Source organism: Salmo trutta, chromosome 32 (assembly GCF_901001165.1).
Source record: "Salmo trutta chromosome 32, fSalTru1.1, whole genome shotgun sequence".
NCBI classification, from domain to species: domain Eukaryota; kingdom Metazoa; phylum Chordata; class Actinopteri; order Salmoniformes; family Salmonidae; genus Salmo; species Salmo trutta.
The window spans coordinates 14,185,923-14,256,875 of record NC_042988.1 but is presented as its reverse complement, the minus strand read 5'-3'; the positions used below and the strand labels follow the sequence as shown (position 1 = coordinate 14,256,875).

At 42.3% G+C, this 70,953-nt stretch overlaps 4 protein-coding genes across 12 annotated transcripts in view; 1 reads left to right on the top strand and 3 right to left on the bottom strand.

Annotated features, from left to right (window-relative positions):
* ints1 (integrator complex subunit 1) overlaps positions 1-9,797 on the bottom strand; it is a 20,763-nt gene extending 10,966 nt beyond the window's left edge. For 4 of the 5 annotated variants that reach the window (XM_029727709.1, XM_029727710.1, XM_029727711.1 and 1 more), the window contains exons 1-24: positions 9,600-9,713; positions 9,248-9,335; positions 8,869-9,150; positions 8,559-8,755; positions 8,332-8,469; positions 8,068-8,233; positions 6,260-6,365; positions 5,938-6,124; positions 5,582-5,727; positions 5,167-5,308; positions 3,275-3,451; positions 3,003-3,111; positions 2,814-2,934; positions 2,606-2,683; positions 2,297-2,478; positions 2,076-2,172; positions 1,889-1,980; positions 1,722-1,782; positions 1,420-1,617; positions 1,065-1,194; positions 804-983; positions 489-638; positions 212-391; positions 1-76 (exon numbers count right to left, since the gene is read on the bottom strand). The exon at positions 1-76 is cut by the window's left edge and continues 29 nt beyond it. In XM_029727709.1, coding sequence (XP_029583569.1) covers positions 1-76; positions 212-391; positions 489-638; positions 804-983; positions 1,065-1,194; positions 1,420-1,617; positions 1,722-1,782; positions 1,889-1,980; positions 2,076-2,172; positions 2,297-2,478; positions 2,606-2,683; positions 2,814-2,934; positions 3,003-3,111; positions 3,275-3,451; positions 5,167-5,308; positions 5,582-5,727; positions 5,938-6,124; positions 6,260-6,365; positions 8,068-8,233; positions 8,332-8,469; positions 8,559-8,755; positions 8,869-9,150; positions 9,248-9,305 — 3,253 coding nt within the window. In that variant the 5' untranslated portion in view covers positions 9,306-9,335; positions 9,600-9,713. Of the gene's footprint in view, positions 77-211; positions 392-488; positions 639-803; positions 984-1,064; positions 1,195-1,419; positions 1,618-1,721; positions 1,783-1,888; positions 1,981-2,075; positions 2,173-2,296; positions 2,479-2,605; positions 2,684-2,813; positions 2,935-3,002; positions 3,112-3,274; positions 3,452-5,166; positions 5,309-5,581; positions 5,728-5,937; positions 6,125-6,259; positions 6,366-8,067; positions 8,234-8,331; positions 8,470-8,558; positions 8,756-8,868; positions 9,151-9,247; positions 9,336-9,599; positions 9,714-9,761 lie in introns of those variants that run through there. The other variant, XM_029727708.1, reaches the window with a different exon arrangement.
* A 9,705-nt stretch (positions 9,798-19,502) lies between these two features.
* On the top strand, positions 19,503-33,772 carry LOC115171159 (transcription factor MafK). The gene is made up of 3 exons (XM_029727706.1): positions 19,503-19,792; positions 29,153-29,230; positions 29,320-33,772. Exons 2-3 carry the CDS (start codon positions 29,186-29,188, stop codon positions 29,815-29,817), a joined length of 543 nt encoding a protein of 180 aa, XP_029583566.1. The 5' UTR covers positions 19,503-19,792; positions 29,153-29,185; the 3' UTR covers positions 29,818-33,772.
* A 5,128-nt stretch (positions 33,773-38,900) lies between these two features.
* On the bottom strand, positions 38,901-55,928 carry tmem184a (transmembrane protein 184a). Of its 2 annotated transcripts, none has more exons than XM_029727705.1 (9): positions 55,432-55,928; positions 51,164-51,391; positions 47,885-48,050; positions 45,149-45,239; positions 44,783-44,858; positions 43,714-43,805; positions 43,403-43,572; positions 43,063-43,269; positions 38,901-40,932 (listed from the first exon to the last, which is right to left on the bottom strand). In XM_029727705.1, the coding sequence occupies exons 2-9, from the start codon at positions 51,389-51,391 to the stop codon at positions 40,694-40,696; spliced, it is 1,269 nt and encodes a 422-aa protein (XP_029583565.1). In that variant the 5' UTR covers positions 55,432-55,928; the 3' UTR covers positions 38,901-40,693. The 2 variants fall into 2 exon arrangements, with proteins under 2 accessions (XP_029583565.1, XP_029583564.1); XM_029727704.1 differs by having other exon boundaries at positions 55,611-55,928.
* A 6,618-nt stretch (positions 55,929-62,546) lies between these two features.
* On the bottom strand, positions 62,547-65,068 carry LOC115171157 (proteasome assembly chaperone 3-like). 4 transcript variants are annotated; one of them, XM_029727703.1, is made up of 3 exons: positions 64,967-65,068; positions 63,178-63,408; positions 62,547-63,044 (listed from the first exon to the last, which is right to left on the bottom strand). In XM_029727703.1, the coding sequence occupies exons 2-3, from the start codon at positions 63,391-63,393 to the stop codon at positions 62,892-62,894; spliced, it is 369 nt and encodes a 122-aa protein (XP_029583563.1). In that variant the 5' UTR covers positions 63,394-63,408; positions 64,967-65,068; the 3' UTR covers positions 62,547-62,891. The 4 variants fall into 4 exon arrangements, with proteins under 4 accessions (XP_029583563.1, XP_029583561.1, XP_029583562.1 ...); XM_029727701.1 differs by lacking the exon at positions 64,967-65,068 and adding an exon at positions 63,883-63,993; XM_029727702.1 differs by lacking the exon at positions 64,967-65,068 and adding an exon at positions 63,839-63,990 and having other exon boundaries at positions 63,178-63,403.
* Between the last annotated feature and the right edge of the window lie 5,885 nt (positions 65,069-70,953).

Below are 70,953 nucleotides of genomic sequence, written 5' to 3'. Positions count from 1 at the left end.
CCTCCACTGGTGCATGCTGGGACAGGTAGATGAGGTAGGCGCTGATGGTCTGTGGGTCTGTCTCCATGTGGATGGCCTGGGAAAGAACAGAAACACAACACACATTCTTACCACATCCCTTCAGCGGAAAAAAACTGTCAGCTACAACCTGACAATGAGGCTAAATACGGTTCACATTGGTATGAACGATCTAGACCAGTTCCCCACTGACCTGCTGCAGAGCGGTGGAGGTCATGCCCCGGACGCTGTCGAACAAGGGCAGCTTGGGGAGGTCCTGCAGGAGCCACTGGTACCCTGGCAGGAGCTCAGCATCTCTGGAGTCCTCCTCCATGGGCTGGTCCCTCTCCTCTCCATCCTTCAGACCCCCCTCAGTCAGCACCAGAGACAGACCCTGAACAACAGCAGAACAACCAAAGTAGATGAATACATCTCCTCAGCAAATCAATGAAACACTCATATTAGTGCGTGTCCTGTCTCTTATAATGTACCTTCATAGCCAGGACTCTTGATGCCACTTGAGAAGAGCTGAGGCGCCGCAGGAAGTAGTCCAACACCTCACACGTGGTCTGTTCGTCAGCTTTAGGACCCAACAGCAGATCCTGCAGCCGCCCAAGGAGCTGCCTCTGCTTTTGTTGCCTCTGGTGTAGCGAGAGAGACAAGAGACGAAATGGCATTTGTTGGTTTGTGTGGATTAAATAAAACATGACAAGTGTATCCTTTGAGATGCTGGAGTCAGTGATTTCTCTGACCACAAAAGCCATTCAGAACAAACAAAAATATGATAGCTGTTAATGGCAGCATACTTGTCTTTTCTTGGCTCTCTGCTCTTTGCTCTCTCCTTCCTCGTCATCCTCGATGGGCAAGTTGTCATCTGCAGCATCGTGAAGCAGGAATTCACACAGGCACTGCACGGGCAGCACGTCCAAGGACCCCTCACTGGACTGCACCAGGTCAGCCAGCCAGGGCATTGACTGAGAGGAGGCCTGGGGAAAACATAGAACACAGTTGTTGAGTTCCTCCCAGAGAATACTTTCTATGGCGAGAGAGGATGTGCTCTTGTTTACCTGTCTCTGGATGATGTTGAGCAGGAAGTCAGGGTTGCGAGAGCGACAGAGGAGGTGACCCAGGCGAAGGGACTGGTTAAGGCTCTTCACCTGCTCCTGGACTGCGGGTGGGGGTTTGCGAGGGGGGCCCCTAGAAAAAAGAAACAAGTAAGATTACCACTTATTATCAAATGAATGAAAATGGGTCAGTTTCCCAGACCCAGATTAACCCTAGTTGTGGCCTTAAAAAGACCATTCAATGGAGATTGTCCATTTAGTATGTTTTTTTTAAAAGTCTAGGACTAGACTTAATCTGCGTCTAGGAACAGTCCCTAAAAGTAGTCTACAAGGTGCAGGTATAAAGCAAGAGTCTTACTGTGGGTCCAGACTGGTGAGCTGGGACAGCAGCAGGCTGTTGCTCTCTGTGATGGTCTGCTTGGTGGAGGCAGCCGCCAGGTGGCTCTCGAAGGCCAGGATCTCCTGCTTCTCTCTCTGGGACACCTGCAGCTCCCTGTTGATCATCTCTGTCTTGGTCTCCTCATCAGCGACCGTGCATGGAGGGTAGGAGTAGTTACTGCCAAGCAGGAAAAAGGGGGAGGAGAAAGATAAGGTTTGTTGAGTAGTTAGTCTGGTATGTGTTGGGTTTAAACTGATAAACGTTTCATACTTGTCACTTACTTTGTCATGACCATCTCCATGAGCATTTTCAGTGTGGGATAGCCGTCCCAGGCAGCCAAGCCTGGAGAGAAATACGTGGTTGATTGTAACAAAAGGTAAAACCTGTGGCTAAGGTTCTAATATATAGACACTGATGATTTGTAGGGAAACGTGATTGAGACTCATACCTATTTGCTGTGGATTGAAAGCGGCCACCACAAGTAGCAGGAGCCACGCTTTCCAGTAGAGTGTGGCTATCGCCAGGTTCGGAGGAGTATAGCTTGAAAAATATCAAATGTGTTATTTACAGAAAACGAACATCAACTCAAAGCTGGCTGGCAAGTTGATGAATTACAGTAAAAGAGAGCAGCGTACCCCGCTGGCAGCTGGATGTTCTCTGGGTGGTGGTAGGTGCACAGGTTCAGCACCGCGTCAATCAGCTGGATCCGCTCCACTCTCAACACATCCAGATCTACAAAAGCAAAACCAGGAAACAAGCGAAATTTCCCTCTTGATGTAAAGCCAAATAAACAAAGTTCCCTCAACGTCATCTCTTTTCATGAAAATGTTAACTACTGTAAGTAAACTCTGCTTACCCATTGCTGTTGCAGATGTTGTACCATCAGACTGGACCCCGGCCGCCCTCTTCACCAGGTGGTCCGCCAGCTCCATGGCGTCGGCCGGGCCCAGGGGCAGGTCACGGGACAGTCCGATGACCAGGATACGCATCAGAGTGTCCTCCAGCAGAGGCACTTCAGAGCACAGCCGCAGGAAGAAACTGGCGGAGGCAAAACATTTAAGTGATGTCAACGGAGCAGGAAGAGACAGCAGGGACAGACAGCAGGGATGGACAGACAGCCATGAATAAAACAAATCTAAAACAAAGGTTGGGAAGAGATGCTCACTTTCTGTCGCTCTCAGGGGGCCAGTTGTCCCACTTGTAGTAGGTCTCTGGTTGCTCTGTGAAAAGCACCTTGTGAAGACTGGGGAAAAGAAACAAGTATATTTTCATTCCATGGGTAGAATAATTATCTTAAGTAACTATTATAGGATGTTTATTAGCTCCCCCATGTTTATCTTTTTGAACAATCATGAAAACTCCCAAACACATACCAATGTATATAGTCCTTGGATGGCACTTTGGCAATAGTGGGAACAACAGTGTGAAGCCACCACACAGCATCCCTCTGAATGGCAGCGATATTATTCTGAAAGGATCTCAGACCATCCAGATCTGAAACAGACAAAAGGGATGTTCAAAATGCCCACATCGACAACAACCAGAGAAGTGCAAGAACTTACTCTTCTTCTCTCCTTTGTCCCATGCAACGCCAGCCTCCTTGACCTGAGCTGTGATGCCCAACATCATGGAGCACGTGAGCAGGTCTGTCACCTGGATCACAAAGCGTTCCTGTGGAAAACAGACAGAGAGCATGAGCTCAGATCCACAGAGAACACATAGAAGTTATTCATCGGTGAAGAGGCACAGGGCATATAACTAGGTAGGGGGTGAGTTATTTAATGGTACAGGAGACCGAGACAAGGTGGGAGTAATATAAAGATCATGAGCTCACTTTGAACTCCATGTCGACGTAGGTGGCCTCCTTCCTTTCCTGCATCAGACCCAGGCAGAAGGACTGGAAGTTGATCTCGTGCTTGGTCTGTTTGATGATCTCTCTCAGCAACGCTCGAGAGGCACGCAGGTAATCATCCTTATTGGTCAGCAGGTCCTGGAACACCATGGCCAGGAACTAAGGAGAGGACCAGAAGGGAGAGGACAGCTTTAAGACAAGCGGTTCCCAAACAACATCTCCTTCTTGTGTTTCAGTTATTAAAAATAAAGTAAAAGTGCGATCAATCCGAGAAAAAAAAACGTGCACTTCAATCCAAAGCCAATAAAGCTTATACAGGTCCATTTCTGAACCCGGGCTTGACATTAAATGTTTTAATTATCCAAAAGCTGAAGTCACTTGTCAACATGCCCCCCTTCCCCCAAAAAAGGTCTGTACCATCATCAGTCAAAAGGGCATAACAACGGGAAGTAGGGGTGCTGAGGATGCTGCAGCACCCCCTGAAAAATGAATGTAGTGTACTGGGCCTTCACTAGTCCTGTATTAGAGGACAGGTACAGCCGTGTGTAGCACGGTTAATACTGGCTTGAAGACTGCTAAGCATTTGGATCACATGCTACAGGAGGGACGAGCAAAATCGTGACATAGACAAAAGATATTTAGGGAGACAAATCTTTTCGAATAGCCTATTCCACTCAGGTGGAGCTGTGGCACCAAATAAATGTGTAGTAGCCTAGGCCTATTTGGCCATCTGTGTGTCTGTGAGCGGGCAGATGGAGCGAGTGACAGTCAACGAGCCATGCTGGCGGTGTTCTTGTTGCGTCATGTGATGGGTTGTTAATCATCATGGGCTCCAGAGCAACTCTGCTTACCTCAGAACTGGATAATTACAAACTGATTCGCATATATTCCCTCATCTTCCTCTCTTATTAGGCCAAGGCTACTATACACGTTGTAGGTAGGTTGCGCACACTGCATCATTTCTTTCAGAAGCTTTCCTCAGCTGTAGCATAACTTTTTTTGACTCATAATCCATTAATTTTGCAATCTCGGTATTGTTTGCTCAATTTCACTCCGTGGCCTAAAATAAATCTGTGATTGAGAATAGCATAGACTCCGACTTTCATAACTATTCCCATTTAAAAGCTGCAACTTTAGGACATTTAAATACTTTATTAGAATAGTTTGGAAAACAGTCGTCGTAACTTTAATTGGGCTTAATGCTTTATAATAATTCAATTAGTTGGTTCGCAATTTTTTTTCTCCAACATCACATGCATGCATCATTTCTGTCTTATAATTCAACTGTAAGGTTGTTCAAATGTCTCATTTGATCTTTATATCTTGCTATTATTTTTCATCTCTCTCATTATTACCTTAGGTCTCCCGTGTTTTGGAGTTATTTAAAAGCAACTAAACTTTGCAATCATGAAATAACACGGCAGGAGAAATCTAGCAAGTCATATTAATATCAAATGAAAATGTGGGCTTCTATAACAATAAGACACTGGAGTGTCCTCTATATAAATTGATATTTTGTGCTGCTTTGGTCACTCTTACACCTCGATCACGACGCTGTTGGCGTTAGCTCTGTCTACATTGTTCTCTTGCTTTGTTTAAATATAACATATTGATTGAAATAGACTTTAGCAAATAGGAATATAGGCAATTTACTCAATGTCAATTGTTTGATATTGTGGTTTTTTTCTTGTCCATTCGGACAACTAAAATCTATATTCTGGTTGTCCGACATTCATTTTTAATATAGATTTTTTTAATTTGCCCTGGTCAAGCCTTCATTTCGAGGACTGTGAACCACATATATTTACTTTCCCCACAGTAACAAATTGATTTATTTCCCCCAGCTGTCTTGTCAGCATGGAATACTCCCTCACCTTAGGGGCCTGCTCTGGGCTGTGCTGGAGCAGTGTGTGAAGGACTTGCATGTTGTTGGGGTTCCTGGCATTGGACAGCTCATTGAAGATCACCAGCTTCACCATAGTTCCCAGGTTGTCTTTGTGTGCATTCAGTAGCTCCCTGGTAATCAAAGGCCAGACAGCACTGTTAAGTGTATGAATAAAGCATTCTGCACCAAGGCTTTTGAAATATAAATGGTCCACTATAGGATGTTCAAACTAACAACATTGAACACATCAACTATGTTGATATGCAACAACTTGTTAGGGTTGATGTTTGGATTGAACCAGAATGAGGACATGAAAATAGGTACTTAGTCGAACATCTATAAACCATATGTAGGGGACTATCCCAACTAAACAATCATATGGCCATAAGAGAGGACCTGCAGACCTGACACAGAGCATGTAGTGATTGAGGATGACTTTAGGTTTCAGGCGGATCTTGATGAGGTTGGAGATCACCTCCATGTCATCCGCTCCATGGGAGTTGCAGTTCATACAGAGAGACATGAGAAGGTCCTGAGCTGGACGGGTCAGCTGCAGAGACAAAAGGCTTCATTACACATAACAGAACACTAGTTCACTATCAGATTTCATTTCATGCAAACAGATGCATTTACATGTTAGATTTGAGGCTGGAAGGAGATGGCTCTAATGTCCACTTTAGACTACGATTGCCAATGAAATGATGATTCCTGTTAACTAGTGAAGGTGATGTGTGTAGCTGAGTGTTACTCCTCCTCTCACCTTTGGATTCTGCAGCCACATCTCCAGCCTCTGCACAGCCATAAGCCGCACCTCCTTGTAGCCACAGGTGGCAGTGAGCAGACGCAGCAGGTTACGGGACACATTGTCCATGGGCTGCCTGCGGTTCAACTGGTCCTTCAGGACATCTAGAACATAGTCCTCCACACTCTCAGACAGCTCCTCGTACCTACGATGAGATGAAGAGTGAATGAACACAAACTGTCCAATAAACGGATCGGTCTAAGTAGAAGCAGACAGACAATATAGACAGGCAATCAACATATTACTGCTACTGTATATTTAGTAGCCTATGCCTAAATACCTTGGCATAACTTGTCCATCATCTTCAGGACTAAGTTTCTCCTCAGCAATCAGCAATTCAGTCTGGCTGTCATCCTCATCTGGGGTGGAGGGGTGAGGACTGCTCCCTGGAAAGTTGACATTTTAGTCATTTAGCAGACACTCATATTCAGAGCGACACAGAAGAGCAATTAAGGTTAAATGCCTTGCTCAAGGGCACAGACAGACTTTTCACCTAGTCGGCTTGGGGATTCGAACCAGCAACCTTTTGGTTACTGTCCCAACGCTCTTAACCGCTAGGCTACCGCCCAATGTTAAATGACGTAGTAATGATTAAGAGTCAAATCCAATGTGACAGGATTCACACCTGAACAAACCGGTAGGTACATACAGTTGAAGTCAGAAGTTTACATACACCTTAGCCAAATACATTTTAAACTCAGTTTTTCAGAATTCCTGACATTTAATACTAGTAAAAATTCCCTGTCTTAGGTCAGTTAGAATCACCACTTTATTTTAAGAAAGTGAAATGTCAGAAAAACAGTAGAGAATGATTTATTTCAGCTTTTTTTTCTTTCATCACATTCCCAGTGGGTCAGAAGTTTACATACACAATTAGTATTTGGTAGCATTGCCTTTAAATTGTTTAACTTGGGTCAAACGTTTCAGATAGCCTTCCACAAGTTTCCCACAATAAGTTGGGTGAATTTTGGCCCATTCCTCCTGACAGAGCTGGTGTAACTGAGTCAGGTTTGTAGGCCTCCTTGCTCGCACACGCTTTTTCAGTTCTGCCCACAAATTTTCTATAGGTTTGAAGTCAGGGCTTTGTGATGGCCACTCCAATACCTTGACTTTGTTGTCCTTAAGCCATTTTGCCACAACTTTGGAAGTATGGTTGGGGTCATTGTCCATTTGGAAAACCCATTTGCGACCAAGCTTTAACTTCCTGACTGATGTCTTGGGATGTTGCTTCAATATATCCACATCATTTTTCTTCCTCATGATGCCATCTATTTTGTGAAGGGCACTAGTCCCTCCTGCTGCAAAGCACACCCACAACATGATGCTGCCACCCCCGTGCTTCACGGTTGGGATGGTGTTCTTCGGTTTGCAAGCGTCCCCCTTATTCCTCCAAATATAACGATGGTCATTATGGCCAAACAGTTCTATTTTGGTTACATCAGACCAGAGGACATTTCTCCAAAAAGTACCATCTTTGTCCCCATTTGCAGTTGCAAACCGTAGTCTGCCTTTTTAATGGATGGTTTTGGAGCAGTGGCTTCTTCTTTGCTGAGCGGCCTTTCAGGTTATGTTGATATAGGACTCGTTTTACTGTGGATATAGATACTTTTGTACCTGTTTCCTCCAGCATCTTCACATGGTCCTTTGCTGTTGTTCTGGGATTGATTTGCACTTTTTGCACCAAAGTACGTTCATCTCTAGGAAACAGAACGCGTCTCCTTCCTGAGTGGTATGACGGCTGCGTGGTCCCATGGTGTTTATATTTGCGTACTATTGTTAGAACAGATGAACGTGGGACCTTCAGACATTTGGAAATTGCTCCCAAGGATGAACCAGATGTGTGGAGGTCTACAATTTATTTTATGAGGTCTTGGCTGATTTCCCCACGATGTCAAGCAAAGTGGGACTGAGTTTGAAGGTAGGCCTTGAAATACATAGATGTGAATAAATAAGTCAACGTCCTAACCGACTTGCCAAAACTATAGTTTGCTAACAAGAAATGTGTAGAGTGGTTGAAAAACGAGTTGTAATGACTCCAACCTAAGTGTATGTAAACTTCCGACTTAAACTGTACATACAGTACTATACCTGCACTGATATCTCCACCGGAGCGGCCAGTGTCAGTCTGCAACTGCAGCAGCATACTCTTTGGGGGCATTTTGGTACTGAAGGCAGTCTGGATATTGTCCACAAAATTCTTACAATGGGAACTGTCTACCCAAATTCGCTCCCCCAAAGAGTCCTCAATGTACACCTGAAAAGAACAAGAGGATGTTAGAGAGCGCACAACAGTGGTAACAATGAAGCTAGAATACAAACAGAAATCCAATAGGAATGATGAGTGGTTCTCACTTTGACAAAGATCTCTGGCCAGTTCTCATCCTCCTCATAGGCTGCCATCAGCAGGTTGCAGGCTAGCACAGACACCAGACTGTTGCCCTTTGCTTTGAAGTTGATGGAGGCATCCCGGCGAAGGAGACTGCACAAGGCCTGTCCGCGCACAGATAGAGAAAGTCATGAACCAATCTGTATAACAATTGTATGGAACTGATTGTAAAATGTTGGGTTTCAAATCTCACCTCAATAATGCCTTCAGTGGCGAAGAGATTGGGCTTAATCTTGGCCAGGAACATGAGGCTGAGGTATAGTGTTATGTCAGGTTTAGCCCGGTTCATCTTCAGCTGTTTGACAGCTCCACAGAGCACCCCTTCAATGCGATCATCATTTCCATCCTGCTCTGCATTCTCAATCTCATCCAGGAGCACTGCTGGGGGGACTGCAAGAGAACCATTGTGTTAATAATATGCACAGTCACAGCACATCACAGAAACAGGTTTCACCAGTACCTATTCCACTGAAAAAAATATTTGAATTGATACTGTTTCCTACCTTCTATGGGCACCACTGAGGGCTCCTTGATCGACGGCGATATAGCCCTTTTGTCCACTGCTGCCACATCAGCCAGTCGTCCTAGGGCACTGACAGGAGGTGTAGAGATCTTGGGGCGCTTCACGAGGCCGGACAGGCCAGAGGAGGATGGAAGTGACGAGGAAGTCTCTCGTTTACGGTCAGTGGGTAAGGTGGACGCTGGCTTAAGGAGAACTGCAGGTGCTTTGGACTCTGCGCCACTCTTTGACCCCAATGCTATGAAATCTCCAGGAGGAGGGTGACCTATTGGCAACATTTTGAAGAAAAACACTTGTAATATTATTGTATGTTTGACAAAAGTTAGATAAAGTGGGTGCACATAGCTAGATACTGTACATACCTGAGGGCTTTGCAGCACTAGGCCGCCTGATCGTTGTAGGCTTGGGACGATTCATCATGTACACTCACTGCCAAATCATGTAACGTTACTGTGTGGGTGCAGAGATTTCAACATGAGACACACAGATAGCTAGTTAGCATAGCTACTTGGAAACTGGTCGGTAAATAATTATTTAATCTCAACATCGAGTCTGCCTATTTGTAAAACATTTTTACATCACGATAACGGATTTATCCCCGAAAAGTGCCTAAACCCTTTGGCATTTGTCAAACTGAAAGGGCTAAGTAGTAGCTATTAGCTCGCTAACAAACGTTAATGTTATTGTGAAGCATTATAGACAGCTGCTACCTACGGTTATCGGTATGTGAGTTAGCTAGTAGCTAGCTACAAGCAATTACATTGGCAAAAAGCTGGTTAGATGAACAACTAAGTGTTAGTTCGTTTCCAATATGCATGGGTACTTATGACTGACTGTCGCAATTGCAAACTCAAAAAGAAATAGATCCGTTCTCACTTCCATGTTGTTTTCCCGAACGGAAGTTCCCGTGTCTCGAACGGAAGTCCCGCCCATGTAAGGGTGAGCGTTGAAGAACATCAAAAATGTGCTGGTGCTGTGCAGATCACAAACTAAATGAAGATCAGGCTATAGGCTAACAAGGATAGAAACATCTGCATTTTGTTATTAATCAAAATGTATTTAGATATTTTTCATTCAAATCATGTAATTGTATTTATCCTATAATGTAATTTCCCCAGTTTCACAAGTAGGCCTAGGCCAAGTGTAATAATGTGTCTGGCAGTGGGTGTTGTAATGGGTGGCACTATTTGCCTAAAAGCTTTGGAAAAGTAACAAGGTTTCCAAGAATCCTCACAATGATGTCAGGCATGGAAACATACATTACTGCTTGTGCCAGACAAAAGAAAACAGAACTGTCACCCAGAAAGGCACACACTGTAAAGCACACATTGAGAAAAAAAAACATGTGCTTGTAATCTAGCCTTGTTAGTGAAAATGCTTTAGTTCTTGTATTTGGTTACAGTTACTACTTATGAAAAACGGCATGGCAATTGTGCTCTCCTTTCATGATACACATTCCATTTATTTGATGACATCATTATAGTGCATAACATAGCCATACTATTCCCAAACCAAAAGATAAGCCATTTATCCTACTTTAGACACTGTTTATTTTTTTATATTTTTTTTATTTCACCTTTATTTAACCAGGTAGGCAAGTTGAGAACAAGTTCTCATTTACAATTGCGACCTGGCCAAGATAAAGCAAAGCAGTTCGACACATACAACAACACAGAGTTACACATGGAGTAAAACAAACATACAGTCAATAATACAGTAGAAAAATAAGTCCACATACAATGTGAGCAAATGAGGTGAGATAAGGGAGGTAAAGGCAAAAAAGGCCATGGTGGCAAAGTAAATACAATATAGCAAGTAAACACTGGAATGGTAGATATGTAGTGGAAGAAAGTGCAAAGTAGAAATAGAAATAATGGGGTACAAAGGAGCAAAATAAATAAATAAATAAATACAGTAGGGGAAGAGGTAGTTGTTTAGGCTAAATTATAGATGGGCTATGTACAGGTGCAGTGATCTGTGAGCTGCTCTGACAGTTGGTGCTTAAAGCTAGTGAGGGAGATAAGTGTTTCCAGTTTCAGAGTTTTTGTAGTTCGTTCCAGTCATTGGCAGCAGAGAACTGGAAGGAGAGACGGCCAAAGGAGGAATTGGCTTTGGGGGTGACCAGAGAGATATACCTGCTGGAGAGCGTGCTACAGGTGGGTGCTGCTATGGTGACCAGTGAGCTGAGATAAGGGGGGACTTTACCTAGCAGGGTCTTGTAGATGACCTGGAACCAATGGGTTTGGCGACGAGTATGAAGCAAGGGCCAGCCAACGAGAGCGTACAGGTCGCAGTGGTGGGTAGTATATGGGGCTTTGGTGACAAAATGGATGACACTGTGATAGACTGCATACAGTTTATTGAGTAGGCTATTGGAGGCTATTTCTTAAATGACATCGCCGAAGTCGAGGATCAGTAGGATGGTCAGTTTTACAAAGGTATGTTTGGCAGCATGAGTGAAGGTTGCTTTGTTGCGAAATAGGAAGCAAATTCTAGATTTAACTTTGGATTGGAGATGTTTGATGTGAGTCTGGAAGGAGAGTTTACAGTCTAACCAGACACCTAGGTATTTGTAGTTGTCCACATATTCTAAGTCAGAACCGTCCAGAGTAGTGATGCTGGACGGGCGGGCAGGTGCAGGCAGGCAGCGATCGGTTGAAGAGCATGCATTTAGTTTTACTTGTATTTAAGAGCAGTTGGAGGCCACGGAAGAAGAGTTGTATGGCATTGAACCTCGTCTGGAGGGTTGTTAACACAGTGTCCAAAGAAGGGCCAGAAGTATACAGATTGGTATCGTCTGCGTAGAGGTGGATCAGAGACTCACCAGCAGCAAGAGCGACATCATTGATGTATACAGAGAAAATAATTGGCCCAAGAATTGAACCATGTGGCACCCCCACAGAGACTGCCAGAGGCCCGGACAACAGGCCATCCGATTTGACACATTGAACTCTATCAGAGAAGTAGTTGGTGAACCAGGCGAGACAATCATTTGAGAAACCAAGGCTATTGAGTCTGCCGATGAGGATGTGGTGATTGACAGAGTCGAAAGCCTTGGCTTTTTTGGGGCTTTTTTGGGGGGCTGTTACAGTATTCTCCATGCTATTACATCAGACATGTTTGACACCTTGTCTAATAGCAACAAACTAGCCTACATCTTACTCAGAGACAATATTGCTGAATACCAGTCTTTCATAGCAGACTACTAACACAAACTGAAACTGCTTCACCACATGTTTCCATAGCCCTGTAACCTGACAGTGTGTTACATAAAGTGCTTTTCATATAAAACATCTTTTGGATAAATCAGTGGAATGCTTCCAAATATAAATCCTGTGTCACATGGGAAGTCCACAATCCTGCAAAAACAGTTTATGAGTATTCTGTTTCTTCAGAAACAACTCATGGGCAACTATGAGTCAATGTTTTTAAGGAGAAATCCACCCAAAACAGAATCTCCCATTTTGTATGCACGTCAGGAAGCTAAAGTCAATGTTGTAGTCATATTGCTACGACAATTACAAACCTTTTAATTTGTTTTACTTAGTACCCAGGGTTGAGTAGGTTACTTTCTAAATGTAATATGTTAGTTACAAGTTTTCTGTCCAAAATTGGAATCAGTAACTTAACTTTTGTATTACCCAAACTCAGTCACCAAATCTGATGACTTTCAGTTATGTTTGGATTACTTTCTCCTTAAGAGGCATTAGAAGATGACAAAAGGGAATTGAATTTCATTGAGAAAACATCCTTTCTGAATTTAAAAGTAATTCAAGAAGTTATCATCTAGGTTTTCAGAAGTTTTTTTTGCTGGTAACGTAACTGATTAGTTATTTTTTGTAATCAGTTTACAAGTAAACAGTTACTCCCAAACCCTGCTAATAACTAGACTTAAGAAGTTAGTGAAGTCATCACTTGTATGTTAATCATCAACAGTCTGTTGAGGTACTGGAGGTTCATTTTCCAACCTTCTGTAAACAGTAGGGGGGCTCTTTGTTCCAGATAATTTTATCCGAGCTCAGCATCATACATCATCGGTGGGATATCGTGGGCATAAAAGCTAACACCTCCTCTGATCTTTATTGTTTCATATCCCAGTACATTACTGTGTAATATTGATTTAGTCAAAACAAAGACATGAACAGACAAGTCCTGCCTCAGGTAAAGGCTTTGACACTGCTGGAGTGGAACATCTGGGGGACACATTTTTATAATAAATCACCACATGATCAATAAAATAATGAATTGCAGACAGTCCAACTATACACCAAGCCAAACAATCCCATGCCACAGTGCACATTCAATTACATTTTTAATTACAAGAATGCTCAGGGGGGGATTACAGACGCATATAAACTATTGCGAACATAACCTGATGTTAATTCTGTTGACAAGATGTGCTCTAATAAAGCAGGTTTGGGCATTGCTTTAGAATGAGAACCACCCATAACACAAACTTGAGTAATTACTCATCTCAAAAGCTGCATTTGCTTTCAACTTTAAATGTACTCTGCATGAGAGATCCCAGCACATCAATGTACAATTTAGTCCATATGCCTCTCCTGAGGAAAACGCTCATGTGTTGAATCACCCATGGCAATGGTCTTCCACAGAAATACAACCACACACCAACCTCCTGGCTCTAGGCCCAGCTACAGTGGGTGTACTCCATGGGAGTTAGTCAGTTCCTTTGCTAGGAAATTAGTGGGAATCTTTTTTCTTATTGTTTACAGTGTAATGGAGAGGTCCTCACTAAAGACATCCTGATTTGAACCAATGTATGAATGCATATTGTAAGGAGCAAGTTGATTATTATATGAATATCATTTGGTAATTTACAACCCTTCCATTTAAATTTGACCTTTTCCATTCTCAAACCTCTTCAGCGCAGTCTATGGTTGCGTTTACACAGGCAGCCCAATTCTGATCTTTTGCCACTAACTGGTCTTTTGACTAATGAGATCGGATCTTTTGCCAATAATTGGGCAAAAGACCAGAATTGGAATGCCTGTGTAAATGCAGCCAATGCGTGTTTATTGTTTCAATACTTCTATTGGTGCATCTAAATATATGTGGCAACCTGAAGCAGGTGAATACTGTTGAAGCCAATTAGACCACAGCCTTAAGGCATGAAAGCACTGCTTATCAACTCTGTGCTCAGTTTGAGGATGTTCAATGAGATCAGCCCGGGAGTTAGGCTGTTAATGTGTATCACATACAGACACACACATTTTAAACATGCAATATTAGAATTAGTAAATCATTTTTGTAAGAATATTTGATGATCTGTTTTTAAAAAAATGCAGTGTATGACCGGACTTGTTCTTGTAGACTTACAACAAGAACAACTGAGAAGCACGTTGTGGGAGTCCTTAGTTGGAGGGATAATACTAGTTTATTTTTGGAGATGTGTCATGTTTTTTTCTAAGGCATTTCACCTAAGAGAATGTCTGTCACCCTTCTCAGAATATATATTGTCTTGCATGAGAATGATCTTGGGGCAGTAACGTAAGTGGTTAATAAGAAGGCGGAATCAAATCAAATCAAATGTATTTATATAGCCCTTCTTACATCAGCTGATATCTCAAAGTGCTGTACAGAAACCCAGCCTAAAACCCCAAACAGCAAGCAATGCAGGTGTAGAAGCACGGTGGCTATGAAAAACTCCATAGAAAGGCCAAAACCTAGGAAGAAGCCTAGAGAGGAACCAGGCTATGAGGGGTGGCCAGTCCTCTTCTGGCTGTGCCGGGTGGAGATTATAACACAACATGGCCAAGATGTTCAAATGTTCATAAATGACCAGCATGGTCAAATAATAATAATCACAGTTGTCGAGAGTGCAACAAGTCAGCACCTCAAGAGTAAATGTCAGTTGGCTTTTCATAGCCGATCATTGAGAGTATCTCTACCGCTCCTGCTGTCTCTAGAGAGTTGAAAACAGCAGGTCTGGGACAGGTAGCACGTCCGGTGAACAGGTCAGGGTTCCATAGCCACAGGCAGAACAGTTGAAACTGGAGCAGCAGCACGGCCAGGTGGACTGGGGACAGCAAGGAGTCATCATGTCAGGTAGTCCTGAGGCATGGTCCTAGGGCTCAGGTCCCCAGAGAGAGAGAAAGAAAGAAAGAAAGAGAGAAAGAGAGAATTAGAGAGAGCATACTTAAATTCACACAGGACACCGGATAAGACAGGAGAAATACTCCAAATATAACAGACTGACCCTAGCCCCCCGACACATAAACTACTGCAGCATAAATACTGGAGGCTGAGACAGGAGGGGTCATTAGACACTGTGGCCCCATCTGACGATACCCCCGGACAGGGCCAAACAGGAAGGATATAACCCCACCCACTTTGCCAAAGCACAGCCCCCACACCACTAGAGGGATATCTTCAACCACCAACTTACCGTCCTAAGACAAGGCCGAGTATAGCCCACTAAGATCTCCGCCACGGCACAACCCAAGGGGGGGCGCCAACCCAGACAGGAAGACCACGTCAGTGACTCAACCCACTCAAGTGACGCACCCCTCCTAGGGACGGCATGGAAGAACACCAATAAGCCAGTGACTCAGCCCCTGTAATAGGGTTAGAGGCAGAGAATCCCAGTGGAGAGAGTGGAACCGGCCAGGCAGAGACAGCAAGGGCGGTTCGTTGCTCCAGAGCCTTTCCGTTCACCTTCACACTCCTGGGCCAGACTACACTCAATCATAGGACCCACTGAAGAGATGAGTCTTCAGTAAAGACTTAAAGGTTGAGCCCGAGTCTGCATCTCTCACATGGGTAGGCAGACCATTCCATAAAAATTGAGCTCTATAGGAGAAAGCCCTGCCTCCAGCCGTTTGCTTAGAAATTCTAAGGACAATTAGGAGGCCTGCGTCTTGTGACCGTAGCGTATGTGTAGGTATGTACGGCAGGACCAAATCGGAAAAATAGGTAGGAGCAAGCCCATGTAATGCTTTGTAGGTTAGCAGTAAAACCTTGAAATCAGCCCTTGCCTTAACAGGAAGCCAGTGTAGGGAGGCTAGCACTGGAGTAATATGATCACATTTTTTGGTTCTAGTCAGGATTCTAGCAGCCGTATTTAGCACTAACTGAAGTTTAGTAAGTGCTTTATCCGGGTAGCCGGAAAGTAGAGCATTGCAGTAGTCCAACCCAGAAGTAACAAAAGCATGGATTCATTTTTCTGCATCATTTGTGGAAAGTTTCTGATTTTTGCAATGTTACGTAGATGGAAAAAAGCTGCCCTTGAAACAGTCTTGATATGTTCTTCAAAAGAGAGATCAGGGTCCAGAGTAACGCCGAGGTCCTTCACAGTTTTATTTGAGACGACTGTACAACCATTAAGATGAATTGTCAGATTTAACAGAAGATCTCTTTGTTTCTTGGGACCTAGAACAAGCATCTCTGTTTTGTCCGAGTTTAAAAGTAGAAAGTTTGCAGCCATCCACTTCCTTATGTCTGAAACACAGGCTTCTAGCGAGGGCAATTTTGGGGCTTCACCATGTTTCATTGAAATGTACAGCTGTGTGTCATCAGCATAGCAGTGAAATTTAACATTATGTTTTCGAATGACATCCCCAAGAGGTAAAATATATAGTGAAAACAATAGTGGTCCTAAAACGAAACCTTGAGGAACACCGAAATTTACAGTTGATTTGTCAGAGGACAAACCATTCACAGAGACAAACATCTTTTCACAGAGACAGATATCTTTCCGACAGATAAGATCTAAACCAGGCCGGAACTTGTCAGTGTAGACCAATTTGGGTTTCCAATCTCTCCAAAATAATGTGGTGATTGATGGTATCAAAAGCAGCACTAAGATCTAGGAGCATGAGGACAGATGCAGAGCCTCGGTCTGACATCATTAAAAGGTAATTTACCACCTTCACAAGTGCAGTCTCAGTGCTATGATGGGGTCTAAAACCAGACTGAAGCGTTTCGTATACATTGTTTGTCTTCAGGAAGGCAGTGAGTTGCTGTGCAACAGCTTTTTCATTTTTTTTAAGAGGAATGGAAGATTCGATATAGGCCGATAGTTCTTTATATTTTCTGGGTCAAGGTTTGGCTTTTTCAAGAGAGGCTTTATTACTGCCACATTTAGTGAGTTTGGTACACATCCGGTGGATAGAGAGCCGTTTATTATGTTCAACATAGGAGGGCCAAGCACAGGAAGCAGCTCTTTCAGTAGTTTAGTTGCAATAGGGTCCAGCTTGAAGGTTTAGAGGCCTTGATTATTTTCATCATTGTGTCAAGAGATATAGTACTAAAACACTTTAGTGTCTCCCTTGATTCTAAGTCCTGGCAGAGTTGTGCAGACTCAGGACAACGGAGCTTTGGAGGAATACGCAGATTTAAAGAGGAGTCCGTAATTTGCTTTCTAATGATCATGATCTTTTCCTCAAAGAAGTTCATGAATTTATTACTGCTGAAGTGAAAGCCATCCTCTGTTGGGGAATGCTGCTTTCTAGTTAGCTTTGCGACAGTATCAAAAATAAATTTAGGATTGTTCTTATTTTCCTCAATTAAGTTGGAAAAATAGGATGATCGAGCAGCAGTGAGGGCTCTTTGATACTGCACGGTACTGTCTTTCCAAGCTAGTCGGAAGACTTCCAGTTTGCTGTGGCACCATTTCCGTTCCAATTTTCTGGAAGCTTGCTTCAGAGCTCGTGCATTTTCTGTATACCAGGGAGCTAGTTTCTTATGACAAATGATTTTAGTTTTAGTGGTGCAACTGCATCTAGGGTATTGCGCAAAGTTAAATTGAGTTCCTCAGTTAGGTGGTTAACTGATTTTTGTCCTCTGATGTCCTTGGGTAGGCAGAGGGAGTCTGGAAGGGCATCAAGGAATCTTTGGGTTGTCTGAGAATTTATAGCACGACTTTTGATGCTCCTTGGTTGGGGTCTGAGCAGATTATTGTTGCGATTGCAATCGCAACATGTTGCGATTGCAAACGTAATAAAATGGTGGTCCGATAGTCCAGGATTATGAGGAAAAACATTAAGATCCACAACATTTATTCCACGGGACAAAACTAGGTCCAGAGTGTGACTGTGGCAGTGAGTAGGTCCAGAGACATGGTGGACAAACCCACTGAGTCGATGATGGCTCCGAAAGCCTTTTGGAGTGGGTCTGTGGACTTTTCCATGTGAATATTAAAGTCACCAAAAATTAGAATATTATCTTCTGTGACAACAATGTCTGATAGGAATTCAGGGAACTCAGTGAGGAACACTGTATATGGCCCAGGAGGCCTGTAAACAGTAGCTATAAAAAGTAATTGAGTAGGCTGCATAGATTTCATGACTAGAAGCTCAAAAGACGAAAACGTTGTTGTTGTTTTTTTATTTTTATTGAAATTTGCTATCGTAAATGTTAGCATCCCGCCTTTGCGGGATGCACGGGGGATATGGTCACTAGTGTAACCAGGAGGTGAGGCCTCATTTAACACAGTACATTCATCAGGCTTAAGCCATGTTTCAGTCAGGCCAATCACATCAAGATTATGATCAGTGATTAGTTCATTGACTTTAACTGCCTTTGAAGTGAGGGATCTAACATTAAGTAGCCCTATTTTGAGATGTGAGGTATCACGATCTCTTTCAATAATGGCAGGAATGGAGGAGGTCTTTATTCTAGTGAGATTGCTAAGGCAAACACTGCCATGTTTAGTTTTGCCCAACCTAGGTCGAGGCACAGACACGGTCTCAATGGGGATAGCTGAGCTGACTACACTGACTGTGCTAGTGGCAGACTCCACTAAGCTGGCAGGCTGGCTAACAGCCTGCTGCCTGGCCTGCACCCTATTTCATTGTGGAGCTAGAGGAGTTAGAGCCCTGTCTATGTTCGTAGATAAGATGAGAGCACCCCTCCAGCTAGGATGGAGTCTGTCACTCCTCAACAGGCCAGGCTTGGTCCTGCTTGTGGGTGAGTCCCAGAAAGAGGGCCAATTATCTACAAATTCTATCTTTTGGGAGGGGCAGAAAACAGTTTTCAACCAGCGATTGAGTTGTGAGACTGCTGTAGAGCTCATCACTCCCCCTAACTGGGAGGGGGCCAGAGACAATTACTCGATGCCGACACATCTTTCTAGCTGATTTACACGCTGAAGCTATGTTGCGCTTGGTGACCTCTGACTGTTTCATCCTAACATCGTTGGTGCCGATGTGGATAACAATATCTCTATACTCTCTATAGCAAGCTTATAGTTGGGCTCAGAGCCTTCAACATTATGCAGCCTATAATAAATCCAAAACTCAAAATAAATGTTGGAAGGACAGGACATTGGTAAGGACAGATGGCGCTGTTTCTTCTATTAACCAGTGAGGCAGTAACTTTAGGGTCAGATTACCTAAAAAAAAAAAGATAATTCTGTAATGTAAAATTATAGGAAAGTATGTGGGATAGGGATTCTCTCATAGTGATTTTGTCACCAGAAGAACAAACATTGTGCAATCATGGAATTATTGAATCGGCCTATAAAAAGCTAAAACATGTGCTGACATTGTTGTGAAGTATTAACAGCCTATTTATAATTGGATAGCCATCATTAGTATAATAATAATTTAATCTACACATTATCTTGCTAATTTTCCCAAAAGTATTCCAAACTGCGTCTACCGTCTATTTCTGGCTTCGCCTAGTTTCCCGCCTCGTTTACGTCAGCAGAAAGTTATTTTCATGAATGGAGGGGGCGGTCACGAGAAATTGGTGACGTGAATACTTGCGGAAGCACAGAGTGGAATGTTGATACATTGTTGTTGTTTTGTAGTTAATTTAGTACGGGGATACATTTCGGTTGGACTGCTGGACACTTTTAAGAATTGCGACAAGTAACTTCCAGCCGTATAGGACGGCAACTTCACAAGCTTTACGCTTTGCAGACTGAGAATATCCGCGTTCATAAGGTGAGGGTACGAGCGCTTTTCTGGGAGATGTTTTTACATTCCTCTCTAAAATTGCTGATGGTATCACGGTGTCAGATTCGATTTTACGCATGTATCAACAAGTAAGATTGGCTTAACCAAACATTTAATTTACATGTTATCAACGTACTTGGTACATTTCATTTAGGCTTATCTTAACAATTTGAAACAGTTTACAAACGTTTATGGTTATTTGCAATTATTTTTCTGCTATATGGACACGTGTTGTAGTGTAACGCCAGGAATGAACTTATTTCACTCTTGAAGTTGTTAAAATGTAACAATTTGAACAAATCGTGTTTTTCCGAATTGTTTCTATTTATTTTTTATTCCATCCATTTACCAATCGTAGTATTTTGAAGGGTAATATGTTTTACTTCTGCCTCTTAATAACTTGATTAAGTGTAGTATTTGAGATCTTCGATTAATTACTGTATCCATATCGTTGTCTACATAGCACACGGTAGCCTACTTTTATATTTACGACGTAAGGAAACAACACGTGGTCAGGGTTTTAGAATTCTGAGTCAAAGGGCATGGTGTGGGGATAGACCACCGGGAGGATAGTAAAGGGGACAACAATAATGAAGACGGAGACGAGTTCTAAAACGTCGCCTCTGCTTCACACATGATAGATTCTACGATCAAGGCCCTTAAGTGTGGGCCTTGATATATATATATATATATTTTTTCCCCTTAAATGTAGTATATACTGTAGAAGTTAGGTTTATGTTCAGTTTATTTTATAGAATCTGCAATATACAGTGCCTTCAGAAAGTATTCACACCCTTGACCACTTTTTGTTGTTACAGCCTGAATTTAAAATTAATTAAATTGAGATTTCACTGGCCTACGACACACGATGCCCCATAATGTCAAAGTGGAATTATGTGTGCGCTGCTAAGGTATGCAATAGTATATTTTGGTAGACAGAATAGCAAAGACATATGGTGCTCTTTGGTAAAAGGGGTACATTGGAATTATGTTTTTAAATAAAAAATAAAAATGTTTACAAGTAAAAATAAAAAGCTGAAATGTCTTGTTATGGCATGCCTAAATACATTACAAAAGTATGTGGACATCTGCTCGTCGAACATCTCATTCCAAAATCATGGGCATTAATATGGAGTTGGTCCTCCTTTTGCTGCTATAACAGCCTCCACTCTTCTGGGAAGACTTGCTTCCATTCAGCCACAAGAGCATTAGTGAGGTCGGGCACTGATGTTGGGCAATTAGGCCTGGCTCGCAGTCTGCGTTACAATTCATCCCAAAGGTGTTCAATGGGGTTGAGGTCAGGGCAGGTGAGTGAAGTTCTTCCACACCGATCTTGACAAACCATTCCTGAATGGCCCTCGCTTTGTGCACGGGGGCATTGTCATGCTGAAACTGGAAAATAGCATTTTGGGGGGGGGGTAAAAATAGGCAAATATATTGATAAAAGTCACCTTGTCCTAGAGAGATTTACACGGTTATAACTTCAGAGTGATGGGAAGCATGAGCACCACCATCAATCAGCCTACACCACTGTGCACACACCCGTCGGTAGTATGACAACAAGTGTTGCCATGTCAGCAAATGACTGCTGTCTGAACACAACTGATTTGAGCATTAAATCCTGCAGTGTGAACAAGGCTTTAGAGACTTACCCAGAAAGACACCGCTGTAATCGCTGACAGACAAATGTGCTTTTACAAATTAATTCAGGGGTCTGAATACTTACAGTACCAGACACCTACTCATTCAAGGTTTTTTTTTTTTTTTTTTTTGACTAACTATGAAAAGACACACATGGAATCATGTAGTAACCAAAAAAGTGTTAAGCATAAAAATATATTTTAGATTCTTCAAAGTAGCCACTCTTTGCCTTGATGACAGCTTTGCACACTCTTGGCATTCTCTCAACCAGCTTTACCTGGAATGCTTTTCCAACAGTCTTGAAGGCGTTCCCACATGCTGAACACTTGTTGGCTGCTCCACTCTGCGGTACAACTCATCCCAAACTATCTCAATTGTGGAGGCCAGGTCATCTGATGCAGCACTCCATCACTCTCCTTCTTGGTCAAATAGTCCTTACACAGCCTGGAGGTGTGTTTTGGGTCATTTTCCTGTTGGAAAACAAGTGATAGTCCCACTAAGCGCAAACCAGATGGGATGGCGTATAGCTGCAGAATGCTGTGGTAGCCATGCTGGTTGTGTGCCTTGAATTCTAAATAAATCTCTGACATTGTCACCAGCAAAGCACCATCACACCACCTCCTCCATGCTTCATGGTGGGAACCACACATGAGGAGATAATCCGTTCACCTACTGTGCGCCTCACAAAGACACGGCGGTCAGAACCAAAAATCTCAAATTTGGACTCATCAGACCAAAGGACATATTTCCACTGGTCTAATGTCCATTGCTCGTGTTTCTTAACCCAAGCAAGTCCCTTCTTCTTTTTGGTGTCCTTTTAGTGGTTTCTTTGCAGCAATTCGACCATGATAGCCTGATTCACACAGTCTCCTCTGAACAGTTGATCTTGCGATGTCTGTTACTTGAAATCTGTGAAGCATTTTTTGGGGGCTGCAATCTGAGGTGCAGTTAATTGCAGATTTCTGAGGCTGATAACTCGAATGAACTTGTCCTCTACCGCAGAGGTAACTCTGGGTCTTCCTTTACTGTGGCGGTCCTCATGAGAACCAGTTTCATCATGGCGCTTGGTGGTTTTGCGACTGCACTTGGAGAAACTTTCAAAGTTCTTGAACTTTTCCGTATCACGTTGCCACTATGGGCTATTGTGTGTAAATGGGTGAGGGGAAAAAAATCGAATTCAGGCTGTAAGACAATATGTCGAATAAGTCAAGGGGTATGAATACTTTCTGAAGGCACTTTATCTGTCTAGTATGGTGCTGTGTCCGATTGAATACTACTCTAGACATTCCCAAAGACACATTGTTAGTGCTGTATCAGTGATTTCAGTCTTTATCCTATACCCTGGTTTGACAGTAGAGAGAGGAGAGAGTGCCATAATTGGCCCTGGTTCAGCAGAATCTCTTTTGGAAGCCGCAGTGTCACAGGCCAATATGAAATTGAATCTACGGGCCTGCTGTCAAAGCAATAATTTTTAGATGACACCCACACAAAAAAAAGCTTGTTGCTATGCTGATTTTTTTTCTCTTCCTCCGTCCCATTGCTCAGCTTTATAAAATAAACAAAGAGAAAAATCCTTATCAATTTCATATTTTGGTGCTGATTGCATGTCTCCAGACTGGGATCATATTCTTGGACATTTGACCTTTACTGTCATTGTGATTTATGTGGAAAATATGAGAAAATATATCCTTTCTCATCCAAAACTTTCCACATTGTATGAGGGCCTTAATCTCGTCTAAGAGGCTGCCTATGCCCTGAGTCACTGTTGATGAGGTACAGTTCAAGTCGGAAGTTTACATAAACTTAGGTTGGGGTCATTACAACTCATTTTTCAACCACTCCATTAAAATTATTGTTAACAAGCTATAGTTTTGGCAAGTCAGTTAGGACATCTACTTATTTATTCACATCTATGTATTTCAAGGCCTACCTTCAAACTCAGTCCCACTTTGCTTGACATCATGGGGAAATCAGCCAAGGCCTCATAAAATAAATTGTAGACCTCCACACGTCTGGTTCATCCTTGGGAGCATTTTCCAAATGCCTGAAGGTACCACGTTAATCTGTACAAACAATAGTACGCAAGTATAAACACCATGGGACCACGCAGCCGCCATACCGCTCATGAAGAAGACATGTTCTGTCTCCTAGAGATGAACGTACTTTGGTGAGACAAGTGCAAATCAATTCCAGACCAACCGCAAAGGACCCTGTGAAGATGCTGGAGGAAACGGGTACAAAAGTATCTATATCCACAGTAAAACGAGTCCTTTATCGACATAACCTGAAAGGCCGCTTAGCAAGAAAGAAGCCACTGCTCCAAAACCGCCATAAAAAAGCCAGACTACGGTTTGCAACTGCACATGGGGACAAAGATTGTACTTTTTGGAGAAATGTCCTCTGGTCTGAAATAGAACTGTTTGGCCATAATGACCATCGTTATGTTTGGAGGAAAAAGGGGGAGCTTGCAAGCCAAAGGGAACCAACCCAACCGTGAAGCACAGGGGTGGCAACATCATGTTGTGGGTGTGCTTTGCTGCAGGAGGGACTGGTGCACTTCACAACATAGATGGCATCATGAGGAAGAAAAATTATGTGGAGATATTGAAGCAACATCTCAAGACATCAGTCAGGAAGTTAAAGCTTGGTCGCAAATGGGTCTTCCAAATGGACAATGACCCCAAGCATACTTCCAAAGTTGTGGCAGAATGGCTTAAGGACAACAAAGTCAAGGTATTGGAGTGGCCATCACAAAGCCCTGACTTCAATCCTATAGACAATTTGTTGGCAGAACTGAAAAAGCATATGTGAGCAAGGAGGCCTACAAACCTGACTCAGTTACACCAGCTCTGTCAGGAGGAATTGGCCAAAATTCACAACTTATTGTGGAAGGCTGCACAAAACGTTTGACCCAAGTGAGACAATTTAAAGGCAATGCTACCAAATACTAATTGAGTGTATGTAAACTTCTGACCCACTGGAAATGTGGTGAAAGAAATAAAAGCTGAAATAAATCATTCTCTCTACTATTTTTCTGACATTTCCATTCTTAAAATAAAGTGGTGATTCTAACTGACCTAAGACAGGGAATCTTTACTAGGATTAAATGTCAGGAACTGGGATACACCTTTGCCAAATGCATTTAAACTCAGTATGTAAACTTCTGACTTCAACTGTATATGTGTATATCATTTATTTCTAGAGACAAAGACCGTGTCATAAGAATTACATAGACATGACAGACAACCAAAATATTTACAGTACTGTATTACATGTACAGTTTAACATTCCCATTAACAAGTTTACACTGACGCATGGAGAGATATATACATTGGCATCTCTCCACAAGTGCCCCTTAGGTGCCTGTGTTGTACCAACCACCAGGATCTGCACCCAGCCCATTCCTGCTTTTCTGGATGACTTCCTGGATCTCAGACCAATGCTCTCGCCACACTGTGGTCTGGGGTGTGGAGGGATCGTCTCGAGTAAAGTGCCTTGTTTTTGTAATTATGGTATTAGGTGGTATACAGTAAACAAGGAGAAATGTCCTGAACTTTCTCACTTTTACATCTGACAACTTGGGTACTCAGACTGAATAAGAATATTAACAACTTAATGGAGATCCGGGATTGGATTAATGACTCCTGAAATCCTTTGTTGTTTGAAGTTGGAAAATGTAATAGTATATTTTTTTTCCCATTGTTATTCAATGTGTACTATGGAATGGCTTTAGTTAGGTAATAACTGGACAGGTTTGTCTTTGTTGTGTGCATACTTGACATTCTTTTGAATTCCTATGTCCCCAGTTGGAAAGTCGCTTCGCTCAGATATCTACCTCTCCTCCCTTTTCCGCAAAAAAGTTCCGGCGGTTATGCCAGCCGTTTCCTGTACTTTTCCTTCTGCCCTGCGGAACAACGTGATTTTCCAGGAAACGTCAGTTTGGAAGGGTGTGATTCCCTGCCGCTTGTCCTAGTTCTTACCAGTAAACAGCATGACTCATGGCTCGGCTATGCTCTCCATTTCCTTTACATAACATCCCTCCAAATGTGCTGCGCTGGAGTGCAGAGCAGAGTGCACCACCACAGCCTAGTCTGGAGGAAGGCTCTCTCCTCCCCAACTCCCTGAGAAAACAGAGGAGACATTCTGAACAGAGGGGAGCTCCATCAAGCTCTCTCTCCTCTCTCAGAGGAACGTAGCGTGTCTATTTCCACCGAACCCAAACTCCAAAGCTAATAGAAAAGTGAAGGAAAACAAGCAGCCAAGACAAGCCAACACTTCATCTATCACTAGGACCTGAGCACTCAGCTCTTTATTTTAGTGAAACGTCGGGCCCCAGAGCAGTACCTGTCATAACCCAAGCACACAGACTTGAATTTGAGCTGATGTCTGAATGACAAAAACTAAATGGAGTCACATTTCACACATTGTCTCTGGACTATTACCATAACAAGCCTGCAGTTTATTGGTTTGTTATTCTAGCCAGTTCACAATCAGTGCTTAAATAGGCAGTTATTTGTCCATTATTAATGGTTACTGCCTGGGCTGATACTGTGGTACTGATTTAATATGCACCTTAGTAAAACTCATTCTGGAGTATTTTAGCAAAGCTATAGACCTAGTTCTTGGCTCAAGCTTTGAGTAAGTCATTGATGTCAATTACACTGAATGACTAAACAACAAACTATGACAAAGGTTATGTTCACTTTTTCCAACAGAGTTCAATTGGGCAGAGAACAGTGATTATTAGCAGTGGGCTGCATCCGGAGCCTACAGTAATGTTGTCAGTTGTGCTTTGATACGATGAGTAATTTCCTCATGATCTGGACTACGTGAGCTGATGAAATATGGCGCTGAAATTATCAGGCCTTTCCTGTGGCCAGCAAATAGTTTATATTTTCCATCTGTTTAGCCACCACCTTGTGTGTAAATGTTCCCTCTCTCATAAAAACTTAAGTGTTGTCTAATTAAGTTATTTGATTAGGGATAGTACTACTCTGTATCACTGTTAGTCGTCAACGCTTGATTCATTCTGGCTGTTGTTAGACTTCGATATGAGACATCTGAATTCCAGACATTTGGAAGATTTTACAGCGATTTCTTTACATCTGAATAGACTAAGCCCCGCTTCCAGAGATGGGTGCATTACACAGGACATATTCTGAATGCATTTATCCTCCCAAATGAAACTTGGGGCCTCTTTCCTTTGTGTGTGTCTGTGTGTGTGTGTGCTCAGTCAGGAATGTGGTTCTGTTATCCACACTTCAGCCACATTCTATGGCTTTACTTTGAGGTCTTCTCTGACACGAGTAGAAGCACTCGAAAAGGGAAATAGTTTTCTGGAGGACCGTCAAATGTGCACAGTCAAAAGCGGTACTGAATTGTAAAATGTGCCTGTTGCTCATCCTGAAAGATGATCAAAACAGGGATTTGGCCTTGGAGCATTACTGCTCGTTTCCTCTCTGGTAGGAGGAAAGCCGCAAAGTGGGACCTTAAGAGCTCGACCTTGTGCCATTTGAAAAAACAGAGGAGCACATGCAGAAGGAATTTGAAGGAAACAACGTGGCCTCAGCTGTAAAGCTTGAGCACCCCGTGTATGGAGAGGGAGGCCTTTTTCCATTTCATGATATTCGAGTCACACTGAATATTACCCAGGGTCTCCCCCTTGATGCAACAGTTCAAAACAGGCTCTTCCAGCCAACTCGCTGGAACATTGTCTTACATTTTTGGCTGGCCGTGCAGTGCTTGATTCAAAGTTGCATACATGTGCCAAAATAAGGCAAACCCAAATGAATTTCAAATGAGGTTCAAAGGGGATGGCCAAAACAAGTAATCAGAGGTGATGGTTCACCGAACATGTTTTCATGTGGTTCTTAAATCCACCCAAAACGGAAGAATCTCTTGGTTTATTTTCCAAGTTAGGATTGTGTGAGTGTACACTCTCCACGTTCATGTATCCCTTCATTACAGAAACATGCGGCCAGGCATAGGCTGTACCTCCGGTGTGGTTTTACAAAAAGACAAAACAGATGGATGACTAAGAACTTATTAGTGATATGTTCTGCTTCAGTGCCAAAGCCAGTGAACTTTCCATTATCATCAGACCAATCACTTGGCATTCTGCCCCTTTCCACTTAGGAGCTCTAAGACTTTCGATGCAAGAACAGTATTTCTATTGTAGATACAGTGCAACCACTTCAGCTCTTCAACACAAGGTCAACCCAGCAACAGCTGTCAGAAACTGCTGTGATCAGCTGTCTATATTTATTTCCAGGGGCATGAGATGAACTTCCCTAAAGGAATAGTCATTAAAACCTCACCCTTTGGGTTGTTGTGTCTTGTTCGAGAAAGTGCAGCTCAAAGCGGCGGATGGAATATTTGGCCTCTTAGTAAAGTATCGCTTATCACATGTTCACCTAAATTGTTTAGCTGGCAGAATTTTGTGTCAGCAGCACAGTGAGCTAAATATATCCAACAGCGTTAAATAAGGGCATGTAGCAGCTCAGGAAAGCCAAGTGTAATACGAGCCAGACAAGCAGACACAAGTCCTAAACCAAATAGAGTACATTGTCTCACTACAAAAATATACCCATGACTGTAAGGGAAACTATTCCTCTGTCACACGATCTTCAGGAATTTCCCACATATCTACAGGACTGTAAAGTTCAGTATGACCATAAATGTAAGCTTGTGTTTGTTGCGTAGTTTTACTGTTGACATAGGCATATGTTCTGTGTTATAAAGAGGAGACTCATATGGGTCAATGTAGGCCATGTTAGGTTGAATAGTACTGTATCTAAATGGAAGAGACTATGCATTAGGTCTGAGGGAAATTAAAAATAGGAGCCCATGTTCAGAGTTTATGAGACTGTTATTGTACACACTCCCTAAACTATTGGTGGTTTATGAGACTGTTATTGTACACACTCCCTAAACTATTGGTGATCCTCACTTAGTTCTTCAAACGGACCTGCCCTTGTAATGTCTACCATGTGTATGACAGGGTTATGAATGAGACTTGTTTACCCTTTGGCTGACCATGTGACTATACTCCCACACCCATTTGCAGGGCGTTTCCATGGCAGCCGTCGCCTAGGGAGCAAGTCAAGGTGCTGAAATGGAGCCTTGGGAGAATGTGGACTTTTATTCACAGTCAGGCACACAGCAGTCTCTCTCTCTTTGGCCATGGCAGCAGTATCAAAGGCATGTGTTTCACTGTAGTGTTCAGATAGGTCTTTTTCTAAAAACAACTTTGACCAAAATAGCCCATGCCCAGTTTCTAAGCAGGGGACTCAGACAAAGCTGCGTGGTGATAGCTAACCTGTTTCTATTCTTGCGGTCTTGCTATGGTCTAGTGAACTACATTGTGAGGGCCCTCCCTACAGCAGCAAGTAAACAGGTTTGCCCAACAGTCTGTGTATTCATTATCATCTTTCAGTGTGATGCTGACCTCTGCTGGCAGTCTCTGTTACTAGAGAATCTACTGAGCTGGTTACAGATGACTAACTAACTCCGGAATGTTGTTGTGGGATCTCTTCAATAGATTTCTTGGGAAAGGGGAGTGGCTTCTTTGGATGGCTGTATCTGAATTTGGCTACACTCATAACCGACACTTTAATTTCACAACGAATACACTATATTATGTATACAAATATATTTGAATACATTTTTTTTTATTCCAATCACAATTTTCCCTTCTTTGTTTTGCAGTGTGACGTCTGTGGGATTCTGGCCAGTTTATGCATGCAGGGTATGACGACTCAGTTTAAAGCAAACAAGACTTTAAAGGTAATTTTGTATTCGTACACTGTATCTTTAATGTGAATGATGAGTTCAGGAAAGGGCCAGACTCTCATCAATGGCTGTCTCTCTTGCAGGTTAAGAAGGAGGTGGGTGAGAATGCCCCGGCCCTCAGTGATGACGAGCTGGTGGCCATGTCGGTGCGCGAGCTCAACACACACCTGCGCGGGCTGACCAAGGAGGACGTGGTGCGGCTGAAGCAGCGGCGGAGGACCCTGAAGAACCGCGGCTACGCCGCCAGCTGCCGCATCAAGCGGGTCACCCAGAAGGAGGAGCTGGAGAGGCAGAAGCAGGAGCTGCAGCACGAGGTAGACAAGCTGGCCCGGGAGAACGCCAGCATGAGGCTGGAGCTGGACGCCCTGCGCGCCAAGTATGAGGCCCTGCAGTGCTTCGCCCGGACTGTCACCTGCGGGCCTCTCTCACCAGGCAAGGTGGCCACCACCAGCGTTATCACCATCATCAAGTCTACAAACAACACAACTCCAGCCCAACCTCCTTCTCAGCCCCCTCCTAGTGCTGACAGGACTGGGCTCTCGTCTCCCCGTCCCGCCTGGTCCTTACCGGTTCCGACCTGATCCAGCCTGAAACCAATGGCACCCGACCCATGCTGAGAGGAAGCTCAGTAATTTGACTGAGGGAAGGAGGTGGGGTGGCCACTAGCTCTGTGTGATGATGACAACATGATGCTGCATTCATCCTCTACTCTCTTTCTCTCACATACTGTACATAATCTACATTGTCTGTGCACTGTGCTACAACCTCCCCAGCACCGGCAGGGCATTGGGCCTCTGACTGATGGCAGAGATTAGCTCATACTACAGTGCGAGTGGGTACTTGATATTATACCCCGCGATGGCAGCACTGGTCTGAGACAGCTCTGATGCCTGTGGTATCTTGCATTTACAGAGTATAAAGTAATATATTATTGTAATAATTACCGTATTAATACATTATGAATATTTAAAATAACAAAAAAAACGCTGATCTAAGCCTAAAAGCCTTCTTTCTTCTGTATATGAGAGCGTATACTAATGTCTCAATGAAAATTGAGGCATTGAAGCTTTTGCCTTAAACTGATCTAGGAATGATCTCTCAGTAATATTAAATGTTTTGTCTCTCTCATACAGTATGTTCAATATTTTAAGCTTCTATATTTCTAATTTCAAGGGCAGCCTGAAAACCGTTAAAAAACAATATATATTTGATAACTGACCAAGCATGTTTAGCTGGATGAACCAGGCCCTTTTGACATTGGAAAACTTTTATCTGGTTTAGACTGTAGATTAGACTTGCAGGTATATAGCATTATAGCATAGCCTACATAAAAGAATACAAACATACTCATGGGTTATCCTCCTTACAGCTGTGAGGAACTAAATCTACAGTACAAGTAAAATACAAATTAGGCTACATCAGACAAATGACAGATCATTGAACGACACTTACTATGAAACTGTTAGATCACAGTGTAAAAGTACCAAAATCACTTGCTTTGCAAATGTTAAAAATCATATAGCTGCAAATTAACATCTAAAATCATAGGATACCTGAAGCATCTTTTTGGGATGCTTTAGCAATGGGAGATTGTATGATGCTGATCATAGTTTGTGGTCTATCCCAGAATTGCTAAAGTTGCAGCCAGTTTATAACTATTGCCAAGGGTGGCATATTTATTTTATGTTATTAAGACAAGCACTTACCTGTGATCTTTTGCCTCTGAACTATCCTCTCCATGCTATGCCATATTTCATGGTAGGTAATCCATATTGGATGTAGTGATAATGGGAGCTGCCTTGACAAATGAAATGCAATTCAATGAATTCCTGTATATTACAGACTTAAGCTAGAGCCTTTTAGTTTCAATGCAAGAGAAGGAAAATCGAAGCTCTCAACTGCCTCCTGTCACTTTACATTGAGAACTCCGTCCTCTTAGAAATCATTCCTACCGTTGGGTCGTTTGAAAGGGCTGCTGCCGGTGTTGGTAACTCAAACAGTAGACATTGAACATAAATGCTTTTGACACAGACTCTTGGGTAATAGGAATCCTGGTATAAAACTGAAGAAAAAAAAAACCTCTAGGAATGGTGTCATGACCAAATCCAATGGCACATTAGCTTCAAATGTTACCCATAAACAAGCACAGGTTGAGTATGCTTTTTGAAGGTTATGAGTTTCAGTTCTAGATAATTATCTAGAATCTATAGTTCTTGCATTTCAGCACTTATCAAAATTAGTCACCAGTGAAGTCTAGAGTTGGCTATTGTCAAGGTTTTCTCTTACCCCAGTGGACATGACTTTTCCTCTTCCCCTGTTTCTTAGCTGTAAAGAGCACTAAGGGGGACTTTGCTGCTGCATGGCTCTATGCTTTTTCAGGCAGGGCCATTGCTGTGCTCTTATCATTCTCATGTTGTGTTTTCATTTGATATATTTGTTGTTATACCTTAATTCCCATGTTTTTATATATGTGTGTATTTTTCTATAATTGTTGCTTTATTATAGGGATATTAAATACCTGGGAATGGTGTGATCTTGTAATCGTCCTCTGACGTTAAATGATTCTTCTTTTCTGGCCTATCTCAGCAGGCTAGTTGAATTATTATCTATAGCATCAATTAAATCATAAGGAATCTATTCTGCTGACTTTATAGTTGTAATTGTGTCTTTTTAAGGTCAGTTCATAATTATTACTTGCAAACTACCCTCGGCTAGTCTGCAAATTAGGCTGTCTGTGTTTACAGTCACGACTGTTTTAGAGTAGGTGGATTGGGTATATTTTGGTAGGAAAGACTTACTTTGGTAGCTAATTGCCATATGCCCACATGCTATTATAAGGAAGTTACGTTTGTATCACATTGCTAAACTCCAAGACTTTTGACATTTGAGTTGATGATGCTTTTGTGACAGCTATGAAACAGATAAGTATTACAATTTGGAGGAGAATATACAGCAGAATGCTAGTTATGAAATGAAAGTTGAGGAAGTGAAAACACTTGAATTATTTAGCACCCTTTTCTGAGCTTTACACTGACCTCTACTGGTAGTCTTTATAAATGCTGTGAATAAGCACATTATTATTGACCAAATTGTTTTGGAGACTTGCAATCCAATTGCATATCAATTTATAAGACTTTTATCCATTTAGTTATTGCTTTCAATTTCATTCAATTCTGTTATAAACAAAGCCACAATACTCTCTATATATTATTGTATGACTCATATTCGAGTGCAAAACATACTTTTGTGTCAAAATAAACATCCAACAAAGTAGATGAATTTCTACTTTGAATTCCAAGCTGCATTTTCCTCCCTAGTTGTATTGAAACTCACTAAAGGTTCATACTCCATCTACACATGGCTCTGCCAGCTGAAGATGGAGTATGGAAGCACTAGTAGTTATGCTCTTCCTGCACAGCAGGTGGCAGTGTTATCCCTCAGTACCCTCGATCTAGAAATAAAGAACTTTGCTCCTAGAGTTTGATTGAACATTGACGACGGCAAATTCATATGCACAGGGCACAGTAACGAAACTGCTAGCAACTAGAGGGCAATGTAGATAAGATGTATTTCTGCCATGGTTGATTGCATCTTCTCTGATATGAGCCATTATAATGCAACGGCAAGGAAATTGGATAGATGGTTCAGAAACCAAGTGGGCACTTTTAAATGTTTATCTTGTACGTTTTGCTATATGTTGCCTTTTAGACTGGTGTGGTTAAATTATTGTATATTCTTCACCTGATTTATATCTACGGTATGTTTTATGTAGGCCTACACACCTTTCCTATATTTGCTCTGTCAGTCCTACAAGCTATTTACCATAAACGCACATAGAACATGCATGTTAAATGTCCTATGTTCAGCAGATGTACTTATAAATTCTTTAAAAAAAGTTCCATGACATATAAAGTATGCTGCTCCAAATTAGTACTTTGTATACGTCAACATTCAAATGAGTAAACAAGGTGGTGGTGGGTGAAAGAAAAACAGTTGTAATACAATGGATGTTATACTTTCACTCAACATCTTCCACCTTGTATCACACAATTGTATGTTAACTATAAAAGAGTTATCGTGTGGACTTTCACAATGAATGGGATCTCAAATTTTAATGCACAGCCACGACACTAGATTAGATGCTAATGTGTCTAGTTTGTGGTAGTTAATGAGGCATGATGATAGTTCTATTATACCGCTTTCTAGCTGATGGTGAGTGAAAATAAAATAATGAGGGAACACTTTGAAGAGAATCCGTACCCTTCGTGACCTTTCATTACTCTGCTACTAGTATGTATTTTATTTCAACTTCAATATTTATGTGATTGATTTTCCATAATTTGTATTTTCAACATCTAAATTATTTTATTTACATTCATTTATTTACATTTTGCGTTAATGAAATACCCTCCTGTACAAATAAAATACTTTTTGTTTCTGTTTCGATTGAAAACAAGGAGATAAATTATTCCTGTAAATAGACATCTGCTGTGTCTGTTTTTGTACTTTTAAATAAAGCTTTTTTCCTCGAAAAAATTGTCTGATTAACTCCTTGAATGATTTCAAACAGTATAGGGTGATTCCTCACGAAACCAGGACAAAAAAAGACCATGATTTTGGGGGATTTTTACAAACTTTAATCCATAGAAACGTCCTGTGTGGGAAGGATTGTTGACAAATATTTGACATTTGTATCAAAGCATAATAGAGAAATAATGAATCAATGTCGGCATATTTATAACAATTTGGCCTTCCCAGGTCTCCTTTAAAGGTGCTACAAATAGGATTTTCGTTTTTTAGAATTGTTGCATTATAATTTCAGAAAATGTCCATAATATAAGTGGCCAATGTAGAAATCGCTGTCATATCCTGGTTACAAATATTCTACACGTTTTGCTCAATTTCAGTAAGTGTTGTAAGCGTTACCAACTGAGAGAATGTGAAAATGGACCAAAAATAGTCACCTTCTGTTGGTGATTTTCAGGATGTGCAGCGATACAAGTTAAAGGAGGGCTGTGATTGGTTACATTTTCTACAGAGAAATTGGTACAGTAGGCAAAGGGCCATAACTTTAAAACTAGCAGTGATCCCACTCTGGAAAATTGATATGTCCATGAAGTATATTATGCTCAACGATATATAGAAATATTTGCCAAATAAATAATTGCATGTTTTCTATATTCATGTTTATATTTTTCAATATTAATAAATTAATGTAAGAAAAATCTAAATACCACCCATATATTCAGAGCAAGCAAGTAAAGCTTTATTTGACACAAATATTTGCTTTATGGAGTTGGTATTATTTCTCAATTACGCTTTTAGATACAAATGTCAAATAAATGTCAACAATCCTTCCCCCAAAGGACCATTCTATAAAGTAGATTAGATTTCCTTATTTTTTTTAATTTACTGGTTAAATGAGAAATCACCCTTTAATCTACAATGAGGTGCTGAGAGAAGGACAGTGTACTGTCTAACCATACTCCCAAGTACTTGTATGAGGTGACTACCTCAAGCTCTAAACCCTCAGAGGTAGTAATCACACCTGTGGGGAGAGGGGCATTCTTCTTACCAAACCACATTACCTTTGTTTTGGAGTTGTTACCTAATTAAGGTAAGACAGTAATTCTGCTCATACACTGAACAAAAATACAGTGCATTCGGAAAGTATTCAGACCTCTTCCCTTTTCTACATTTTGTTATGTTACAGCCTTATTCTAAAATGGATTAAAAAAAATCAAAACATCAATCTACACACAATACCCCATAATGACAAAGCGCAAGTTTTTAAAAAAATGTTTGCAAGTGTATTAAAAAAAAACTGAAATACCTTATTTACGTGAGAATTCAGACCCATTGCTATGAGACTCGAAATTGAGCTCAGCTGCATCCTCTTTCCATTGATCATCCTTGAGATGTTTCTACAACTTGATTGGAGTCCACCTGTGGTAAATTCAATTGATTAGACATGATTTGGAAAGGCACACACTTGTCTATTCAAGGTCCCACAGTTGACAGTGCATGTCAGAGCAAAAACCAAGCCATGAGGTCGAAGGAATTGCCAGTACAGCTTTGAGACAGGATTGTGTTGAGGCAAAGATCTGGGAAAGGGTACCAAAAAATGTCTACAGCATTGAAGGTCCCCAAGAACACAGTGGCATCCATCATTCTTAAATGGAAGAAGTTTGGAACCACCAAGACTCTTCCTAGACTCTTCCTAAACTGAGCAATCGGGGGAGAAGGACCTTAGTCCGGGAGGTGATCAAGAACCCGAGAGTTAATCTGTGGAGATGGGAGAACCTTCCAGAAGGACAACCATCTTTGCAGCACTCCACCAATCAGGACTTTATGGTAGAGTGGCCAGATGGAAGCCACTCCTCAGTAAAAGGCACATGACAGCCCGCTTAGAGTTTGCCAAAAGGCACCTAAAGGACTCTCAGACCATGAAAAACAAGATTCTCTGGTCTGATGAAACTAAGATTGAACACTTTTGGCATGAATGCCAAGCGTCACGTCTGGAGGAAACCTGGCACCAGTCCTACGGTGAAGCATGGTGGTGGCAGCATCATGCTGTGGGGATGTTTTTCAGTGGCAGGGACTGGGATACTAGTAAGGATCGAGGGAAAGATGAACGGAGCAAAGTACAGAGAGATCCTTGATGAAAACCTGCTCCCGAGCGCTAAGGACCTCAGACTGTGGCAAAGGTTCGCCTTCCATCAGGGCAACAACCCTAAGCACAAGGCCAAGACAATGCAAGAGTGGCTTCGGGACAAGTCTCTGAATGTCCTTGAGTGGCCCAGCCAGAGTCCAGACTTGAACCCGATATAACATCTCTGGAGAGACCTGAAAATATCTGTGCAGCGACGCTCCCCATCCAACCTGACAGAGCTTGAGAGGATCTGCAGAGAGGAATGTGAGAAACACCCCAAATACAGGCGTGCCAAGCTTGTAGCATCATACCCAAGAAGACGCAAGGCTGTAATCGCTTCAGAAGTTGCTTCAACAAAGTATTGAAAAGGGTCTGAATAGTTATGTAAATTGGATGTTTTATAATTTTTTTGTATGCAACATGTAAAGTGCTAGTCCCATTTTTCATGAGCTGAAATAAACAATCCCAGAAATTGTCCATATGCACAAAAAGCTTATTTCTCTCAAATTTGGTGCACAAATTTATTTACATACCTGTTAGTGAGTATTTATCCTTTGCCAAGATAATCCATCGACCTAACAGGTGTGGATAATATCAAGAAGCTGATTAAACAGCATGATCATTACACAGGTGCAACTTGTGCTAGGGGCAAAAAAAGGCCACTTTAAAATGTGCAGTTTTGCACACAACACAATGCCACGTCTCAAGTTTTGAGGGAGCGTGCAATTGGCATGCTGACTGTAGGAATGTCTACCAGAGCTGTTGCCACAGAATTGAATGTTCACGTCTTTACCATAAGCTGCATCCAGTGTCGTTTTAGAGAATTTAGCAGTGCGCCCAACTGGCAACCACAGACCATGTGTAACCACGCCAGCCCTGGACCTTCACATCCGGGGGTGGGGGTGCTGAGGAGTATTTCTGTCTGTAATAAAGCCCTTCCGTGGGGGAAAAACTCATTTTGATTGGCTGGGCCTGGCTCCCCATGGCTGCACCCCTGCCCAGTCACGTGAAATCCATGGATTAGGTCCTAATATATTAATTTCAATTGACTGATTTCCTTATATGAACTGTAACTCAGTAAAATCTTTGAAATTGTTGTTTATATTTTTGTTCAGTATACATTGTGCATATAAACTATATATATACACTGCTCAAAAAAATAAAGGAAACACTTAAACAACACATCCTAGATCTGAATGAAATAAATCATCTTATTAAATACTTTTTTCTTTACATAGGTGAATGTGCTGACAACAAAATCACCCAAAAATAATCAATGGAAATCCAATTTATCAACCCATGGAGGTCTGGATTTGGAGTCACACTCAAAATTAAAGTGGAAAACCACACTACAGGCTGATCCAACTTTGATGTAATGTCCTTAAAACAAGTCAAAATGAGGCTCAGTAGTGTGTGTGGCCTCCACGTGCCTGTATGACCTCCCTACAAAGCCTGGGCATGCTCCTGATGAGGTGGCGGATAGTCTCCTGAGGGATCTCCTCCCAGACCTGGACTAAAGCATCCGCCAACTCCTGGACAGTCTGTGGTGCAACGTGGCGTTGGTGGATGGAGCGAGACATGATGTCCCAGATGTGCTCAATTGGATTCAGGTCTGGGGAACGGGTGGGCCAGTCCATAGCATCAATGCCTTCCTCTTGCAGGAACTGCTGACACACTCAGGCCACATGAGGTCTAGCATTGTCTTGCATTAGGAGGAACCCAGGGCCAACCGCACCAGCATATGGTCTCACAAGGGGTCTGAGGATCTCATCTCGGTACCTAATGGCAGTCAGGCTACCTCTGGCGAGCACATGGAGGGCTGTGTGGCCCCCCAAAGAAATGCCACCCCACACCATGACTGACCCACCGCCAAACCGGTCATGCTGGAGGATGTTGCAGGCAGCAGAACGTTCTCCACGGCGTATCCAGACTCTGTCACGTCTGTCACATGTGCTCAGTGTGAACCTGCTTTCATCTGTGAAGAGCACAGGGCGCCAGTGGCGAATTTGCCAATCTTGGTGTTCTCTGGTAAATGCCAAACGTCCTGCACGGTGTTGGGCTGTAAGCACAACCCCCACCTGTGGACGTCGGGCCCTCATACCACCCTCATGGAGTCTGTTTCTGACCGTTTGAGCAGACACATGCACATTTGTGGCCTGCTGGAGGTCATTTTGCAGGGCTCTGGCAGTGCTTCTCCTGCTCCTCCTTGCACAAAGGCGGAGGTAGTGGTCCTGCTGCTGGGTTGTTGCCCTCCGACGGCCTCCTCCACGTCTCCTGATGTACTGGCCTGTCTCCTGGTAGCGCCTCCATGCTCTGGACACTACGCTGACAGACACAGCAAACCTTCTTGCCACAGCTCGCATTGATGTGCCATCCTGGATGAGCTGCACTACCTGAGCCACTTGTGTGGGTTGTAGACTCCGTCTCATGCTACCACTAGAGTGAAAGCACCGCCAGCATTCAAAAGTGACAAAAACATCAGCCAGGAAGCATAGGAACTGAGAAGTGGTCTGTGGTCCCCACCTGCAGAACCACTCCTTTATTGGGGGTGTCTTGCTAATTGCCTATAATTTCCACCTGTTGTCTATTCCATTTGCACAACAGCATGTGAAATTTATTGTCAATCAGTGTTGCTTCCTAAGTGGACAGTTTGATTTCACAGAAGTGTGATTGACTTGGAGTTACATTGTGCTGTTTAAGTGTTCCCTTTATTTTTTTGAGCAGTATATATATATATATATATATATATATATATATATATATATGCACATCCAACTTATCAGGTGCAGGACAGAAGAACATATCAAAGACAAAAGGAATGTGTGCAACTCTGGTATGCTCCCATGGTGATTTAATCAGATGCACAAAGACAAAGTTTCAATTAGAGTTGGATCTTCATCAGAATGACTTGAGTGGCGGACATTCCTTTTTTTTCTTGCATATATAAACTACACATTGGCACATCCAGGCCAAAACGGGAGGTTTAAGAAAATACTTACGTAGTCGCAAGAGTTCCGGAACATCTCTTTAATCGTTTATTTTACATGAGTGCAAAATGTGACAAGCAACCAAATAAACCAGGATTCAGTAATAGACACTATAGTTACACTACATCTCAGCGTCACTTTATATCCAACTCTACATCGGTTTCTGCTTTCCCAGTAAGGCAGAAATAATTGGCACATGAAGGTATGGAAAAAGTGATTACATTGCACTTAATTTCCCTAACTTAAACACATTTCAAAATGATAGAGGGACACCATCTATCCTATCACAATTCGCCAAACAGAAACAAAATATATATTTTCTAATGACATGAAACCAACTTAAATATCATGAAACATCAAACTGATCTGCAGAAATCACTGAAAACACATTGTTAATACTACATAGCTTATTTACAATATAGCAATTTATCAAACTTTGTCATTAAGCTAAACATAACAGCAGACATGTCTTAAAAATTAGAACATTGAGACCAAAGTACACTACAAAATTTAACATTTAAACCAATCAAACAATTTCTGTACAAATATTATCTTCAGTGAATTGAAAGGAACAATAATACGAACATCAGAAACTATAAAGGTTCTACTCAAACTATTTACAATACTGCAAATGTTTTTTTTAGGGTTAACATTGTAGAGCTCTGCTGAATTATATACTGAAATCCATGCTGAGAAAATTAATGAGATTACCACAACCCTCCAAGTTGGTGGGAGTCGGCCTTATCCTCCAATTTGTCTGTGGCATGTTAGATACAAAGGATTTCAAAGCGCCAAAGTCTAGAGTTTGAAGTTCCTACTCCAAAGTCAGTTGTGTCTTTGAAAAAAGACTTCAGTTCGTCGGGAGACCCAACAGAGGACTGCTGAGCAAATACCTCAAACACGCAAATGCAAGAGATGGTCCTTGAAGTGTCAGAGCCAGCCATGACGGGCATGATTCCTGGGTTCCCTCCTGAAGTCGTACATTAAATCAGCTCTTATTTGAAACTCCCATGATTCAGAGAGAGCGGAGTACATACTTCAGCGGCCAGAGAAGAGCTCAGTCACTGCTACGATAGAGACTGAACCAGGATCAGGGAAAAGACCAAAATAAAAATTGCATCAGTACCTGCCTTGTCTGAAATGGTTCAGCAGACAGGCCATTTCCCCATAGTATCATGACTAGCAAGGCAGAAACAAAAATAATCTCATAAGGTTATTCAAATCTTCACTCTGTCCCCTTCTTGATCTTTCCTGCATGAATTATTCATTAAATTAACTGTCCAGTGAAAATCTCACTTTTAAAAGTTCATACTCTGTTAACTCGTACCCAAATAATAGTGTGTCGAAAGCATCAATTGGAGAAAAACACTTCAAAAACCTCACCTCAAACTTGTATTTCAAACAGACCATTAAAAAACATGCTTGCTATTTCATAGAGGATGATGTCATCCTCCTCAGCTGGCCAATCAGCTATCTACTCGCATTAATATTTTTACCTCACCATTCTATTGTTGGGGTACGCCGACACCATTCCAACACAGAAAAACTGCATACTTAAACATTTTTGGAAGGAAAACTTTCACAAATTTTGTAATTAATTATATATAGATCATATTTCATTGAAATCTGGAAACACTGGACAGTTACTTTAAAACCAGGACTAAAGTAAAGAGTTAATCTTAAAAAATGAAATGAAAGAAGATGAAAATGAACCACACGAATGGATGCCAGGTCTGACAGTGGGATATGCTGTGCCAGTGTTGTCCTGGGTGTGGTGAGGAAATAAAGACATGGATACTCGTGGTGGTGGGCGACTCCTTAGAATTCATCATCAGAGATAATCAGCAGGACTTTGTCAGATTTCTTGGAGCTCTTGCTGCTGCCGCCTGTGCCTGCCTTGCCGTTGTTCTGGCTGGGCTGTACCACCTCCTGGGTGGACTGCTGGGTGTACTGCTGGTAGGCTGGGGAGAAGTTGTGGATGGCATCCTGGACCATGTCCCCAGGGTTCATCGTCTCCTTCAGACCACTGGAGATGCTCTGCATGGGGGCGATGTTGTCTAGAAGAACATTAGACACATTTTGACATGGTCATTTAACTTGTTTATAGGACATAACTTTGATCTGAATATCAAACCATAGCATATACAAGATACAACATGAGAAATACAAGAGTAGTTACGCTTATGAAAACTAAATTCATCCATTTTTGAAGACAAGGTGCTGACAGAGACTCATTAGGAAAAACTCCCATGTCCAGAATCACAGTTGATTAGAATCTCACTAATGCAAAATCATTGGTTTTAAGACTGTGCTCAGTCCTTGTGCCCAGTGTTCCACCTCATGAGGACCTCTTGTTAGTGTTCCTCTATTCTCAGTGTTGATGGATGAGAGCATAGAGAGATGACAGAGAGTCTGCAGCAATTCAGTGGGAGTGAGGAAGATGCTTCCTCTCCTCTGTCTACCTTCCCAGTTACTTCCCCAGCTGAGCTCCTCCAGCTGTGGGCCAGGCTGATACTTGACCCTATAATACCAGGGTGTCTCATCCAACGTCCCGGGAGTGGTCCGGTGCAGACAGAACCAACGCAGCCTTCTGTTTCAGGGTCAGCGACAGTGCAGTCTAGGCCAGGTCTCTGGAGGGAAGGCGGCACGGCGGAGGGTTCCGCTGTGCTTCAGGGTCAGAGTCGTGGTTAGGCATGCTCTCCTGAGCTTCTCCTCACAGCTGGCCTGTTTTGCAACTAGGGCTGGGGCTGGCCTCAGTCAGGGTTGGAGGAGGACAGCCTGGAGGTATATAAGCCTCCCAAATCTCCACAGGCATTGAAAACACCACATATGAATGACCTTCTGACACTTCCCAGCCCAGGGAGGGTTGGATGGGGCTGTGACTCTACAACTCTCAGCAGCAATATCAAAAGGCTAGACTAGTCTTAATGGGAATCTTTCTGGTTCAGGTAATGTTTATGCAGTCCAGTCACATACTATAGCACTGAATTATGACCTTTGAATTGGTGCTTTGGTAGGAAAGAACAACTCAGTGGGGCATATAAGAAATGTAGCCCCAACACCATGCATCCCTTTGAGAGGGAAAATTAACTTTCAAAACCATACTTTTGGAAACTCCTCAGAGAATAGTCTGGCTTCAGCTGCATTTCATTTACAAGTTTAGACCACAATAAAAATCTAATTTGCTGCTTAACTTTCTGCGGCCTCATTACCATTAGTTTTAAATGAATAGCAACTATAGCAAATTAATAATACATTTTGTACAGGAGCACGAAGAAGGCCGAACATGGGAGAAATCACTATTCATTTTGTCACAAGGTTCTTTTGATCACTCGGCAAGATGAAGAGAACACTTTTACCGGTCAAATGTAATGGGCATGGAAACATTTCACACTTAATCAGCATTTAGCGATTCCGTTTCTTTCTGCATGTCTGTCTCCTATAGCCCAAGGCCTCAGCAGGATTGCTGTTGCAGGAAGGAACGAGCTGAGATGATTGATATCTCCGCAGAAGGCTTTTCCCTTGGTCTCCATTTGTCTTCTGCTCATGTGAAAGGTATTGACGTCAGAGCAGTACCGCTAGTTCCTGCGATTAAGCATATAGAGGCTATGAAATGCTCTTTCTATAGCGTGCTGTGCTAGCAACTTTCCTGTGAGCCATGAGTAATGATGAACACCCTGAAGACCGTTCCTCTGCTGACCTCTGGCCTGCCTGGTTCACACTGTTCACTCTGGCCATTTCTACCTGACGCGTTTCCCATTCCCTGTTTTCAGCCAGGGAACGGGACAGAAAACTGCATTGTCACCTACAGGTAACTTCCAAAATAAAGGAAACACTTGAGTAAATGGGGGATACAAAGTATATTGACTTTAAAATAGGGGTCTCAAAGGAGCATAAGGGGTTTAAAGTGTGTGTGTGGGGTCACCAGATCGCAACCCAATTGAACACTTAAGGGAAATTCTGCAGCAATTCTGCAGGTGAGCCATATGTTTGGAACATTGAATTGCAAAGAAATCACAGTATCGAATCACAATACATACAGAATCGTGAGAATTGCAATACATATCGTATCGGCACCCAAGTATGGTGATAATATCGTATCTGGCAATTCCCAGCCCCCCTAATGACCATTTCATCAGCTCCAACAGACACCTCCCCTCTCTATGGACGTGTAGAAGTGCAGTTACCGCGTGTCCCTGGAAGTTCGTTCTTCTTCTCCTGGTATACGGTGCAGGTAAAGGCGTAGCGCAGGGCGATAGCAGCGAAGAACATCTCGATGCAGGTGATGAAGTTCTGCCAGCCTGCTGCCACTGTGCCGGCCCCCACCTCCTGGCCGTCGATAAACAGGGCGTTAGGGATGACCCCACAGCGCTCCAGGATGGCCAGCACCATACCTAACAACAAAAGACAACACCTTCATGTGCTACTCCAGTCTAATGTATCAAATACAATGTATTTTGTAGACTTTTCCAACCCCATCAGGGTTTGAATCTGTTGATATTAAGTCAAGGTAAGGGAACAACGCACCCTGCCAGAAAGACAGGAAGATGACAGATTTGATGGTGAGGAATTTGAGCACGGGTTCATAAGGCCTCAGCAGGTCACTGGTAGTGAAGAAGAAGAGGAAGAGAGCGTACAGGGCCAGGCTGACAGAGATGTTGTAGATGATGGTGATGTAGAGGTATCCTCCATTCACACTGCAGAGGGGAACAGGATCAATACAGACGTGTTAGTGGGGATCTATGTACATTCCCTTTCTGAATGTAAACACACAATGAGTAGTGCGAGCATGCGAAGGGAAGTTGAATGGGTGAAATGGAATGAAAGGCTGTGCTCACTTAAAGTCTCCATCATGATATTTGCCAAAGGCCTGCAGGAGGATGGTGATGACGGCCATGATGGGTTTGACGACACAGAACTGAAGAGTGGCCTAAATGACATCAATACAGGATGGGACATGCATTGAACACAGACACAACAAGGAACAACGCAGGTGACAACTACTTCATGTTGGTTATTGGATTTGAAAGGTAGCCAACTGTACGTCTTCAAACACTGAGTAATCTATGAAATGAATGAACATTTTGTGGAAATTGTGTGTCTATCAATTTGCATTGTATGATATACTATGTTAAAAATCTCGAAAATATGCATGTATTGACATTATGCCAAAACAATGTATTGTCTGAAGTAATGTTAAAGTACACTAAGGGGCATGTGATTGAGTTTCAAGGGTCAGTAGTTTTCCTTACTGGGGCCACCTGCAGACCTTTAAATGGGAAATGATATAGCAACTTTAGGACAGGCCGGTGCTTTTGGATTAGACGTCCTCCTCTTGAAACCCGGAGTAATCTCTAAATGCAGTTATTGATCCCATTCCCTCCAACTTGTCGTCTCACAGAGCCAGAGCAGATATAGTTCTATCCCTTTCAACTCTGCTACCGGAGGGAAGAGAACAGCAAGGTTGTGCTTTGAAACCACCCCACGTAGGAGTCCAGCCAGAACATGCCGAGTGTTAATCAGCTCCCTTTTCTGGACGTCTATTCACTGTTCTGAGGACATACCTTTCAGATCCAATTGCCATCAGGGTAAGACTCAGAGCACAGACTGCATCCCCAAGACACTATGGGGACAGTCAAGCTGACAGCTCATGTTATTTCTCTGTGCTTATTACAAAGCTGCTTTCACCTGTTCTCAGATTGCTTTCATTTTCCTTTTTAACCAGTCAACCTTATCCTCTAAAAAGTGGACAGCCAATTATAATGGCTGTCAATTCGCAATAGAGGAGCGATCTTGATAAAAAAAAAAGTTCAATGAGGTGACATTAAAATAACAAATCACAATTTCCTATTTCCATATTTTCAGAGTGCTTTCATCACCCAAGCAGGGAGGGAGATGGAAACTCACCTGTTTACAGAATCTTAAAAAGCCAATAGAGTAGCTTATTCCACCTAAGCAGCAGGTACCATACATACAGCTCGACCTGGGAATGATAGAACATGTGTGGTCACAAATGTATCCTTTGAATGTGTACCAGACTTATAGACATCATTCTAGTGTCCAAAATACAAGACATCATTATCCTTGAAGTCAGACTACTTTAAAACAAGATCAAGACATAAATTCAAGGAAATTACAGCCTGACCCTGGGTGACTGCAAGACTTGCAATACAAACTGAAAATCCCCAACATTCTGGGTGGGTTTTTTGAAAGCTACTTGCATAGCGTCTAGTATGAGACCATGGTATGGAGGATGGGACTGGGAGCACTCACTCAATGGACTTCCCTCGGATCTCGGACATGATGGCACTCTCTCCCCCGAGGTACTCAAAGGACAGGCTTAGGAAGTTGTAAATCACAAATGCTATCATGGAGAGAAGGGACAAAGTCACTCACATACATTCCTGTACATTATGATGGAATGTTGTTTACAACACTGATACTAGGTTTTGCAAGTGGGGTCATTTTCAAAAACAACAATTCAATGTCACGGGTCAGTCCGTTTGAAAATGGAATCTGTAGTGGGGGAAACAGCCCCACTGGCCGCCCCAGTGTCGTGCAGCATGGTAAAACATTTTTTGCAGTAGATATTGTGCTCTACCGCGCGTGCAATGATGTTGTAATATCACAAATGGGTGTGGCTGTTTCACCATTCATTCTTTACACTCGTGGGAACTAGCCTACATGGATAGGGCTACATTTCTTTCAGAAGAAATATGAAATGCATAACCGTGGCAGCAATTAAAAGGGAACAGTTTAGAGATAAAGGGGAAATTATTACACCAAAAGGTGGGGACACAACAGTTCACATGACAACACTGAATCCAAAACATTACATTGTTGATTTTATGTGCATTTTACATTTACTGTACTTTTCACCGAATCTGTTGATTCCGAAATCTGAAAATACTCTTGATACATTCAGTAACATGATGAGAATATTCCTGGAAAATGTGGGGTAGGCACAATATAATTTTAAAAAATTACAAGGGTTTGAGTGAGAGGTGGATACACACCTCTCCAAAGTGTGCACAAGTCATTTCAATGCACTTTTATGACTCAAAGAAGAGTCTTCCACTGTAAGGTGCTTTCGCTCTCCTAGCTGTTCCGTTGAGGAATTAGAGCAAGCATACTTTTAGTTGTTTGGAACACAACCCTGCCATCACTTAATTACTGTTGTCGTTCACGCAATCCAAAAACTGACCATTACAAATCACAAATCTGGGTCAGGTGGGCATCATTTGAAAGCCTGTTCTTTTGACAACATGACTAGCTAAGCTATAAAATATGATCTTACAGTGTTAGGCTTTCACAATGCAATACAGGGAAACAGATCATCATTTTGGTGCGCATAGAAAAGAGTCGTGACTGCATTCAGGTGCGTGTCTCACAGGGGAGTTTTCTTCACAGTAGACAAACAGGCTCGTTCTGTTCACAATAACCCTGGGTACGTCATCATGTAACTGTACATCAAACATAGTGATCATAAACGTTGACACTGTATATGACATGAGTTTTATGATATGGAAATGTGAAGTACACATTGGGACTCATGGGTGTTTGGCTTGTATGACATCAAAGCGGTATTTATTATAATCCTCAACTTCTCATCTTTCAAAATACATAGTTCTCTTAATTTACTGCACTTCCTTCACTCAGACAACCAAACAGGGATGGGAGTGACACCGCGTGGGTGCTCAAGTTCAGCCCGGATGTCATTCAGAACCCATACAGCACTGAAGTGCATGTATAGCATGTTACTGTACAGCCAATGCCTTCCAATTTAGCCGTTTATTGGTGCCCAAATCTGCCATTTCAACCCGTATACGGGTACGAGTGTAAAGGGCTACCGATTCCAGCTAATCTCAGTAAATATTCATGTTCTGTCTATATAAATCATTCCTCATAAATATGGATTTTAAAGATAATTTGTCAATCTGTGAGCATTCTGTGCTGCAGGTAATATTGTGGGCCAGATTGTGATGATAGCACTGTAAAGATCTTACATCCTAATTTAGAAGCAGTGGAAACTGAAATTAGACTTTGGTGAGAGGGTTTCACTTTACAATAATCATATTTTTTACCAATCAATGTTTCCTCCCCACCGCTAAGAGGCTTGGGATGGTTCTCTGTCCTCCAAATCCTTGGTTGCCATTTCAGGAGGGGTTTAAAAAAGTGAATGCAGGTTATACTCTCAAGTATCAGGGGCACAGAGTTTCACACTTTAGCCCTGGCCATGCTGACTCAATGCAATGCAACAGTTAATCTGCTTTCGGATGCTGATTTTAAAGAGCAATCTCCACCACCAATCATAAACTTGTCTCAAACACTAAATTAATCTGGTCAATAATGTATGTGAAATACTAATAGTTTTGTCCATATATCAAATTACACTTAAACAATTCTGCATGTGATTCACCTCTGTCATTGTTAAAGTAATAGTCTTTTCTTATTCCTTCGGTACATAATGACTATTAAAGAAAGGCTTTTCAGAGTAAAATTCATGAGACATTAATAATTCAATGTGAAGAATAGCTATGAGGAAGATGAACATCTCCTTTATGTTTGAATTAAAAACAACTCTTAACTAGTTTAGTTTGGATTAGAATGATCTCAACTAAAGTACATCCCTTTTCCACCTTTCGCAAAAAAAATAGAATACAAAAACCACTAAGCCTAAGAGGAAGAAAGACAGGTCTGAAAGTCTACACGCCCTGGAAACAGAACACCATGAACAATAGGGCCTCTCTGCCCATAGGGAAGCACTGACAGGTGAGGAAAAACAGGTTGGGCCAGTCCGTTTTAGCTTCAATCCTTATAGCCATAAAATGTTTTTTTCAGAACTCATAATAGGTCTAAATGTCATTACTGGCCAGACAGAACCCGCCCGGTGTCTGACTACTGCTGCCTGTACAGGTGCTTATAGAGTAAACCGCTGTCAGGGCGCTGGCTGAGATATGAGGCAACAGCGAAAGGGAGGAGAAGGGTGGGGTGGTTGGTTTACCGTACCTTCATAACAGTCTCGGACAGAGTCAAAGTAGACATAGTACTGGTCGTTGCTGATGAAGAGCAGGCTGAGCCAGGAGTCGAACGCATAGATTGGCACGATGAAAAGAATGCGAATGATGTAGCGCTGCTCGTTAGGGACTGTGTAGGACCTCAGGTGTGTGTAGATCTGGAAAAGGGACACAGAAACAAAACAAAAATAGTTATTAAAAAAAACAAGAATAGTTATTAAAAAAAAGAGCACTGACTAGGCAAAAATGCATTGAGTTATTCAAATCCCAGTTTCAGCCACTAGACCAACCATTATGAATAATTGAGCTAAACCTGACAAGCAGTATTAGGGGGCCAGTGCTTCAAAGAGATGGGTTCTTATGAATAAACGGCACTTCCTTGGAACCCTCTCAAGACACGATTTGGCTATCACACAGGCCCAACAGGCTTTAGAAGGACAGCATTACAGCATTGACTAAAATATATAAAAAAGGAGTGTCTGTAGGTTTGGGGTCGAGAGGTAAGAAAAAGATAGAGGAGGGTAAAAATGAAAACCCAGAATGATAACACTGCATAATTGGGTAACAAGGTGAGCGGGATGAATTTCTGCTGATCAAGGCAAAAGCTTGACTGAAAAGTGAACGTCTGTGTTATAGGATCAACTCTCCTAGAGATGTGTTACACGGACGTTTTTACACTTGGGAGGGAGAACAGAAAGAAGTAGAGGGGTGCACTGCTTCAAAACGTGTGTCTCAGACTGTTGAATTTGATTGAACTCTTCAATTTCCCTGAATCATTTTAAAACATAATGCAGTATGTGAATGCTAAATGGTGTGGCATGATTCCCTATTCTAGGAACCAACATTTTTCAGAATTGGAGTCAAGGCCATGGGGTGAAGGAAAGTTCAGAGCATCCATTACGTAATTAAGTTTGTGAAGCACATAATCAACTACATATTTTCAGGGGCAAATGCCAAAGGAAACTAAAAGCAATGGTCAGAGTTGAGTATTGCAGTTTGATCCATTCAAAGTGGTGCACCATGGCATTTCTTGACTTCAGGTCCACTTACACAGACTCATGCAACATGATTAAATGGCCATTAGAGGTGGCACATTAGAGGCTGGCCAGTGCCAGGGCATGATGCATGTGGCTCTCCTGAGAAGTGAAGCAGGCTGCAGACTGATGTCCTCCATTTCCCCTGAATGGCTGGTGGAAAGACTGCGGTCCTCCAGGCTCCATAATGCTGAGCTGACAGGCAGACAGACAGAGCTGTGCCCTGGGTAATGACTCTGCTCTAGCCTGACAACGACTCAATACCCTTCTGTCTTAGTTGAGCAGTAACCCAAGTCCATCCCCCGGCTAATTTCAGTTGGTCTGTGAAAAACGTAGAACTCTACCTCATAACACTCCCCAGCCCGCCCCTGGCACTGACAGCTGTGACATACCAAACGTCCATGTTGGAATGAGAAAGTGTGTGGAGTGTCTCGTGTTTATACAAAGCAGTGTCCGTGAGAAAGTGAGAGGGGCGCGTACTGAGCACGGCAGTTCTATACAGAACACCCAGACAGAATGAGAAACCACACATCACACTGACTATAGTGTGATATCATGACCCTCCTCTCTCCCTGACAAGCTGCCCCGGGAAGTGGGAGGTCTGAATAGTGGAGTGTGTCAGAGAACATCAGTAACACTCCATAGTACTGTAACACCTGGTGCTTTGGACCACAGTGAGCAGACTGGGACATCTAAGATCAGCATTGTCCAGCATACGGTGTTAGTATGCAGAATTGGGAGAGGAGGAGAACTCTCCAGAGACAGTCTTATGGAGGAAAATCTGATGATACACCAGAATACTAAATAAAACCAATCCTGTCAGGAAGGCTGTTTTTAATCTCCCTGCGTGCTTGCCTCATGCAACCCTGCAACTATCTCACAGGCCACATATGTTAATGTCCGGCCTGCTTCGATGGGGAGTGGATGGGAAAACAAAGTACTCCAAAACTAAACAGATGGACGGAACGGGAGACTCCATGGAATGCCAAATTGACAGTATTTTTTGCTTGTTGTGAAAAAAATACAACTCCTTTTATGAACAATGTCAATTTTATAAGACATGTTAAATCTAGTAAAAAAAAGGGTATGCTTGCTATACCAGAGGTATGCCTTCTTCTACCTGATGTATTTTCAGTAATAAAGTATGAGCTGATGATAATGTGAAACGTATCAGAAATGTTGCAACCAGCGTATAGAAAAGGTCAGCACATAAACCCTGGGGACAATAATACCATCATATTCCTATCTAGAAATATCGTGATCATCTAAATCTCCAACCAGAGCAGACACAGTGGGACTCCCTGGGGGCTTCCTGTCTATACAGCCGCTAAAGGTTGGATGGACCCATTCTCAGCAGCACTCGGGTTTATCGGTTCATCAGCACAATATGAGAAGAGACGCCTCGCTCCCCAATGCTGAGCAGCATAAAACACACGGGTCCTCCGCTGATTGCCCCTCGCAAAACGTGATCCTGTCCTTTTATTACGACGCTGGAAATGTGACCTCGACAACACCCGCACATCTCTGCTGATAATGCATGCCATTCAAATGTACACCCTCTCTGCAGTTGATGAAACCCCAGTCTGATGATAAGTATCACCATTGTCTCTACTGAAGGATTACAGCAAGAGACTGAGTAAATAGCAATAACTGAAGAAAAAAACACCCTTCAGTAAGCCTATACTGAATGTGAATATAATCATGGTTAGGCCTTATTATACTTGGTTAAAGTTATATAACTGCTCTGCCCAGCCATTTGATCAATGACGGCTCTGTTTGCATTGTGTTGTTATCAGTGGTAGTCACGGTCAACGGAAGTGCCCGCAAACAGCAACACTAATGGATCACCTAGTAACAATTAAGAAACAATGACACACTATGTACAAACCGTCACTTTACAGATAAGAGCCAATTAACTTTCACACTCAGTCTTGCCTCTCAATGATGGAGACAGTGAGGAGAAAGTAGGTCTGGTCAACACCTGATACTGGATCAAATGTAGAAGTGAAAAACACAAAACAAAATGTATTGTCTGGCTGGAGTCTTTGCCCTCTGGTAAGGGTGTAGGCAACCCGCAACACCTTCCTAGCTCCCGTTACATATTTGCATTTGTTTGCCTAAAAGCTGAGTGATACTGACAACGCCTGGAGCCATGCTTTTAACTTGGAACTGATTTTGTTAACTAGATTCACATCAAAACGAGTACAGAGGCAGAAAACTGATCAAATGTAACATACCTGATGGCAAGTGAGGAGCAGTGCTGACCAGACGAAGATCCCCGACAGAGCTTGAGCAGCGGTCGTATTCAAGAAGATATCGTGTGCCACAATATTCCCATTCCCTGTTTGAATTATTGTCATGTTGTATATGTCTGACTTGTTAAGAATTGGAGATGCGAAACGTATGAGAGACTCATTTTGGAGGACTTCCGAGTCCATCGCCATCTCCTCTGAGGTGCTGTTCATCTGAAACAATAAAGTGTTGTTTGGGTAAATGAGGAAGCTTTAGGCCAGGGATCGTCAAATAGATTAAGCCGTGGGCTGATTTCTTCTTGAGTGGATAGTCAGGGGGCCGGACCATAATGACAAATAATTTGTAGACTTCAAATTCACCGCAAGAAGCCCAAACAGATACAATATTTGACTAAAACATAAATTATTTCAAACCTTGCTAACGTTTGAAAATGATCACATATCACTTGGAGCTGATTTGCGGGTGTTTTTACAGTCTTATGTCCCAAAACATAAATAACTATATATACACACAGTCCATTCAGAAAGTATTCAGACCCTCCCTTTTTTCCACATTTTGTTATGTTACAGCCGTATTCCAAAACGGATTAAAAACAAATAATCCTTAATCTACACACCATACCCCATAATGACAAAGTGAAAACATTTCTTTTATGTTTGCAAATGTATAAAAAATAAAAAAAAACATCTTATTTACGTGAGTATTCAGACCATTTCCTATGAGACTAGAAATTGAACTCAGGTGCATCCTGATTCCATTGATCATCCTTGAAATGTTTCTACAACTTGATTGGAGCCCAGCTGTGGTAAATTCAATTGATTGGACATGATTTGGAAAGGCACACACCTATCTATATAAGGTCCCACAGTTGACAGTGCACGTCAGAGCAAAAACCAAGCCAGGAGGTTGAATGAATTGTCTGTAGTGCTCCGAGACAGGATTGTGTTGAGGCAAAGATCTGGGGAAGGATACCAAAATATTTCTGCAGCATTGAAGGTCCCTAAGAACACAGTGGCCTCCAAATAGAAGAAGTTTGAAACCACCAAGACCCTTACTAGAGCCGGCCGCCGGCCAAACTGAGCAATCGGGGGAGAAGGGCCTTGGTCAGGGAGGTGACCAAGAACCCGATGGTCACTCTGACAGAGCTCCAGAGTGCCTCTGTGGAGATGGGAGAACCTTCCGGAAGGACAACCATCTCTGCAGCACTCCACCAATCAGGCCTTTATGGTAGTGGCCAGACAAAAGCCACTCCTCAGTAAAAGGCACGACAGCCCACTTGCATTTTGCCAAAAGGCACCTAAAGACTCTCAGACCATGAGAAACAAGATTCTCTGGTTTGATGAAACCAAGATTGAACTGTTTGGCCTGAATGCCAAGTGTCACGTCTGAAGGAAACCTGGCACCATCCCTATGGTGAAGCATGGTGGTGGCAGCATCATGCTGTGGGGATATTTTTCAGCGGCAGGGACTGGGGGACTAGTCAGGATCGAGGGAAAGATGAACGGAGCAAATTACAGTGAGATCCTTGATGAAAACCTGCTCCAGAGCGCTCAGGACCTCAGACTGGGGTGAAGGTTCGCCTTCCAACAGGACAACAACCCTAAGTACACAGCCAAGACAACACAGGAGTGGCTTCGGGACAAGTCTCTGAACGTCCTTGAGTGGCCCAGCCAGAGCCCGGACTTGAACCCAATCTAACATCTCTGGAGAGACCTGAAAATAGCTGTGCAGCGACACTCCCCATCCAACCTGACGGAGCTTGAGAGGATCTGCAGAGAAGAATGGGAGAACCTCCCCAAATACAGGTGTGCTAAGCTTGTAGTGTCATGCCCAAGAAGACTTGAAGCTGTAATTGCTGCCAAATTTACTTAAACAAAGTACTGAGAATACAGTCTGAGCCAGGGGTCTGTTACTTGAACTATAGAAAGCATTTATTTGGGCTGCAATTTCTGAGGCTGGTAACTCTAATGAACTTATCCTCTGCAGCAGAGGTAACTCTGGGTCTTCCTTTCCTGTGGCGGTCCTCACGAGAGCCAGTTTCATCATAGCGCTTGATGGTTTTTGCGACAGCACTTGAATAAATGTTCAAAGGTTTTGAAATTTTCCAGATTGACTGACCTTCATGTCTTAAAGTAAAGATGGACTGTCATTTCTCTTTGCTTATTTGAGCTGTTCTTGCCATAATATGGACTTGGTATTTTACCAAATAGGGGCTATCTTCTGTATACCACCCCTACCTTGTCACAACACAACTGATTGGCTCAAACGCATTTAGAAGGAAAGAAATTCCACAAATTAACTTTTAGCAAAGCACCCCTGTTCATTGAAATGCTTTCCAGGTGACTACCTTATGAAGCTGGTAGAAACAATGCCAAGAGTGTGCAAAACTCTCATCAAGGCAAAGGGTGGCTACTTTTAAGAATCTAAAACATATTTTGATTTGTTTAACACTTTTGGTTACTACATGATTCCATATGTGTTATTTCATAGTTTTAATGTCTTCACTATTATTCTACAATGTAAAAAAAAAAAAAAAAAAAAACCTTGAATGAGTAGGCGTCCAAACTTTTGACTGGTACTATATATATGAACATAAATATAAATGCAACATGTAAAGTGTTGGCCCCATGTTTCATGAGCTGAAATAAAATAAATTCCATACACACAAAAATATTATTTCTCTAAAATTGTGTACACATTTGTTTACATCCCTGTTAGTGAGCATTTCTCCTTTGCCAAGATAATCCATCCACCTGACAGGTGTGGCATATCAAGAAGCTGATTCAACAGCAAGATCATTACACAGGTGCACCTTGTGCTGGGGACAATAAAATGCCACAAAATGTTGTTGTCACACAAAATAATGCCACAGATGTCTCAAGTTGAGGGAGCGTGCAGTTGGCATGCTGACTGCAAAAATGTCTACTAGAGCTGTTGCCAGAGAATGTAATGTTCATTTTTCTACCATAAGCCAACTTCAACATTGTTTTAGAGAATTTGGCCTCAAAAACGCAGAACACGTGTAACCACGCCAGCCCAGGGTCTCCGCATCCAGCTTCTTCATCTGTGGAATTGTCAGGACAGCTGATGAAATTGTGGGTTTGCATAACTGAAGAATTGATGCACAAACTGTCAGAAACCGTCTCAGGGAAGCTCACCTGCATGCTCGTCATCCTCACCAGGGTCTTGACCTGACTGCAGTTGGCAAATGCTCACCTTTGATGGCCACTGGCACGCTGGAGAAGTGTGCTCTTCATGGATTAATCCAGGTTTCAAGTGTACCGGGCAGATGGCAAACAGCGTGTATGGCGTTGTGTGGGCGAGTGGTTTGCTGGTGTCAATGTTGTGAACAGAGTGCCCCATGCTGGCGGTGGTGTTAGAGATCACAGATAGATCTCAGAAACCGTGGGGGGCCAAATACATAATTTGGCCAGTGGCTGCCAGTTGGGGAACCTTGCTCTAGGCTCAGTTGTGGAAAAAGTATGCAATTATCATACTTAATAGAAAATGACTCAAGTAAGAGTGAAAGTCACCCAGTAAAATACTACTTGAGTAAGTCTAAAAGTATAAATCATTTCAAATTCCTTCTATTAAGCAAACCAGAAGGCACCCACCAAAAACACTACTTAAATTGTACTTTAAAGTATTTTTACACCACTGTCTAGGCTACATACATACATACATACATACATACATACATACATACATACATACATACATACATACATACATACAGGAAAACATATTATACATTTCCTAAACATTTGCATGACTGAATCAGAGCTGCTGGTTTATGAAAAAGCGCAGGTTCTATGAGCTGTTAACTTCTTAATAACATAACAAAAACTATAAGATCACAACTACAGTATAAAATAGAGAGATATATTTGGTCGTATACAAATGTGGGCAAGGGTTGAAATGATTATGTTTTAGGCTTCTTGCGGTCAATGTGCTATCTACAAATTATTTGTAATTATGTTCGGGTGTTCTGGCAGAGGGGGGATTTTCGGCACAACACCCGTCCATGACCACCCGCTCAAGAAGAAAATCGTCCCGCGGCTGAATCTACAGTAGTTGATGAGCCCTGTGATAGGCCTATGTGAATTATCGAGAACAAAACATCCACAGCCTTAATAATCTGTCTGAAAAACCTGTTGCATGGGCAAGTCATAACCTACACGCCTATGTCCAAACAAATATTTGTAATTACTTAGTTATATGTAGGCTACATAGGTAAAATACGGAGGTTTACCTTAGCTATCTGTCGACTCGATGGCCTTGACCTAACGTTACTGGTATATCCACTTTGAGCGAAATAAACTTCAAATGGAACGGGCAGGTATAAATCGTGCCCTTTCTCAAAAATACATTTGGAATGGAACAATTAATATAAATAAAGATGATTTAGCTGATGATATCGAATACCATTACCAGTGAGCTTGCTGAGAAATGTCTTCCTTTCAAAAGGTAGGAACGAAGGATTCAATACTTCCTTGTTGTGAAGACAGGTGTAATGCGAGTTCGAAGTCCACAGAGTCGGTGAAGGGCGAACTGACTCAGTCAGTGTAGGTTATTCGAATAAAGAAGGATGTGGGCCTATGTTTTAATTAATGTTCAAATAAAAGCGACACAGATAATACCGAGTATATCCTCTCTGGACTATTGCCCCTTCTAAATAAACTGCAACATCGGGGATTTATTCATTGCGCTGTTTCTGTTTCAAAACGTTTCGTCGCAACAGAAACCGTTTAAGCCAAAGGAAAAGGTTTTGCAACGAAAACGTGTTTCAATTGGATAAATCCAGATAGGTCCCTCCCAATTTCCGGCCGTTCGCTGTTTGCTTCCGTTTGGTTCTTACACGGTAAACGGTTTCCGTTGCCAGACTCATGAATACACCCCAGGTAAACACTCAGGTGGAACATGGACGTAGAAGCGGTCATCGTCATGTGACATAACCATAGGCCTAGTGGCATATACACCCTTTCCATGTCCATCGAGTCGTGTGTGTGTAATAAGTGAGAACTAAGTGGGTACATGTGGTCTGTGATTGTGAGGCCAGTTGGACATACTGCCAAATTCTCTTGGATTTAAAAAAATGTATTTCAGCTCATAAAACATGGGACCAACACTTTACACTGAAAAAATATATAAACCAACATATAAAGTGTTGTTACCATGTTTAAGAAGCTGACAAAATAAAGGCCAGAAATGCTCAATACCCACAAAAAGCTTATTTCTCTTACATTTTGGGCACAACCCTGTTATTGAGCATTTCTCCTTTGCCAAAGTGTGATATCAAGAAGCTGATTAAACGGCATGATCATTACACAGGTGCACCTTGTGCCGGGGACAATAAAAAAACACTTTAAAATGTGCACACAACACAATGCAACAGATGTCTCAAGTTTAGGGAGTGTGCAATTGGCATGTTGACAGCAGGAAGGTCCACCAGAGCTGTTGCCAGAGAATTGAATGTTAATTTCTCTACTACAAGCTGCCTCCAATGTCATTTTAGAGAATTTGGCAGTACGTCCAACCAGGCTCACAAACGCAGACTACAGCCCAGGACCTTCACATTCGGCTTCTTCACCAACAGGATCGTCTGAGGGGTGGGGGAGTTGCTAAGGAGTATTTCTGTCTGTAATAAAGCATTTTTGTGGGGAAAAACTAATGTTGATTGGCTGGGCCTGGCTCCCCAGTGGGTGGGCCTATGCCCTCCCAGGCCCAAACATGGCTGCATCCCTGCCCAGTCATATGAAATCCATAGATTAGGGCCTAATGAATTTCTTTCAATTGACTGATTTCCTCATATGAACTGTAACTCGGTAGAATCTTTTGAAATTGTTGAATGTTGTGTTTATATTTTTATTCAATTTATATACAGTTGAAGTCGGAAGTTTACATACACTTAGCTTGAAGTCATTAAAACTTGTTTTTCAACCACTCCACAAATTTCTTGTTAACAAACTATAGTTTTGGCAAGTCGGTTAGGACATCTACTTTGCGCATGAAACAAGTCATTTTTCCAACAAATGTTTACAGACAGATTATAACACTTATAATTCAATGTATCACAATTCCAGTGGGTCAGAAGTTTACATACACTAAGTTGACTGTGCCTTTAAACAGCTTGGAAAATTCCAGAAAACGATGTCATGGCTTTAGAAGCTTCTGATAGGCTAATTGGCATAATTTGATTCAATTGGAGGTGTACCTGTGGATTTATTTCAAGGCCTAACTTCAAACTCAGTGCCTCTTTGCTTGACATCATGGGAAAATCAAAAGAAATCAGCAAAAACCTCAGAAAATAAATTGTAGACCTCCACAAGTCTAATTCATCCTTGGGAACAATTTCCAAACGCCTGAAGGTACCATGTTCATCTGTACAAACAATAGTACGCAAGTATAAACACCATGGGACCACGCAGCCGTCATACCGCTCAGGAAGGCGACGCGTTCTTTCTCCTAGAGATGAACGTACTTTGGTGCGAAAAGTGCAAATCAATCCCAGAACAACAGCAAAGGACCTTGTGAAGATGTTGGAGGAAACAGGTACAAAAGTATCTATATCCACAGTAAAACGAGTCCTATATCGACATAACCTGAAAGGCCGCTCAGCAAGGATAAAGTCACTTCTCCAAAACCGCCATTAAAAAGCCAGACTACGGTTTGCAACTGCACATGAGGACAAAGATCGTACTTTTTGGAGAAATGTCCTCTGGTCTGATGAAACAAATATAGAACTGTTTGGCCATAATGACCATTTTTCTTCCAAACATAACAAGAGGGAGGCTTGCAAGCCGAAGAACACCATCCCAACCGTGAAGCACAGGGGTGGCAGCATCATGTTGTGGGGGTGCTTTGCTGAAGGAGGGACTAGTGCACTTAACAAAATAGATGGCCTCAAGAGGCAGGAAAATTATGTAGATATATTGAAGCAACATGTCAAGACATCAGTCAGGAAGTGAAAGCTTGGTCGCAAATGGGTCTTCCAAATGGAAAATGACCCCAAGCATACTTCCAAAGTTGTGGCAAAATGGCTTAAGGACAACAAAGTCAAAGTATTGGAGTGGCCATCACAAAGCCCTGACCTCAATCCCATAGAAAATTGATGGGCAGAACTGAAACAGCGTGTGCGAGCAAGGAGACCTAAAAACCTGACTCAGTTACACCAGCTCTGTCAGGAGGAATGGGCCAAAATTCACTCAACTTATTGTGGGAAGCTTGTGGAAGGCTACCCAAAATGTTTGACCCAAGTTAAACAATTTAAAGACAATGCTACCAAATACAAATTGAGTGAACAGTCATGGCCAAATGTTTTGAGAATGACACAAATATTAATTTCAACAAAGTTTGCTGCTTCAGTGTCTTTAGATATTTTTGTCAGATGTTACTATGGAATACTGCAGTATAATTACAAGCATTTCATAAATGTCAAAGGCTTTTATTGACAATTACATGAAGTTAATGCAAAGAGTCAGCATTTGCAGTGTTGACTCTTCTTTTTCAAGACCTCTGCAATCCGCCCTGGCATGCTGTCAATTAACTTCTGGGCCACATCCTGACTGATGGCAGCCCATTCTTGCATAATCAATGCTTGGAGTTTGTCAGAATTTGTGGGTTTTTTGTTTGTCCACTCGCCTCTTGAGGATTGACCACAAGTTCTCAATGGGATTAAGGTCTGGGGAGTTTCTTGGCCATGGTCCCAAAATATCGATGTTTTGTTCCCTGAGCCACTTAGTTTCACTTTTGCCTTATGACAAGGTGCTTCATCATGCTGGAAAAGGCATTGTTTGTCACCAAACTGTTCCTGGATGGTTGGGAGAAGTTGCTCTCGGAGGATGTGTTGGTACCATTCTTTATTGATGGCTGTGTTCTTAGGCAAAATTGTGAGTGAGCCCACTCCCTTGGCTGAGAAGCAACCCCACACATGAATGGCCTCAGGATGCTTTACTGTTGGCATGACACAGGACTGATGGTAGTGCTCACCTTGTCTTCTCCGGACAAGCTTTTTTTCCAGATGCCCCAAACAATCGGAAAGGGGATTCATCAGAGAAAATTCCTTTACTCCAGTCCTCAGCAGTCCAATCCCTGTACCTTTTGCAGAACATCAGTCTGTCCCTGATGTTTTTCCTGGAGAGAAATGGCTTCTTTGCTGCCCTTCTTGACACCAGGCCATCCTCCAAAAGTCCTCGCCTCACTGTGTGTGCAGATGCACTCATACCTGCCTGCTGCCATTCCTGAGCAAGTTCTGTACTGGTGGTGGCCCGATCCCGCAGCTGAATCAACGTTAGGAGACGGTCCTGGTGCTTGCTGGACTTTCTTGGGTGCCCTGAAGCCTTCTTCACAAGAATTGAACCACTCTCCTTGAAGTTCTTGATGATCCGATAAATGGTTGATTTAGGTGCAATCTTACTGGCAGCAATATCCTTGCCTGTGAAGCCCTTTTTGTGCAAAGCAATGATGATGGCACGTTCTTCCTTGCAGGTAACCATGGTTGACAGAGGAAGAGCAATGATTCCAAGCACCACCCTTCGTTTGAAGCTTCCAGTCTGTTATTCGAACTCAAATCAGCATGACAGAGTGATCTCCAGCCTTGTCCTCGTCAACACTCACACCTGTGTTAATGAGAGAATCACTGACATGATGTCAGCTGGTCCTTTTGTGGCAGGGCTGAAAAGCAGTGGAAATCTTTTTGGGGGATTCAGTTAATTTGCATGGCAAAGAGGGACTTTGCAATTAATTGCAATTCATCTGATCACTCTTCATAACATTCTGGAGTATATGCAAATTGCCATCATACAAACTGAGGCAGCAGACTTTGTGAAAATTAATATTTGTGTCATTCTCAAAACTTTTGGCCACGACTGTATGTAAACTTCTGACCCATTGGGAATGTGATGAAAGAAATAACTGCTGAAATAAATCCTTCTCTCTCCTATTAGTCTGACATTTCACATTCTTAAAATGAAGTGGTGATCGTAACTGTCCTAAAACAGGGAATTTTTACTAGGATTAAATGTCAGGGATTGTTAAAAACTGAGTTCAAATGTATTTGGCTAAGGTGTATGTAAACTTCCAACTATTATGTGTATAGTGTTTATTCTAGTGTTGCATGAGCCTTCACTGTAGAATCAAGTCCACTGTGAACCAGTGGTGGTTCTAGACCATTTCAACTGGGGGGGGGGCCAAGCTGGGGCCAGTTGTACGGTTAGAGGGGCCAGTTACATTAGACGTTATTGTTGTCATATCGTTTTCTTCACTGCATTGCAGGCATTAGCAGGCAAAAGACCATGTTCATAATCATCATCGTTGCCACTCTCTAATAACGATGTAAAAAAAGAACGATAGCAAAAATGAGTTATGTAAAAATGATTTCATACTCCACATTTAGGGGGGCCACAAGGGGGTCCAAAATTGTTGTCACAGGGGCACTGCCCCCCCCCCCCACCATTTTTTTTTTAACTCAGCTGCATCCTGTTTCCATTGATCATCGTTGAAATGTTTCTACCACTTGATTTGAGTCCACCTGTGGTAAATTCAATTGATTGGACATGATTTGGAAAGGAACACAACTGACTATATAAGGTCCCACAGTTGACAGTGCATGTCAGATTAAAAACCAAGTCATGAGGTCGAAGGAATTGTCCGTAGAGTGCCGAGACAGGATTGTGTCAAGGCCGGGATCTGGGAAAGGGTACTAAAATACTTCTGCAGCTTTGAAGGTCCCCAATAACACCGTGGCCTCCATCATTCTTAAATGGAAGAAGTTTGGAACCAACAAGGCTCTTCCTAGAGCTGACCACCTGGCCAAACTGAGCAATCAGGAGAGAAGGGCCTTGGTCAGGGAGGAGACCAAGAACCCGATGGTCACTGACAGAGCTCTAGAGTTCCTCTGTGGAGATGGGAGAACCTTCCAGAAGGACAACCATCTCTGCAGCCCTCCACCAATCAGGCCTTTATGGTAGAGTGGCCAGACGGAAGCCACTCCTCAGTAAAAGGCACATGACAGCCCGCCTGGTTTGCCAAAAGTCACCTAAAGACTCTCAGACCATGAGAAACAAGATTCTCTGTTCTGATGAAACCAAGATGGAATTCTTTGGCCTGAATGTCAAGTGTCACGTCTGGAGGAAACCTGGCCCCACCCCTACGGTGAAGCATGGTGGTGGCAGCATCATGCTGTGGGGATGGTTTTCAGCGGCAGGGACTGGGAGACTAGTCAGGATCGAGGCAAAGATGAACGGAGTAAGGCACAGAGAGATCCTTAATGAAAACCTGCTCCAGAGTGCACATGACCTCAGACTGGGGCGAAGGTTCGCCTTCCAACAGGACAACAACCCTAAGCACACAGCCAAGACAATACAGGAGTGGCTTCGGGACAAGTCTCTGAATGTCCTTGAGTGGCCCAGCCAGAGCCCGGACTTGAACCCGATCGAACATCTCTGGAGAGACCTGAAAATAGCTGTGTAGCGACGCTCCCCATCCAACCTGACAGAGCTTGAGAGGATCTGCAGAGAAGAATGGGAGAAACTTCCCGAATACAGGTGTGCCAAGCTTAGCATCATACCCAAGAACATTCGAGACTGAAATCACTGTCAAAGGTGCTTCAACAAAGTACTGAGTAAAGGGTCTGAATACTTATGTAAATGTGACATTTCAGTTTTTTATTTGTAATAAATTAGCAAAAATGTGTAAACCAATTTTTACTTTGTCATTATGCGGTATTGTGTGTCGATTGAGGAAATGATTTAAGGCTGTAACGTAACAAAATGTGGAAAAAGTCAAGGGACCTGAATACTTTCCGAAGGCACTGTATGAGTGTGAGTGTGTGTGTGTGTATATATATATATATATATATATACTACCGTTCAAAAGTTTGCAGTCACTGAGAAATGTCCTTGTTTTTCAAAGAAAACCTATTTTTTTGTCCATTAAAATACCATCAAATTGATCAGAAACAGTGTAGACATCGTTAAGGTTGTAAATTACTATTGTAGCTGGAAATGGCAGATTTTTTAATGGAATATCTACATAGGCGTACAGAGGCCCATTATCAGCAACCATCACTCCTGTGTTCCAATGTCAACGTTGTAAACGCTGTGTATTACTCCCTTCACAGAACAGAGCAAACTGGCTCTAACCAGAATAGAAAGAGTGGGACGCCCCGGTGCACAACTGAGCAAGACGACAAGTACATTAGTGTCTAGTTTGAGAAACAGACGCCTCACAAGTCCTCAACTGGCAGCTTCATTATATAGTACCCGCAAAACACCAGTCTTAAACAACATTTTCTTTCAAAAACAAGGACATTTCTAAGTGAACCCAAACTTTCATATCACAGCAATCAATCAAATGCTATTTTGCATGTGAATTTCATGGGAATGAGATGCATTCGCTCCTTTATTTATATTTGTGTTAGTTTTGCACTAACAGTATTCAGTGTGGCTTTAAAATCGAGATGTCTCAAACAGAGTAAGTTTGTGGCCATTGGTTTCCACTCAATCCACAAAATTCCACAGGCATTTATAATGCATAAACTTCCCATTTATATGGCATTTATTTCCACATCAAGCTTAGAAGTAACAACAGATAACAAAATATATTTTTGCATCCTTTAAAATGTTGAGGAAAAAATGTGTTAAGTGTATGAAGCCTTTTCTGAAATTGTCTTTCCAGGTAGGCTATTCTGTTGCTCGTTCCCTGTACCAGTAGTTACCAGACTTGACAACTTTTGATGACATCTTTCATTGCCTTTATTGCTTCTATGGAACTGTCCTTGAGTGCCAACCCCAGTAGAACAGGCCTGTTGCCTGCCTCTTGTGACACAAATGTTGCCAAGTTTTTGGCACAGACGTGTGTCAAAGCCTGCAGAGAGAAATAAAACAAGACCGTGTGTGAGGAAGAGTGTAGCCAGCCATATACATACTCATAGTAGTCCATTACGGTAATACAATGCTACTAATATTATGAAAAATTCCAGTGGTGTCTAGCTGCTTACCTCTTCTTTTCCCAGCAATACTTTGGTGGTGAACATGGGAGTGCTGATATCACCTGATCTGGAGTCAGGTGTGACTGATACTAAAGTGCCAATCTTTCCATACTGTGTGAGAACTATAAATATGTAGTTACTGAATTCTGTGCAAACAACCTGTGTGGATATTCCATTGATTGATTTCTCTGTCTGCTTTGATCTGATGAGAGGCTGAGTTGACATGGTTTTCTTTCTGTCCTGAAACAAAAAAAGACATGTAAGCAACACATTGAGAAAAGTAAACATTACGGCACATGATTATTCTATTGCAAAATAAAAATAATTTTCAAAGAGTATTCTCAAGCATATATCGCTAGCATTAAGTCAAAATACAGCATACTGAAAGTACAAGACCAAGCTTTAATTCGACAACTTTGACCAAGCTCTCTATTACAACAACCAGAATCTCAGCCATGTTTTGGGTTAGATAACCTTCTACTGGGCTAATGCAGCCTGAAGAACCAAAGTCTCGCCCTGCTGCTGTGGCATTTCATATCGGCAAGCAGAACTAGGATATTCCGAGGCCGCACTGACACATCGATGTTAGGCAGCTGCTATAGCTACGCTTGTTCGAAAAAAATAGTCAGATACCGATACATTTTCCAAATAGTGGTGAAATATTTCTCACCGTGTGCCTGTTTGGTTCCGTTTGCCGTGAACTTCAATACTAACCTTTATTGAAGGCTGTTAATTATAAGCATTGATATCGTCTGCAGTTTCAGATTCTCAAGCGTCCCTCTCTAAATTTCGCACATGCGCACTGCCAATGAAGAAGGAATTGACGCTGCAGGTCCTGTCGCTTCTAATGGCAGATCTGAGATCAGCCATATTGAGCCTGTGTGCGTTGGTATTTACATTTGTAAACACAATCATGATTGTGATAAAACATGATTTTGGATGTTTCTAGACTGAAGGTATGGCAATGGCATATTCCATCTTCGGAGTATGAATTCTAGTCTGGGTATCAGTCTGTTTCCACTCATTGTCAAACTGCATATTGAACGTTGAAATTACCGAAAGGCCAGTCTCTTTGGCATGGAGTGGAAACTGATAAATACCTGTATTCAAAAGGGCGGGAAATGCTATAGAGACGCAGGTGACACTGTGGGTTTGTTAACCCGTTTCCCCCCTTGAAAGTTCGGAAAATAGCTCATTTTGTGTGTTATAGTAGGCATATTGTTTTCGGTTTAGGCCGCACTACACCACAATGTTTTGAAGTAATCTCGAATGCTACTCTTGTGGTAGGGAAAAAAAAAGTAGCCTAGGGTCGCTGTCCAAAAAATTAAAAGACGCACCCTATTCCCTCAACTCTCAAATTAAGTGGACACTTCTGATGACGTTTCATGACGTCTGACGAGTATACACCTGCAGGGCAAGGGGTGAGAGAGGAAGGAATTATTTTTAAATGGACCACCCTTGGCTGGAAATTCGTCACTCATTCATACCGCGATGATTGTGTTTTCAGTCACCGGTAGCTTGTGGGTGCTTTATATGCGCTAAGTCAATGATGAGTGCATGTCTACTTATATTAAATATATAATTATTAATATATTAGCCTACTGTGTGACAGCTAGCAAATTAATTGGCTAACTAACGTAAGCCTGCCTAGCTGGAACTTCTGAAGGACATTTTTTTATTTCTGCAATTTTCAAAAGATAACCTAACAAAAACATATTTACTCTTCACAAGACGTGTTTGTAACGTCATGTGCACTAGTAGCACATTTTCTAACTTATTTGCATTCGTTTTTGCTTACACTTGTATGTTGTCTTCTCCATTGATGTTGTTTAAGTTTTCGCTGACGTTTCAGGCCACGGAGTGAGCATAATTGTACACTTGCAAAGCCGACTAAAAACGAGGGCAGAGGAGCTTACGTTGCAAACTTCCCTTGCGTGGCTAATAATTTGGACCGCCCTCCAAGATGGTGATAGGGATTCCCCCAAGGGCATAAGGCGAGTCAGGGTAAGTGGATAAGGGTGTGTCTTTTAAGTGTTTGGACTGCATCCTAGGCCTACCTCACTGCAAAATAAAGGAGAATGAACTAAAATTGAGTTGAGTGATTCATTGATTTGGGATGTGGCCATTGTTATAAATGTTTCATAAAATAAGCCGGACATAAGCCTACTTGCATTCAGTTTTCAGAATGCGTCGGATTTGGATGGATATCAGGAGTATCCAGCAGCACAGCATGAACCATGAAAAACAGCCCAAGACCATTATTCCTCCTCCACCCAACTTTACATTTGGTACTATGCATTGGGGCAGGTAGCGTTCTCCTGCCATCTGCCAAGACAAAATTTGTCCATCAGACTGCCAGATGATGAATCGTGATTCATCATTCCAGATGCTTGGCATTACGCATGGTGATCTTAGGCTTGTGTGCAGCTGCTCGGCCATGGAAACACATTTCGTGAACAGCTCTTGTACTGACCTTTAGAACTCGGTAGTCAGTGTTGCATCAGATTATTTTTATGCACATACTCGGTGGTCCCACTACCATTCTGTGAGCTTGTGTGGCCTACCACTTCTTGACAAGGACAGCTCTAGCAGGGCAGAAATTTGATGAACTGACTTGTTGGAAAGGTGGCATCCTATGACAGTGCCACGTTGAAAGTCATTGAGCACTTCAGTAAGGACATTCTACTGCCAATGTTTGTCTATGGAGATTGCTTATACACCTGTCATCAATGGGTGTGGCTGAAATAGTCGAATCCACTAATTTGAAGGGGTGTCCACATACTCTTGTATATATAGTATTTAATTTAGGTCTTGTGCATCATGCACGTTCGTGCAGTTGTGTAGGCTACAGAACACAAGGGAGGGAACCATCCCTCGTCAAAGTCTGTCATCAAATATGACAACATAGCATATAAAGTTATCCAGCTAACTTTCTAAGGCTGTCTTAAACATACAAAAAGAAAGATTAACCTGAAATGGAAATTGTAGGCTAACAACCAACCCTGTCTGTGTGTGACCTTTCTGATTTCTTATTCTTAGTGAACTTTGATAAAATACTTTTAATTGGAGATTTTGGTAGTCATGCTGATAATCTTACACCATACACCTTTGTACCCTATGTTTTTATTTATTTACATCAGAGTTGGACCATTTCCCTTTCAAACAACAAGGTGTTTTTTTCTGCTAGGCCTACCATCTGAAAGTGAAACCCCAGGTAGCAGTACTCAAGGACACCCAGCTGAGGGGTGCTTGATAAGGTGAAACCTCCACGAAGAACTCTCCTTTCATGTTATCTTCGTCCTCAGTCTGAGTGTCCCACAGGAGAGCGCATAACTATTCCGCTGAGCCTGGTCTGTTTGACATTTTGTATCATGTTCACAGTGATGACTCTTTGTGCATCATCCTGGCGCTGCACTGGCAGACTTCAGGGGAGTCTCGCTGCATCGCGTCCACCTGAAAAAAAGTTGCAAAGCTTGCATTTTTGTCACCAGGGCTACGTTCCCTTCATTTGACTAACATAGGCAGGCTCATCTCTTCCTGACTGAAGGAGCAGCTGTCACCACTGTAGACCATATGGATGTGGCAAATATTGGGGGCGTAGTAGCTTTGCTTGCTGTTGATGCATATTAATGAATAGCTGTTGCTACATGACAGTGCCATTTTTTAAATCCCCTCAACAATTAAGATGTTTCCCTACTTTATAGCCTACAACGTTGGTCTGGTTTTCAAGAACAGAATGAGTCTAGCCCTGCTGTGTTTGGATCTCCAATCTCCATTCCAAGGTGTGGTGTAGATTCACACAACACCCTCTCACAGCATTTCATATTATTCTGTATGTAAATCCGACACACTTAATTTAGAATATGATACTGTATGTTACATTTCATATGTGTAACGTGTATGCTGGAATTTGGGAATCAAGTTCAGGGAGTGTATTTAAAAACTAAATAAACATAGAACAAAAGCAGAAACACGAGTAGCGAACAGACATGAACACTGGAACAGAAACAATAACGCCTAGGGATAGAACCAAAGGAGTGACATAAACTCAGCAAAAAAAGAAACGTCCTCTCACTGTCAACTGCGTTTATTTTCAGCAAACTTAACATATGTTCATACAAATATTTACACAACAAGATTCAACAACTGAGACATAAACTGAACAAGTTCCACAGACATGTGACTAATAGAAGTGGAATAATGTGTCCCTGAACAAAGGAAGGGTCAAAATCAAAAGTAACAGTCGGTATCTGGTGTGGCCACCAGCTGCATTAAGTACTGCAGTGCATCTCTTCCTCATGGACTGCACCAGATTTGCCAGTTCTTGCTTTGAGATGTTACCCCACTCTTCCACCTGCAAGTTCCCAGACATTTCTGGGGGGAAAGGCCCTAGCCCTCACCCTCCGATCCAACAGGTCCCAGACGTGCTCAAAGGGATTGAGATCCGGGCTCTTCACTGGCCATGGCAGAACATTGACATTCCTGTCTTGCAGGAAATCACGCACAGAATGAGTAATTGGGATGGTGGCATTGTCATGCTGGAGGGTCATGTCAGGATGAGCCTGCAGGAAGGGTGCCACATGAGGGAGGAGGATGTCTTCCCTGTAACGCACAGCGTTGAGATTGCCTGCAATGACAACAAGCTTAGTCCGATGATGTTGTGACACACCGCCCCAGACCATGACGGACCCTCCACCTCCAAATCGATCTCGCTCCAGACTACAGGCCTCAGCGTAACGCTCATTCCTTCGACGATAAACGCAAATCCAACCATCACCCCTGGTGAGACAAAACCGCAACTCGTCAGTGAAGAGCACTTTTTGCCAGTCCTGTCTGGTCCATTGACGGTGAGTTTGTTGCCCATAGGTGACGTTGTTGCCGGTGATGTCTGTTGTAGGCCTGCCTTACAACAGGCCTACAAGCCCTCAGTCCAGCCTCTCTCAGCCCATTGCGGACAGTCTGAGCACTGATGGAGGGATTGTGCGTTTCTGGTGTAACTCTGGCAGTTGTTGTTGCCATTCTGCACCTGTCCCGCAGGTGTGATGTTCGGATGTATCAATCCTGTGCAGGTGTTGTTACACGTGGTCTGCCACTGCGAGGACGATCAGCTGTTTACGAATTATCTTTGATAGACAGGGTCCTAAAAAATGGACGTTTCTTTTTTTGCTGAGTTTTAGTTGCAAAGTAGTTAAAAAGTAGAAAGTTGCTAATTAGCTAAAATTAGCTAATGAGATTCGAATACGCAACTGTCACGTCCTGACCAGTAAAAGGGGTTATTTGTTATTGTAGTTTGGTCAGGGCGTGGCAGGGGGTGTTTTTCTGTGTGTTTTGGGGTTTTGGGGCATTCTATGTCCTTTTTTCTATGTTTTTGTATTTCTTTGTTTTGGCCTGGTATGGCTCTCAATCAGGGACAGCTGTACATCGTTGTCGCTGATTGGGAGTCATACTTAGGTAGCCTGTTTTCCTTTGGGTTTTGTGGGTGGTTAATTTCTGTTTAGTGTGTTAGGATACCTGACAGGGCTGTTGTTTGTGTTTTCTTTGTGAAGTGCCTTTTTTTTTAATCCAAAATCCTTTTCTTCCAAAGACAGCCATTACAGCAACCTTTATTTTGCTAGACTTTTGTGTTATACGCCCACCCACCCCAACCAACCTCCTTTCGTTTTTGCCTTAAGTAACCTTTTGTCTTATGTAATCAAACCTAACATATCCTAATAATTTGAGGGTCTGGATCTACATTTACTATGTTATGTCTAATCTATGAGTCCAGGCTGATTCATATGTAACACTGAATGAATGGTACAGAATGGCAAATGAAACAGATGCAGTGAAACTGACAGTCTTTTTAATGGTAGACTCAGCGAAATGGGGTTGGAATGAGCAGCACCGCAGATGTTGAGATGAGATGTATGACTTCGCTCTCGTACAGTCACACACAGTATCTGAATGTGCACGGGTTTGCTTCACGCTGTTACGGCGTGGTAGCCACGGGACCAAAACAGCGGAGAAGTTGAGCCTCGCGTTTCAACATTCTTAGTTGTTGCGGAAATGAATCCACTATGCTGTTTACTTTCTGCATCTATGTCATATCGCTGAGTCTACCTATAAGTCCAAATGTTTCTAATAACAAAATGCAAATCCATTTGTATTCATGCGCTCATGCAGTAGACTTGCTGAAAAAAAGATTCATCATTGCACACTGCACAGACACTGTACATAACCTTTCCAATTAGGACATTATAAATTTTAGTTTTGTGCCAGGAAGACAACGAGAGAAAAGCATGGGAGTGGCCGATCATGCAAATTAAAAAGAAAGAACAAGCTCATTCATTGTTCATGAATACCTCTGGAGGTAAAGCACTACCATTTTAATATCTGTTTTATGTTCTTGTAAAACTGTGCATGGAATTTTGTCTCTTTATGCGCCCCCACATAGGGGAGATAAGCGTGATTGTCTGACTCTGGTAGGATTTAATTAAAAGTACATTTCATCCCCAGTGTTAACTCCTACATTTCAGCACATACCTAGCCCTCTTTTGTTCCAATTCTCAACTGCATTTTCTCATATTCAGTTTATTTTAAAGCTGGTTTCTAATGAGACAGGGATTATATAGCCATGATTGACATATTCAATCCATTGAATGACTCCATTCAATAGCGAAGATACTTTAGACCAGGGTAATTAAAGTGTGACTGTCTTTATTAATTGCTATAGCTGGACATTTTTAGCAGCTATCCACATTCAATAATGTACTGTCCTAGGCCTACTGACAGAATCAGGAATAATTTAATTGAAGAGGAGTAGGCTATTCATTTTACTGTTAAATATCATGAAATATTTAACAGTTATATTTCCTTTTATTAGTTGACATGTTTTGATAGGCCTACTGCATAACATGGACTGCTCATTGATGCAAGTTTATTTTTTGCATGTATTTATTTAGCCATCAGCCAGAGTTGAAGTAAAAAAAACAATAATCTCCCAGCAGACATTTTTGTTGGTGCAATCTAAATACATCATGAGGTCCTTTCTCTCTTCCCGGTCAATTTAATGAAGTACTTTATATTGATGGTAAACAATACATATCAAATGTTCACATTAACTGGAAGTTGTTTGTTGCCATTATATTAATAGAGAATCTGAAAAGCACCCTATTGCTAAAACCTAGTTGTCACCTCATCATTTGGCGAGTGCCCTAGCCGGCACAGTAATCTTTCTCACTTTAATGCTGGCTGCTGGCTAAATAATCACAGCCTTACACCTAATGGTTGTCCCGGTAACTAAGAGAAGTGACTTGGCCCTTTGATGTAACTCTTTCATTCAATAAGCAAAAGCTATGGAGGGGTCATGGCATCCTTGTTTTGGCATGGTGCAAAATGAGCTCTGTTCAGGTTAGTAGAAGCCTTTATGGGTCACCTACCTCACAGATTACATAGAGATTGATATTACAAACACCCTTCTACCCACACATACAGTAGGGCTCAGAGACACACAGGGCTCTTTCTCTCTCTCTCTCTCTCTCTCTCTCTCTCTCTCTCTCTCTCTCTCTCTTTCTCTCTTTCTCTCTTTCTCTCTCTCTCTCTCTCTCTCTTACACACACACACACACACACACACTCATATGCAGATGAAAGCTTGCAGTGTCAAAATGTCATCTTAACTGTGAGTAATTATCTCCTAATTGCAGAAGTCACTTCCTTCCCTCCCATCACTACACTGCATTTCAAATGTATTCAAATGTGTTTCTTCTATGTATAGCCTCATCAAGTCTCTTCGATACTGTATAAA

Bases quoted from the DNA above. Each gene is read 5' to 3' on its own strand.
- LOC115171159 (XM_029727706.1), top strand. From the start codon at position 29,186: ATGCAGGGTATGACGACTCAGTTTAAAGCAAACAAGACTTTAAAG. The intron at 29,231-29,319 runs GTAATTTTGTAT...TCTCTCTTGCAG, and splicing joins AAGCAAACAAGACTTTAAAG to GTTAAGAAGGAGGTGGGTGA.
- tmem184a (XM_029727705.1), bottom strand. From the start codon at position 51,391: ATGAACAGCACCTCAGAGGAGATGGCGATGGACTCGGAAGTCCTCCAA. The intron at 48,051-51,163 runs GTATGTTACATT...TCCCTTTTCCAG, and splicing joins TGCTCCTCACTTGCCATCAG to ATCTACACACACCTGAGGTC. The intron at 43,270-43,402 runs GTGCGTTGTTCC...TTTTGTTGTTAG, and splicing joins CTTCCTGTCTTTCTGGCAGG to GTATGGTGCTGGCCATCCTG.
- LOC115171157 (XM_029727703.1), bottom strand. From the start codon at position 63,393: ATGTCAACTCAGCCTCTCATCAGATCAAAGCAGACAGAGAAATCAATC. The intron at 63,045-63,177 runs GTAAGCAGCTAG...TTCTCTCTGCAG, and splicing joins TATTGCTGGGAAAAGAAGAG to GCTTTGACACACGTCTGTGC.